Raw genomic sequence first — 72,089 nt, 5'->3', positions numbered from 1 at the left:
TGATCTTCCCAAATGGCTGCTCCTGGGAGGCAGGGGACCCTCCGAAGTGGCATGAGGGGCAAATCAGGGGTCTGCAGCAGGAAGAGGGGACTAGCGGAAATTACTTCTTCCTTTTAGTTACCGGATATTTTACTCTAAATCCAACCAAAAAATAAGAAGAGAGGAAGATGAGGAGATGCAGGTCTCTTGCTTTCCTTAGCACTAAGGTTTGTCTGACCCCTTGGACAGGAGGTTGGCAGCCCAGCACCTTTTGATGTCTGTCTCTTGCACATGCGGAATGCACATGCACTCCCAGCCTGCACGATGATGTCATTTCTGGGAAGTGATGTCATCACACAGGCCACGTGCCACCCTGGGAGTACTCCAACGCTCCACAGGGGGGTGAATCGGGCCACTGCAGAGCACAGGAACTCTGCTGTGCTCAGCAGTGGCTCAAATTGTGTTGCTGTGGAATGCAGGAGCAGGCCAAATCTGGCCAAATTCAGCCTGAATTGGGCACTACAAAGTGCGGGAGCACACTGTACCACCTGCCCTGGGAGGCGTGTACCCCCCACCGGCCAGGTAATTAATGGTGGGGGTGGAGAGTGGGAGTGGGGGATCCTACACCCCCAGAGGGGAACTGGCAACCTTACTCAGCACTTGTGGAATTTTTGTCTACGTTCAGACCCAGTTTGGGGCTTCCTTTATCATGGCAGACAACTCTGTTTATGCTTAGTTAGAAAACAAATCTGGGAGAGCATCTAAGGACAACACAATAGGTCCCAAAGTGGGTTTTTTTTTTTTTAGGCAGCATTATGCAGTCATTCATGATCATATTACTGTTCAGTGTCAAAGGAAGGTTTTTGTGTGTGTCATTTCCCTCTATCGTCTCATTCTACACTCAGCTTCTGCACAGCTAAAAATGTGCTGAAATCTTCAAAGAGACCCCCTGACATTACATGAGCCGTGTCCCCATGCTTTCCTTTTAAGTAGCATCCTCATGAGCGAGTAACCCTTCCAAAAGCAAGGTAAAGGAGCTTAAAGATACCGGCTGGCTCAGCGGGTATCAAAGACTTTCTTCTGCTCTGTAGGGATCACAGTTCCAATCCCCTCTGGTCAAAATTAGCCATCAGGGGAAAAAAAATCTCTTTTCATTTAATGGTGTTTAAATTCCTTGAAATAATAATAAAAAGGGGGTGAAGAGGGCTCAAGTTATTAGTTCAAAAAAAGTTTGAAACCACAAAATTGGTTGCAGCGTGTCACAGAACATTCTAGAAAGTGGAGCTGTGAGAAGAACAAAGCATTGTGTATGGCAGAGTTAAAGGTTTGATCTTACGATACAGGCCTCGCATGCTGACTGGTTAGTTCAAACAAACAGTGGGTTTAGGTAAAACTAGACTAATTAGAAACTGGCTGGAAGATTTAAAAAAGTGATTCTAATCCACCGAAACGACGTATTGCGTGGGAGAATATATTTACAAAGAACCCTGGGCCATTTGGGAAGATCCTCATAGGGTAGATGATGGGTAGCCGTGTTAGTCTCTCTGTAGCCATAGAAAAGAACAAGAGTCCAGTAGCACCTATAAGGCCAACAAAATATGTGGTAGGGTATGAGCTTTCGTGAGTCACAGCTCACTTCTTCAAATATGTCCAGGAGTACCTATGAGACTAACAAAATTTGTGGTAGGGTATGATCCTTCATTTCAGATCCTCATAGGGGTTATTCCTTATTCTGAACACCTAGCATGGAGTTTAAACCATTTATATAATTTTGGTCTCACTGTTATAAAAAAATAGCTATAAAAAAAGCTACAGTTGAGACCAAACAGTTCATATAGTTTTGCTTCAGTACTGTTTTTTAAAAGCCTCTTTTTGGGAGGGCTTGAGCATCCCTCAAAATTTCTTCTTTCCCACCTGAACTCTAGAAGGAACCGTGCCCCTCCCCCTCACAGCCCAAAAGCTGATTTCTAAGGCTCCAAGAAACAACTCGGGTATGTTCTCAAGCTTTGTGAACAAGGGAGATGGACTATCACTAAATTTATCTGACAGTGCTCAAGGGAGGCCTATGACCCAACTGAACGAAACCCATTACTCACTCTGTCTTCTTTTTCTCTGACTACATGAGAGTAGTCAGGGCTAGGGCAAAAGTAGAGAAATTGCCAGTCATTTGGGCAAGGGAAGGGTTTAGATCTTCCTGCAGCTCCTGTGCAGTTGATTCCACACATGAGGCCATTCTCTGCCATCAAGGTCTTGCTGTTCCAGCGTTAGCTACATGCGGAATTACAATGGCAAAGGAGATTGTGCCTTCCTGTATTTTCTTATCCATACAAGGTTTTGTTGTATGATGCTCTGTTTACTGGTATCATCAGAGATATATCTATATAATAGGGTTGCTAAGCCATGCCTGGCAATTGGTGGGAGATTCTGAGGCTGGATACGAGTGTATGTGTGTGCCATGTTCTGGAAGTGATGTACAGTTTGGCGTACTGGTTAAGAGTGACAGGACTCTAATTTGGAGAACCGGGTTTGATTCCCCACTCTTCCACTTGAAGCCAGCTGGGTGACCTTAGGTCAGTCACAGCTTCCAGGAGCTTTCTCAGCCCCACCCACCTTACAGGGTGTTTTGTTGTGGGGATAATAATAACATACTTTGTAAACCACTCTGAGTGGGTGTTAATCCTGAAGAGCAGTATATAAATTGAATGTTATTATTCTGTTATTATTACAGTAGCTCTAAGAATCACTAGAAACTTGATGGTTTTACCATAGGGTTTCTGATGATTCCTAGAGCTCTGTGTCACTTCTGATTTTCCCCCAGAAGTGACATAACAGCACATGGGATGCTTTATATATATATATATATAGATGGCAGGCAAGGACAGCTGCTGGCTACCGAATGTTGTCCTACTGTTTAATTTTTTTCCAGTTTTTTCCAGTTTGAGCTGAATAGCACTATTAACAAAGAAGGGGCAAACTATACATCCTGGGAGAAGGAGTTCCATAATTCCATCCCAAGGCCAAACATACATTGTGGAAGAAGAAGTTCCCTAGTTTAATCTCAGGGAAGGGAGCTTCATAATTATCTTCCATAACTAGGAAACATATCGAGGAAAGAGATGAAAATATGTCCTTGCTGAGTTGCATAAATATTGGACGTAACTGGAAAATGTAACTGGGGGAAGCCAAACGTACAATCTAGGAGAGGGAGCTCCATAGTTATTTTGTATTTTGCAGTGTCTCCTATGAAGAAGTAAGAGAATGAAAGACATGAGCAGATAGGATTCTGCAAACTAATCTTCAGTGACCTTTTCATACTTCTTGAGGCATAGGTCCCAAGTTATATGTCTACTAAAACAAACCCACCTTAAGTAATCCTAAACAAGTCAAAGAGCCAGTTTGGTGTAGTGGTTTAGAGCGGCAGGACTCTAATCTGGAAAGCCAGGTTTGATTCCCCACTTCTCTGCTTGAAGCCAGCTGGGTGACCTTGGGTCAGTCACAGCTCTTCCAGAGCTCTCTCAGCCCCACCCACCTCACAGGGTGATTGTTGAAGGGATAATAACAACATGCTTTGAAAACTGCTCTGAGTGGGCATTAAGTTGTCCTGAAGGGCGGTATATAAATCGAATGTTATGTTATTATTAATTAGAAAAACGCTTTAAGCAGCATCCGGATATCTAAGTAGTAGCTAATTGATCTGAGCATATGGGGTGGAGTGAGCAATATTCTTTGAGACAGACTAGTGCCAGAAGAGAACGTGGCTTTACTTTGGGCCACTGAGTGAGGAATATGGGAAAGCGCTCCAGATCTTCCAGTTGCATAGCCGCATTCAATGCATTTTGCTAATCCTTTTTGTCGCCCTTCACAGCCTCCTTCAGATCTCTAGTTTTGCCAAGGGAAAAAATGTTGTCTAGGAAAACACACACACACACATCTTTCTTGTTCTTTCTCTCTTTTTGTTGTTGTATCTTAAATTAAGAAAAAAAAAACCCCTCCTCTTTCTTGCATCCATGTTTTATGGGATGAGAAACAGGCGTCTGCTTTTAAATCATGTGCCCGACTCATCGCTGTACAGTTTTTTAATTTTATTTTTTGCTAATCTCAGCTGTCATATGTTCACCATAAATTTGTAATTGGGGGCTGGAACAGATGGCAGAAACTTAAAATGACATGTACTGGCAGCAGTGCCTTGACAGAACACAACAAGAATATACTGGGAAGGAGTCAGGGTACAGAAGTGGAAGATCCGTTATGCCAGGAAATTCAGTATCCTTGTATTCCCCCCCCCCAAAAAAAACCCCCTGTAAAGAAGCCACTTCAGCGATCTTGCCCAACCCCATTCCCTTTGACAGGAATCTCTCAGTGACAGAACACTTGCTTTGCCTGCATCTGGTCCTTGGCTTGTTCCCTGCATCTTCATTTAAATGATTCGGAGAAGCAGCTGTTGGGAAAGACATTTCTCTGCTGTTGCTAGTTAGAGTAGGCAAGAACTAGAAGGAACAATGGTCTAACTCGACATGAGGCTGCCTCATGGGCTCCTAGAGTAGAAGTATACATCATACATAATGTACCCTACAGCTTCTCTCCTCTCTTCCCTGTTACTGTATAATAGGGCAAAATATGGCACAGCACACTGCAAACTTTTCTACCATCACAGGCAGCAGATAGAGTTGCTACTGACCTTCTCTAGTGTGGAACCTGAAACTAAGTTCTGCCATGCATTCAACTGCAAAATATTAAATGGCAAACTGGCACCCAGGATCTCTTCTTCTTGTTATGTGACCCTTTTCAAATTTGTTTTTTTGCATCTGAGCAACATGTGCTGGAGATCTAGGCTTATCTTTCTGAGGGCAAATTTGACTTGCTTAGCGAGAGGGATTCTTTAAGATAAACTGGAAGGAAGTGGCTGCACGCTTACAGGAAGCAGTGAACACATTGGGACTTGCCTCCAGGAAATGTGTTCGGAATGGAGTTGAAAGGGGGAACGGAAAGTAAGGGGAAGATTTGAGTGATCTGAGAAATCAGAGGAGAGCTGAAGGGGCTTATCCATCTCTAGTGGCCACATGGCCATCGATGAAGGGATGGAGAAACTTGCAAAACATTAACTACCTATCATCTATCTGTTACATTTTTATCCTGTCATCCTTCAAGGAGCTCCAGGCAAGTGTATGTGGTTCTTTGGTCCTCCATCTTATCCTCACAACAGCCCTGCGTAGTATATTGGACTAAGTAAGAATAATTAGCCCATGGTGATCTAGCACGCTTCTTGACTGGAAGGGCAAGAACCTAGGTCTCCTCCTGAGACCTACCCTAAGAGCTATGCCACACTGGTTCTCTTATTAAACATTATGGGGTGGGTGAGAAGAAAATTGGGGTCTACCACCTTTGTTGAGAGACACCTACCAGTTGCTACATGTGGTTCCAGGTATAATAAGCATGGTAGATCTGGATTCTGAGCTACACTATTGCAAAGTTCAGCAGCCTCCCCAGTTCTCATAGATCTTCCTAACATATAACCCAAATCTTGACTTCCTGGTATCTAATTCCATATACTCTTGTCTTGTTCTTCTGGACTATAAGCTGCTAGTGAAGCCAATTCACAGGAGCCAATGAGTTCTCAAATGACTGTTCAGTTTGTAAGTAGCTATCCTTGATGACCACTTTGTGAATAGTGTTGATATATAAGACATGTCCTGTGCTTGTTTGCATCTACATGTTGGATTAAAGAGAAAGCTCCATCTGTCTTGGCTCACTGCTTACTGGCCTTGTCTAATGATTGGTTCAGCAAAGTCCAAATGCCACAGCCGGGCGAGCAGCAGGCTGGTATCTGGATGGCTGAGTTGGCTGCAAGAAGAAACAGTTTATTATTGCTACTGAAGCCATGTCTCATTTCTGTGGCAATAGCACTTTGATCCTCAGTAAGCATAAGGAGTCATAAAAGGTAGGAATTAGGCACAGGAAAATGTCCTGAGTCAGCACTTAGAACCCCCAAATGCCAGCTAGATGGGAATGCACTGAAGGAAGATCTATTGTAAAAAGGAAGAATATGTTGTAAAGCATGTTTGCATTTCTCACACAGAGACCAATTATAAGAGTGGGCAGGTGGGCAGCACATTTTGTCTCTAGGGCATTGTTGTTCTAAAGTGAAGAACTTAATAATTTTCCTTAAGAGTGAATGGTCATTCATGATGATCATGAGATAAGGTCAATTTGAGAGCCAATGCGGTATAGTGGCTACAGTGATAGACTAGGATCTGGGTGGAGCAGGTTTGATTCCCTGCTCAGCTATGGAAGCTCGCTGGGTGACCTTGGGCCAGTCAGAAGCTTAACCTGCCTTACAGGGTTGATGTGAGGGGGGGGGATGGAGGAGAGGAGAATGATATAACCTGTTTTGGGTTCCCACTGGGGAGAAAGGTAGGATATAAGGCTCAGGGCTTGCTCCTTCTCTTGCCTCCATTAGAACAACCTCATTTTATAGAATTCAGTGGGATGGACTGAGAACTAAGCTGATCTCATCTACATAGCGCCACTTCTTCACTTGCTATCTCCACCTTAGTTTCCCAAATTGTGATTGAAGCTTCATCTTTAAGAGTGCGGCAAAGAGGCCAGTGGTAGTGGTTAGAGGCGGGCACGAACCAAAATACGAACTGAAGTTTGTCGCAAACTGGGTCGGTTCATGGTTTGCGAACCAGTAGTTCGTGGGAGCTCATGTCTCACAAACCGTGACAAATTTTAGTTGGGTTCGTTTGGTTTGTATTTTGGTTCATGACTGCAGACACCCTAGCACCGATCAATCAGTTTCCTAGGCAATGGGGGGATGGGCTCTCTGCAGACCTTCTGCTGACCCTGAAGTGATGTTTTCATGAACTGAATGAAATGGTTCGTGAACCAGGGCAAGTTTGTGAAAGTTCATGGTTTGTGAAATGCAACGAACCATGAACCAAGAATTTTCCTGGTTTCTGCCCATCCCTAGTAGTGATAGATGTATGCACACAGGTGGACAGAAAACTGGAAATGTGAATTAATCTAATTTGAGTATTGTTTGATCATGATACTACGCAACTTGAGGATTCTTTCAATTCTTGGCAATTCTGTCCTGGATGCCTCCTTTCAAGTAAATTTCAATTACTCTACTTGAGCTTCTGCAAAAGCATCACACTAGTTGGGTGCTATAAATAAGGCAGAACAAACATCTCCATTGTGAACTGCTGAGTTCAAGGAATTTAAGGAACAGATCTGACTGTTATGCCAATATAGATTAAGATCATATGCCAATGATCAATACTGAACAATACTAGGCCTAGCTTCCGTACTCTCTAGATGAACTTTTAAACTTTACATGAACTTTCAGTGTATTTTTTCTATGTATAAGGTAATTCAACAGGTGTGCTTTCATCCTTTGACAATTAATTAAAATAGTGGACTCTACTGAGATTGATGTTCCTCTATCAGAGATTCAACCAATGGTGATCGTCCAACTTAACTTTTCTTGACACTTGTCAGAGATTTATAGTATTTTCCTGCAGTACAGATTATGACATAATTTTTTAACTAATTGGAAGGCTGTACTATGAAATTATGAATATTCAGTGAAGTGTCAAACCAATCAATATTTGTTTGTGCTATCATGTGAATAGACCCTAAATATTTGCATATGATTAGGTATATCATTGCAAACACAGAAAGAATAAGCAGGGTACTGATGGAAGAAATCTCTTGGGAGAATCTAGGTGAGAAACTATTTCTACCTATGTATTTCATAGAAACTTTGAGCAATGTAAACTTAGGATTTATTGAGAAATGTTAGTGAACTTATTTCTTATTGCCTTTCTATGTTCTGTTGTTATAGGATTCATATTAATAGCCATTTATATTTTGATTGCTTGCTTCATTAAAAAACTAGGGTGTATTTTCAATAAAGTGAAATAAACTCTAGATTGGTGTCTGTGTGTTTGATGGGGAGTTGCAAAGCAATATTGAACCCTATATAAATAAATGTACTGATAAACAGCTGGTTCAAAGAACTTATCTGTTTGACAGGTCTAAAGACTAACTGCTTTCAGCTTCCCCGGAGAGAGATCCATCTTTCTCTTGGCAAGTTGAAACTTGGTTTTAGACACGGGAACTGTCTCGTTACATGACCAAACAACTATTAAAAGAAATCAACCCAAACTCTAGTTTTCAATACATGTATTTAGTAAGGTAATTTATTTTTCTTGGAGTTTTATCCCACCCTTCCTTCAAGAAGCTCAGGGCAGCTTGAGCTAAATCCGAAAAACATGTTATTAAATATTCTACCAAATAATGTTATAAAAGAACAGGGAGACCTTTTCCGCTACATGGTGACAGCAACAAGAGTGCTATATGCAGCAAAATGGAAAGCAGATATGTGCCCTGATGTGTCAGAGTGGATAGATAAGATTTACAAATATGCATCAATGGCCAAATTAGCTACTTATGTGCATAATAGACCAACAGTTGAATTTTGGGGAAAATGGAAAGACTTCTTTGATTATTTAGGCTAAAATTAAAATAAAGGTAACTCAATACAAAGATAAAAAATAAAACACAGGAGAAATGATTAATTTAAAATAGTTGATATTAAAGTTTGAGTATAAGTAACTAAGGAGAGGGAATGAGAGCTATTATACAATTAAGTTGTGCTGTTATATATTACTAGAAACAAAGCCTGTTGTGCAAATACATACAATGGGCTCTAGAAAGCTGGGGCTGGGGAGGGCTGGCTGGCTGGCTGGCTGGCAGGCAGGGGGTCTGAGAAGGGCTAGAGGGCAGGCAGGGGTCTGGGAACAGCTAACAGGCAGGAAGGGTCTGGGGAGGGCTGGCAGGTGGAGGGGCAAGGGGGGTCTGGGGAGGGTTGGCAGGTGGAGGGGCAAGGGGGTCTGCAGAGAGCTGAGAGGCAGGAGGGGTCTGGGAAGGGCTGGCAGGTGAAGGAGCAAGGGTGGTCTGGGGAGGGTTGAGAGACAGGAGGGATCTGGGAAGGGCTGGCAGGTGGAGGGGCAAGGGGGGGTCTGTGGAGAGCTGAGAGGCAGGAGGGGTCTAGGGAGGATTGGCAGGTAGGGAAGCAAGGGGATCTGGGGAGGGCTGAGACACAGAAGGGAACGGCGCACCCCAGCTCTGCTGAGGGAGGCGCACTTCAGCTCTGGCGGGGCTCATGGGGCAGCAAGTACTTTGCCCTCATTCCGGCTCCACTGAGAGAGTCGCGCCTTGGCTCTGGCGGGGCTCAGGGTCGGCAGGCGTTTTGCCCTCACCCTGGCTCCACCGAGAGAGGCGCTCCTTGGCTCCCGCGGGGCTTAGGGTGGTGGGTGCTTCACCCTCGCCCCAGTTCTGCCAAGAGGTGTGCCTCAGCTCCAATGTGGCTCAGGGGTGGTGGTCACTTCACCTCAGCCTCGGCTCCACTGAGAGAGGCACGCTTCAGCTCTGGCGGGGCTCATGGGGCGGCAGGCACTTTGCCCTCTTCCCGGCTCCACTGAGAGAGGCACGCCTCAGCTCCAGTGGGGCTCAGAGACAGCGGGTGCTTTGCCACTGCCCTGTTGCCCGGTCTCCACTGGGACTTGCAGGCACGTCGTTCTTCCTGCACCACCGCCCTCCTCATTCAGCTGGGCTATGTAGCCCAGTGGCAGAGGGCTGGGCAAGCTTGCCTATCCGTCTGCCGCCAGCTGCGCCCTCTGTAGGTGGTGTTTCATGGCCCACTTTTTATCCTGGTGTGCCTGCGCAGGCGCACCAGGATAAATGTGAGTCATCTGAAACTCACTAATACAATTATGTTATAGGATATATTCTGAATGTTTCTATTAGCTTAATCTAATTTCAAATGTAGTGCTTGAATGAGTTTTCATGCTCTTTCTATTGTCATATTAAATAAAATCTTTATAATTTTTTTTTAAGAAAAGAAGCTCCATGCAGCATACCTGGTTCCCTCCCCCCCCCATTTTTTTCATGACAACTCTGTGAGGTTCCTTAGGCTGAGACAAAGCACATCCCAAGGTCATGCAGTGAGCTTCAGAGCACAAGGGTTTGAACATGAATCTTGTCGGAGCTTTGTCTTTCTAGCCACCACATCAGTCTGAGTCAATCTATGGCAATCCCCATTAGAAAAGTGTACTAAAACATTTTGTTTTACTAAACAATTGCAAAGGGTCCAAATAATGTTTGCTAGCCAACCTTTATTTTAAACATTCATAGAGAAACATGGTGACTTTTGTTAGAGGGTCTTATGATAAGATTATTTTTAAGGTGATTGTTTCTTCCTGTCTAGATTTCACTGGACTTTGTCCAAGCTGATTAATATGCCAGTGTTAGGTCAACCTTGCTTTGGTTGCTATATTTTTGTCAAATTGAGCTATTAAGCTTATTTTAAAAATATTTTGGACCCCCCCCCCCCCCAATGAGGTATACTTTCAATAAATGAATGAAAATCCAGAAAATGTATTATTGTCATCACCTTGTTGGACATTAGTAAATGAGTTATCGAGTAAGGAACATATACATGTGTGGACAGGGGTTTATTCTTAGCATAGAGTCTTCTTTGCTGGAAAACCTGAAATGTTTGCATTATCCAGTTTGGATAAATACAAGCACTTCTGTGCTGGGCTCCAAACCGATACAAGCATTTTAGAATTTATGAACATATGTACCTTCCTTGCATCAGAACAGAGTATTGGTCCATATGGTTCACCACTGCCTGACACAGCAGCAGTTCTCCTTTCCACACCTGTTATTTGAAATCCTTGCTTGGAGATACTAAGGACTGAACCAGAGATCTCTAGTGCTTAGTGGTGCTTAGCGGTGCTGGACCACTACGTCTAAGCCCTCCCAGCAAGTGTCGTTCTGAGTGAGTCTGCCAAGCAGATCAACTTCTTCATCAAAATCCAGCATTCGGGTTTTTGCATTGCGCTGAGGGCGCAGAAGGCAATCTGGACTCCCCTCTGTCTGGAGATCAGGGGGCGGGGCCACCAGCCATGTGACCACTTTTGCCGAGGGTGATTTAAACTTTTAAAAACTCCCCCCTTTGTTCCAGCTGACCCGAAGTGACATCATTGGCCCTGGGAGCATGCGTGCACTTTGCCAGGGGCACCACCTCCCACCAAGAGTTGCCCCCTGTGCTGGCAACCCACTGAGTTCCACCACCTCTTTTCCCAGAAAAAAAGCCCTGATTATCGCACAGGAAAAAAAATAATTACTTACAGACTTAGACTTCAATCATGTAGCCATTTATTTACTCATATATCTTACTGACATTCCTGGGACTCAGACATATATAGCTGATAGTATGTTGGTAGTTGTACAGTGGGAATTGATGAGTGGGATATTCGTTGGACACGTCCCCTTTGACAAAGGTATGACAGCGTGTTTTAAGATGATCTTTCAGACAAACGATGAAAATGCGCTGTTTGGACCCACCATGTTCATCTTTATGTAGCTCATTCTAAACCTAGCCACCACCACATTGGTCAAAAAATCTATGTGATAGGACCAGTGACCCCGGGGGGGGGGGATGTTTCTGCAAACCTGGTGTAACCACTGGGTTTGCACACACACAAAAAAAGTAACAAAAGGGAGCAGGGATAAAATTTCTCCAAAGTCAGAGAATGCCAACTGAGATTTTAGGAAACCGTGCAAGACTGTGGACAGCAATCTGGCACTGACTAGCTAGCAAGCCTCAGGATGGAGAAGGAAGAGAAAGTAGCAGTAGAGGGGTCCAGAGAAACAAAGCAGGAATGTGGGAGAAGGAAAAGGGAGAGAATTGGTAGGGGGTGGGAAAAGGGAAAGAAAGTGGTGGGGGAGAGAGAAAAGAATTCAGTGTGTGGGGAGGCGGCAAGATTGAAAGCCACAGGGGAACAGGAAAAGGGAGAGAATGGCAGGGGAGGTAAAGAAATTAGGAGGCAGCAGGGACTGGCTGTGTTTTCTTGAGCTTATTCTTATTTAAAACTTGGGGGAGTGGGTCTTTTGTCCAAGCAAAGCATTTAGCAGATGTGTTCCACCGCCTTGCAATTGTTCTCATAATGAAATTGCTTGAAAATATAAGCTCAAAAAAGAGATGATGACAGAGAAGAACGCTCCCTGTGGAACATGTTTTGAAGAGCCAAGTTTAAACATTTAATTTGCAGTGTGCAATTCATTAACCACAGTGACCGCCTTAATTAGGGTTCAGGGAGCTTGGTTTCACATCCCATCTGGGAACCATATGTTCTTTTAATGTACATGCCTATTGGATAGCCATCCCCATACGTATAGTTGACCAGTAAGGCAATGAGCATTGATTATGTCTATATCTGATTCAGAAAGATCAAGAGGGGAAAAAAAGTAAAACAAAAATCCGACTTGAAGGATAACTTTGTGGCCAGACTAGGACATCTAATCTATTGGTAGAATTATCCAAAGTTTAATATGGTTTATGGCTTATTCTAGTCTCCATCCATTTTGACCTAATGAGGGTGCTGAACTCTCCAGACCTTTTTTCTAAAGGTCAAACGATTGAAATGACAAACTGCTTAGCGATGAACAATTTATTTACTGGCATCTTAGCAAAGGAAAAAAGCGGGGAGAGGTTCGGTCAAGGCTTGGGATTGCATTCTGTTTTCCACTTGTTTGAACTGCATTGATCTCCATTTCACTGCCCTTCTGCCAATTCTGAATATTCCCACATCTCTCTGTGAGTGTATTTTTTTTTCATGATATGAGGACATGAAAGCCAGTTTGGTGTAGTGGTTGAGTGGCAGGACTCTATTCTGGAAAACCGGGTTTGATTCCCCATTCCTCCACTTGAACCCAACTGGGTGATCTTGGGCTAGTCACAGCTCTCTCAGAGCTCTCTCAGCCCCACCTTCTTCACAGAGTGATTTTTGTGAGGATGATAAAAACACACTTTGTAAACCCCTCTGAGTGGGTATTAAGTTGTCCTGAAGGGCCATATATGGCATGAATATGGCATGTTGTTGTTATCTATGTCTTTGTCTTTGAGCCAAGCTACAAGTGACGCCTGACACAGGTTGGACACTTGTCAGCTTCCCTCATGTTTTGATGGGAAGTGTAGGTGTCCTGGTTTTACAGCTTGGCTCTCCATTACAGCTGCAAGACCAGCTTGAGGGAAGCTGACAAGTGTCCAACCTGTGTCAGGAGTCACTTGTAGCTTGGCTCTTTGTCTCTGTCTCTTTCTATTTAAAAAGTGTTTAGCCCACCTTATCTCAAGAAAGCTAACAATGGAATAACCAAAGCAGTAAAGTTAACTTAATATATATATAAATACATACAGATTGATAGACAAAATGACTCACTGAAAAGTACAGAGAATTTTAAAAAGTACACAAAATGGAAAAGAATGAACACATTCTAATTTCCTGAACGCTCTTTGGAATAAAACTGTCTTCCATGCCTTCCTAAATGTAGCGAGCAAAAGTGCCCTTGGATCTAGCATTGCCAACCTCCAGATGGGCAACAGAAGAAAAAGAAGTGAAAGAGGCACAGTTGTAGCAGTACTCGTAATTTACATATATTTCACAATTTTACAAGTACAAAATCCACAATCGCTACAATATTAGCATTCAGAATCCCAGTCAGAATCAATCTTTCACCACAGTGGGTAAGTATATGGTTCATAAAGATTCAAGCCGTAGCATGATACGTTGTAGGCACTCGGAGCAAGTGGCTATACCAAAGCAACAGCAATACCATTCAAAATTCCAGTTGAAATCAGTCCTAGACCACAATGGGTAAATATACAGTTCCTAAAGATGGGGCCTAGACACCTCCTGGGATTACAACAGATCTCCAGACTACAGAGATCAGTCCCCCTGGAGAAAATGGCGGCTTTGGAGAGCGGACTCTATGACATCATACCCTGCTGAGGTCCCTCCCCTCCCCAAACCCCGCCCTCCACAGGACCCACTTTCCAAAATCATCAGGAGTTTCCCAACCAAAGTTGGCAACCCTTCTAGAGGCTGAGAGAAATTCCTAGAGTGTCATTATCAAGACCCTTTTCCAGCCAGTTTTTCTCCCTCTCCTCAATATGCTGAGGGTGAGGGGTTGGGGCCAAGGATGGAGTGTTGTCCGCCACGGGTAGCAAAGGGCCAGCCTTTGCGCCCACCTTTGTAGGTCGTTCCAAAAGGACTAGATGCACCATGAAATAAAGCCCGTGACCTAACTGTAACTGTACAAGCAGTTCTAAGGAAGGGCACCATCAAGAAAAGGCTGCCTGAAGAATGGAACTGAGGCCTGCTCAAGATAGCATAACGGAGGAACACCTCGACCCCTTGCAGTGACACGCTGAATTTCACTGGCAAGGATCCTTAAGGGCGATTCAGTGTGTTCCACCACAGTTTGTCCACATGGCATCTCTCAGGAGTCCTGGCAACATACCATCCCTCTCTTCATGCATATTCCCACTCCACAGCATATTGCTGTTGTTAAAGAGGTCCTTTAATGAGTGTGAGGCTATTGCTGTGGAGTGGTCCTTGTAGAAGATTGAGCCCCCCCCCCGACCCTCTGCAATCATACCTTTTTTATTCGTTGGATCTAATAAGAAAAGATCTGATAAGGCATTTACTCCTTTCACCTCCAACAGCTCTGCTCCAGAATGCTGGCTTTTCTTGTCACACTTGACCTTGGAAATGTTTAGTGTGCTAGCCAAGGGAAAAAAGCCCGTTTTCCTGCACTGTCATCCATTACTCAGCTGACTTGCTGTCTGACGGAGGAAGAGGAATTAACAAAAAGGAAAGCCTCAGAGGGGACGCAAATGACAATTGCTGTGATCAGATAACAAGAAAATACAGTCAAGGCCCTCTAACACCCTAAGGGGAAACTCAGCTAATTACACATTCCGCACTGCTAATATTCTCTTTCAGACTATATGTCAGGAGGCAAAGTTGGGGGAAGGCGGGGAGGACGGCTTGCAAAGCCCCTCTCCCCTTTTCTCTTTTCTTTCCACAACTTGTTCCATGACCTCTGCGGCTATCTCCTGATTTATCAGCAATACTAGATGGCTTTTTTCACATCAGTAGGCACCATCCAAAATATAACAATCACGAAGAATCAGAGAAAAATAAATCAATGTCCACAAACAAACTGGCCAATTTTGGCAAGTCCAATTTATTCCTAAAAGTTATAGCAGGCATGGAAGCCTGACTTCCCTTGCATTCCGAACACCCTTGACTGACAGGCGGAGGCACAGCTAACTTAGCTGCACACTGTTTGTGAGGTTTTCTATTGTCTCCCTTGGTCCTCCAGCATGCTTTCATTTTTTTCCTCCCTCCCATTTTGTTTCAAAAAAGGCTCTGGCTTCTTAATGAATTCCGGGCGATTGCTATCCTAATTAATTTCAGATAGCAACAAAGAGGGAGTGTGCAGAATAGATAGCAGTGGGTGGAACAGTTCCTCTGTGTTCCGCTTGCAAAGACTAGGCCTTAGGAAGCCAGATGCATTCATGGAATTGCTCCCGCTTCTTGCTCTTCAGAGGTCGCAATCAGGCCTCTGCAGGAGCAAGAAGACCTCAACGGGTGCAGCTCTGTAATCTTTTGAATATTAATTGCTCATTCTTCCCTGGGGGAGATTACATCTCCTATCTTGAATATGAGAGAGATGTTGTTGGAGTTTCTTTTCAAAATGGCAAAGGAGTTTTCATTTTACTAAATAAGGGTTCTTAAATGCTGCTCAATTGCATTCCAGAGACATCCGACAGAGTTTGGGCCTGGATCTCTCCTGGAATTAGGGATCTCAGGTAACTGCTGCTAATGAGGAACCTCCTGGCAGTTTGCCCGTTGGTTGCTGGCAACTAGTGGGAGGTTTCAAGCAGCCCGGCGATTGCCTGCCATTGTCAGGCATCACGGACACAAGTGCAGCGTGCACACTCCCAGCAGACACGACAACATCAACTCTAAGAGTGATATCATTGCGCCAGCTGTGGGAGTGCTCCCACTCTTCACATGGGGCTGGGTTTGGAGGATTGTCAACAAGGAGAGTGCTGGCTGGGAGGGTGTAGGGACCTGGCAACCCTAATTGGAATTACAACTAAACTACAAACAACAAATATCAGTTCTCCTGGAGGAAATGGCAGCTTTGGCAGGTAGACTTCATAGCATTATTATAGGGTTGCCAGCCTCCAAGTGGTCGCTAGAGATCTCCCAGAATTACAATCGATTTCAAGATGCTAGAGATCATTTCCTTGGGAGAAAATGGCAGCTTTGGAAGGTGGACTGTATGGCATTATTTTCTTCTGAGGCCCCTCCCCTACCTAAAGCCCAGCCTCTCCAGGCTCAACCCTCCAAATCTCCAGGAATTTCAAAACTCAGAGTTGGCATGACACTCTGCCCCCTCCACAAACTCTGCCCTCCTCAGGTTCCGTCTCCAAGTCTTCATTGATTTCCCAACTTGGAGCTAGCTGCCCTAGGCACCAACCTTTCCCATTAGCTCAAGTTTTTATTGGTCCAATTGAGGATGAGGTGTCAGGAAATTTTAGACTTACCTTGAGGCTGACCCAACAGCCCTGGAAATTATTACCACAGGAAGTCCACCAGGTCTAACTCTTTTAGGTCTTTTCAAACTGTTAAAGATGGTCTTTGTTTAAAAAAAAAAGACCTTTGTTGAATAAGCTACTTTAAATTTTGGTTATGCTGTAAAACGGATGACCTGCTAGTTCTCTGAGAATACATTTATTGTTGTTGGTGTTTTTTTATTATTATTTTGTGTAGAAACTGGCTGGTTGTCATTTTTAGATGATTACTATATTTTTACTGCTGTTTTTAAATTGATCGTAACCTGCCCCAGGGATCCATTAAAGAGGGAAAGTTGGTATCTAAATGCTCCTAACAGATACATAAATAATAGGCCGGCCAAAAATTATATTGATGTTACTCATATGTCTGCAGCTGGAAAAATTGTCAAAATACCTCAAGAGGGCCTGTCCGGGTAACATATGCACTAGTAGTAAAATTGCTTCCCTGCAGCAGTAGGAGCATGTTGGGATAAGCATTAAATAAAGCAAAAGAGACTATAGGACATTTATTCCGTCTGCTCAGAGGGTCCAAATCCTTTAACGCTTTGCTCATCACCCACAGAGACTGGATTACTGTCTGTACATGGATGAAAACCAGTCCTGGCTCTTTATACCTACTGCAGAACAGCTGCCCTGTGTCCTTGCAGAAAACGTGGCAGTCATCTTGGAAACGAATCATTCTTTTTGCATCTTCTGGTCCAGCTTTCTTGTGTGCCAATGGCTTTAAAACTAAACGTGTGCCTCTGGAAGTAAGTAAGCACTTGTGCATAAGCATGGCTCTACATGACTGGATTTTTATATCAAGGCACAGAAGTAGCATTTGATTATTGGGGGGGGGGCTTTTCTACATCATTCCCTCTGTGAGGAAGTGGGCTTTTTATGTTTGGCTGAATATGGGTATTCCTGCTGGTCCAACTGGCTTCTGACAGTTTCCCTTGCTAGCCTCCTAATGCTTATGGTTCGCTCCACCTCTTCCCTCCATCCCATCACGGGCAGCTGTGCCTGTGTCATTCCATCTTCTGCTGAGAGGGCGGGGAGATTAGTTGTGCTCGTAGCCAGTGCCAGGACTACATCCTGGATTAGTCTGGCAGTGGTAGCGTACTTCTCTCTAAGAGACACAGCGCATGTCAGAGCTGTAGCATCTTTGGCTAGGTTTAAGAGGAGATGCTGCAAGCGTGAATGATGAGAAAGGGAAACTGCTCAGACACTTGCAGATGGTCCATTTTGCACTGAGGGTTTTCAGATTTTCAGAGGGGTGTGTGGCTGCATATGCTGCATATGAGGATAGAAGGGTATAAGAGTTCCACAGTACTGCTTTTTCCAAGTGATTCTCGAGCTGGCAGCCTGGCAGGAGGAATGAGGGCAGAGACAAGAGATTCAGCATTGTGCCTGTCAATTCAGGTGCAAAACTGGAAGTGATGTCATCATTTCAGCATGGCATTCTAGGATTCATACCACACTCTATGGTTTAACCATATGCTTTAGCCATAGAGTTTGGGGTGAATCCTAGAGAATCATGCTAAAATGATGGCATCACTTCTGGTTTTGCACAAGAAGTGATGTACATTGATATGACACCAATCTCCCCCCATTTTTCACCTGCCACCCTTTGAGTGGTGGTAGGGAACAGGGGATCAGACCAGGAAGTCTTGTCATCTCTAGATCCTTGTGTACATTCTGTGGTGAAACAGTCAGAGTCTAAAGAAAAGACAAGGAAATGTCCCTGTTTTACTGGGAACAAGTGGTCCAGAGGGCTAAATCAGACTGCTAGTTCATATTGCAATGATTTTGATTATGTTGTTTCAGAAACAAAATAGATATGTTTCTTTCACTTTATGTATGTGATAGTATTAGAGTTGCCAGCACTGCCTTGGGCAATGCCAGTAGATTTTGAAGGCAGTACTTGGGTCAATTGTGATATTAATTCCAAGTGATACTCTAGGATTATTCCCTACTCTTTATGGTAAAAATCATTTAGACATGGTGGAAATACTAGAGTATCACTATAGAAACACCATAGAGTTGGAAGGTACCTCCAGGAACATCTGTACAAATGCAAGAAATTCACAAATACCTCCCCCCACACTCCCAGTGACCCCTGCTAGATGTCCAGAAGATGGCAAAAAACCTCCAGGATCCCTGGCCAAACTGGCTTGGACAAAATTGCTTCCTGATGACCGACATTATCCTGGGTGTGCAAGAAAGGGCCACAAGAACTAAGTACTGATGTAACCCTTCCTGCCCTCCCCTCATGATCTGCCTAGGTTCACAGAATCAGCATTGCTGTCAGACGGCCATATAGCCTCAGCTTAAAAACCTCCAAAGAAGAAGAGTCCACCACCTATTGAGGAAGGCTGTTCCACTGAGGGATCACTCTATCAGGAAGTTCTTCCTAATGTTTAGTTGAAAACTCTTTAATTTCCTGTTGGTTCTGGTCCAACCTTCTAGGGCAATGGAAAACAACTCTGTGCCATCCTCTCTATGGCAGCCCTTGAAAATGGTTATCATATCACCTCTCAGTCACTTCCTTAAACACACTGAGCTCCTTCAACCTTTCCTCATAGGATTTGGCCTCCAGTCCCCTCAACATCTTTGTTGCCCTCCTCTGGACACGTTACAGCTTGTCCATATTCTTCTTAAATTGTGGTGACCAAAACTGAAAACAATATTCTAGGTGAGGTCTAGCACTTTCCAGCCTCTACTCAGTATGAAAATAACTGCAGGATGTTCTTTCCCTAATTCAGTTTTTCACCTAAAGTAGAGTCCAAGGCAAATTTGGAAGGAATTTATAATTCTGATACGTTCAACCATGTTTCTCAGGGATGTCTCGCACAGTTCTAACTTGCCACCAAATCTCACCTGAAGCAACACTGCTGTGAATTTGGAGAGACTGGACTGGGCAAAAGATCAGAAGGAATTATGAATGACTGTGTTTGTGATAGAAATTTCACGTCACTAATGGTTGGTGGATATTGCCTTTGAAATGGCAGGAGTGGATATTGAATGGGAAGATAAAACCTAAATATTGTTGTTTCCCTATGAGCCCTCCTCTCACAAGGGTACAATTCAAATGATACACTTGCCACACAAAATATATATGGTGAAATAATCTCTAGGTGATCAGCTATATCAAAACTGAACCTCTGTGTTCCAGTCTACAAAATAATATCAATCAGTAACTATTGATTTCACAAGCTTGACGGTTTGAGATAAATATCCACATTTTGATTTTGCTTCTCCTGTGCACAAATCAAATCTCCTGAACCTTTATATTTGCACTATTTGCTGTTGATTTGTGCCACATTTTTCTCATAAAGTGTGTGTTTTCTTTGAATGGGGTATCAATAAATCAGCATTAACTGGAACAAGAACATGTGGCAATCCTGTTGGATTAGACCAGTGTCTGTTTAGTCCTCCATACTGCTATATGGAGTAGTTAACCAGTTGCCCTGGAGGGCACATATAAATAGATGAATTAAAATTGTCCAACACTGCCGGTAATCGATGAATGATTGATAAAGGTGTTGGAATTAGCAAAGATGGCAAACTTACATCACTGCTCAGAGAGGAAACAACATGTTTGTTTGCTGCTGAATGAAAACCTCTTATTTACTTTGTATGTGAAATAGTAATAATGGGTTGATGACTTGTGGATTTTTGGATTAAGGAATTTGGGCATGAGAAAAAAGAGAGTTTTTATTTTTAACATAGAGTAAGAGGAAATTTGAAAATACAAATATTTGTTGTGGAGAAAATTGGAAGCCTCCTTTTAGTTTATATAGGATCCCTCCTTTTTATTTTGTACATATATTTTTTTGCTTTTTTATATAGTCTGGTACTGTTGTTTGTTTGCTAGCTGATTTTATTCGTCTCGTTTTGGGGTTATTGTATTTTTATGTTCTGTCTTCTTTTTTTGTTTTGTTTTCATTTTATAAAACTCTTAATAAAAAAAAATTAAAAAGATGAATTAAAATTCATCAAGAACCTCAATACCATCTCCCAAGAGTTTCACATAGACACAGACTTCCTCAACCATAGACAATCTAGGTTGTCAAATCTGGGGAGACTGGCAGTCGCTGCTGTAGTGAATGCTCTCTGTACTTTCCTTCATTGTGTATGTACAGTGCCATCAAGTCATGATCGACTTACGACAACCCCCAGCAAGGAGGTTTCAAAGCAAGTAGGAAGCACTACCTTCCTCTGCAGAGTCTTCCTCGATGGTCTCCCATTCAAGTACTGTAGCATAAGCTTTCGAGAACCACAGTTCTCTTCGTCAGATGCATTGAGGGTATGAAGAAACTGGTCAGATATATATAGGTGGTGAGGAGAAGGGGGAGTAGAAGCAATCAGTAGCTTCTGATAATGGGATCAGTTAGCTTCAGTTTCTTCATACCCTCCATGCATCTGATGAAGAGAAGTGTGGTTCTCAAAAGCTTATGCTACAGTAAAGTTGGTTGGTCTTAAAGGTGCTACTGGACTCTTTTCGATTTTGCTTCTACAGACTAACACGGCTAACTCCTCAGGATCCATTCAAGTACTGACCCTGCTTAGCTTCCAAGATACGATGAGATCAGGCTATACCATCTTGCCTTCCTTCCCACTTTTCTTTGATACAAAATTACATCCCATCCTCTACTTTCTGCATTTCATGGCTCTTTGGCCATGCTGTTTATAGTTTTTCCTTCGTCATAATCTTAAATGTGATATGTCTACTTAGTCAGGATTAGAGATGGGCACGAACAGCAATACCAACAAAAAAAAGCCACAAACAGCTCAATCAGCTGTTCATGAACAAGCTGTTCATGAGGCCCCATTCTAAATGAACTCTAAACGAACAGGTGGTCGTTGCAAGCCTCATTCGTTCCCTTTCGTCAAGCCAGACAGTCTGGCACCTGCAATCAATTCCCTTGGCAATTGGAGGCAGGGACTGCCTGAACTCTGTCTGAACTCCTGCTGTTGCCCTGGAAATCCCAATCTAAGCCCAATTTAGCTTGATAGGCAGGTCTTCCTTTCAAGGGTGGAGCTCCAAATTTGTTACAAGGAAGCAAAGAGCAGGGGGGAGGGGGGCTCCCAGCTGTGGATTTGCGGACAGTGGAGAGGAAGAGATGTTTGTTGTTGGCATTTTGAGAGAGAGAAAGGGAGAGTGCATTGGAGCTTGAATTTTCTTTGTGTGTGGTGGAATAGGGATCTACCTCTTCAAGTTCCAGGGCTGCTGCCAGGCTCTGGGCCAAGCTATTATTTATTACTGGTACATTTCCTGCTGCCTGCTCAGGTAGTGTTTCTGGGAGTGGTGTGGTAGGGATCTTGATGGCTGGAGGAGAGCCTGCTGGCCCCCATGAACAATGAACAACAAACATGTTCATGAACAAGTCATGTTCCTCAGTGTTCATTGTTTGTGGATGGCAATGGACAACGAACACCATGGTCGTTTTTTTTTTCTATTCGTGCCCATGTCTAGTCAGGACCTACTACATGCATCTGATGAAGTGGGCTGTAACCCACCAAAGCTTATGCTAGAATTGGTTTGACTTCAAGGTGCCAAAAGACTCCTGTTTAACGTATAAGAGATGTAAACTGTATATGTAAATTGAATGCAAAGTTAAAAAAATACCTTGCAAATGTACCATCAGTAACTGCAGTGACAATGGACAAACCCCAAATAGCTCATAATGATAACATACGGGAAAACTTCTATTTTAGGAGAGTTGTTTTCTTCAGGCAAGTCCTGATCATTATTCCTTTGACAAAAGTGAAAATTGTCTTGTTAATATGCAAAACGTTAAATTGCACAAAATATAAAAGAAAGTTCCTGATTCCGAAAGAAGGATTTGGTAGAGGCACCATCGTATTCTAACTCGGTGTTATATAAACATTAAATGGCCTTATTTTGTATTCCCACATCACATTTCCATCGCCTTGTTATCCCACAGATTTAATAGTCCTCCCTGCAGAGCTGGTTTCTCAGAGGGCAGTGTATATATTCTGCCACTGTTTGCCACTATTCTGGCTGTGAAAGGCTTGGTATGAAAATGAGTTTATGGGGGTTTTCTTCCTTTCCTTCTTTTAAGTGAAAACATTCACTCTTTCTAACTCAGTCGGGGAAAGGAGGGTGCTAAGGCATTTTCACAGTCCTAATCACAGGATAAATGGCGACATCTGGAATGGGATCCAGCAAAATCCAAGCAGATGTTCCAATCCAGCCCACCAGGTAGTATCAACAGCTGATGCAATTAGGAAAAATACGTTAATTCTATGAAAAGTAATTACCTTATATTAAGTAGACTTTTTAAAAAAACACAATAAAACAGGTTTGGCCTATTTTTGAAATATTTTTTCTCCACAATTCCAGAAGCACTTATTAAACAATTTGTTACATTTGTACACCGGCACGGTTGGTGACACAAACTGTTCAATTATTCATCCCACTTTGTTTTAATTCCTAGCTTTGTGGCACCTGGGGTTGCCAGGTCCCCTTACCCTCCCAGCAGGAAGGGGGGGGCTGGTACTTACCTTGACTTCTCTCTCACATGCCCAAAGGGGCCGAATCAGGTGGTGCAAAGGCCAGGAGCTCTCCTGGAGCCTGCGTGATGGCATCACTTCTGGGAGTGATGTCATCATGCCGCGCCAGGAGCACACCTCGGGATGTCCCATTCCTGCACCTTTTCCCCACAGGACAGGTGAGTGGTGGAGGGGGTAGGAGACTGGAAGTGGGGAACCCCCCCCACCCCCCTGGGGAACAGCCACTCTAGGACTTGAGCTCTTTCCACATTGTTTTATTGCCGAGGAATCTCTGCATGGACCTCAGAAGCTGTGTGAGTTGCAGAAGTTTCTGGGACAGGTTCTAGATCTAGACTGATGTACAAATTCAGTTCCTGTGGGCTGCACTCACACACCATTTGTGCAAATGTGTTTGCTATTGTGCAAATGTTGTGCTATAGCAATTGTAATTGCATTTTTTTGGCCCTGCCGTCCAATGATGCCGGGAATGCAGCCATCAAATGCTGGGCTCCAGCAGGACCATTGGGCCACTGTCAACCTGTGCAACTCAACAAGCCATACAGGGCCGGCGGGCCTATTGAGGCCAGGTAGGCGGTGGCCGCAGGCGCAGGGTACCGGAGGGAGCGCTGGAGGAGGTGCGGCGGGCGGGAGCGCGCGCCACAAAGCACCAGCCTCCTATCCTTCCCACCCCGCGCTGCTGCCGCCGCCAGCACAAGCAGGCATCTGCGGCAGCGCAGGCCTCCGAGCGGGAGAGCTCGGAGGCCGCCCGCCGCAGCAATCGGGCCGCCAGTGGCGCATGCGCTCCTGTGATGACGTCATGCATGACGTCATCACGCAGGCCAGTGCGCGTGCGTGCGCGCGCTTGTGCGTGCGTGGGGGTGGCCGGCCGGCCGGCCGCGAGTGTGGTAAACCCTTGCGCCGCCCCTGAAGCCAAACAATGTGCTTTCTAAGTTGTTGGTAGTGGGGTCCACACACGAGGGGGGGGGTTGCAGCTGTGGCAAAGCAGTATGGAATTACACATGTACTGTGGCCTTTCCCCCCACAATTAGACACTTCGGACTGTTGGGACGCAGCTGAGTGAGGTCTCCCATGGTTTCTATTTCCAAGCAGGATGCTACTAGCTTATCAAGTATCTATGCCTTGAACACCCCCTAAGCCAAAAGATAAAGAGAGAAGGGGGGCACTCAGGCTGACAAAAGAAGGGTAACAGAAAAAAGTTGAGTATTGCTCCAAATGTAGTACATAAATCAATTATTGTACAATTTTCACTATACGTATAGAACCAAATGCATTTTGGCCTAAGGTCTGCATCAGTGGTATAATTTCATGTCCCATAAATATAGCTATTAAATACAAAGTGCCTGACCAGTGTACATAAATATGTTATATATGATTTTGGAATGAATACTTTCCAGTCTTCCAGAAATTTTTTTGACTCCAATGTGGGCAACTCATAAAGATGGTAATATTTTCATTTGCCCATGAATCTCCGTAGGCCTGGCGAAGAACATTCAAGGCAAACATGGAGTGCATGGCCACAGCAGGGACGTCTCCACCACCACCCTCGCTTGATGATGCTCTAAGAGCAATCGTGACACAAGGAAAGTAGAAGGCTTAAATTTTAAAAAATTAGATTTTTGTAGATACTTTATTCATATTGAGATGTCGCTAAGAAGAACTCTTGCTGCTATCCATAGCACTACTCTTGAAAAAGAATTTCTGACCTTAGCCCTTTCAGGCGCTGGACCCTAGATATAAAAACATCAGTGGCTACCTGGCAGCATCTGCTGGAACACTGATCAGCCGTTTGTCTCTTGTCTCAAGTTGTAGTATCTACCTGGCTGGACAACTATCCCACTAGAATGGACACAAAATAAGGCAGCTTAGTAAAGAAAAACAATTAGCTCTTTAAGGAATCTTGTTCACTATAATAATCTTCCCATTAAAGTACACCTGACACATATAAATAGTTGAACAAAAGGGCATAGAGCTCAAAAGTTTCCTGAATCAAAACAAAAATCTTTTCACAGGAGTTAGCAACTCCCTGCTGTTGATACCACCAACTCTGGAAGTTGTCTAGGTAAGAGGTTATCTCACCATATGGATGCCGGTTTTAGAAACAGACACAAGTGTAATAATTCAGATCTTGAAGGTGCTGAAGAAATGGAGACAAACCTGGCCTTGGCTTGGAAGTGGGAAAAGAAAGTGCCAAAGATAACTCCAGGGCTTGTGTGGGTGGAGGAGAGATGCTCTAAGTGTAGAATTATCACGAGGAAAGTGAAGATATCCATTTTAAAAATTAGATATTTGTCTATTCCTTATTCATCTCAACGTGCTGGTAAATATTCAGGAAGAAAAATAATCATTGGATTGGATGAAAAATCTACTACGTCCAGAATTCTAACACTGCTCAACTCAACAACAGCATTCCATCTTTGACCCCCCCACCTCCACTGTTGTCCATATGTCCAGAAATAAAATGGAGGCTCCATTTAGCCATTATAGATAACAGCTACTCAGGGATCATTTCGTAGAAAAATAGCTGTAGGAACTCATTAGCATATGCCACACCCTTTGATCGGGCCGAAATGGCCAGGATTTGGCTGCTGCCAGACGGGGGAGTGTTCCCCCACTTGGCAGTGGCCTGATTAGGGCTTTTTTGGCCCCAATCCAGGCTGAAACAGGCCCAAAATGGCTCAAAATGGCCATTTTGGGCACATTTTGGCCTAGATTGGGCCCAAGATGGCCCAGATCGGGTCAATGCTGGGCAGGGGAGTGGTCCGTCGCCTGGCACCGACCCGATCCAGGCTGTTTTTGCCTGGATTCAGGCCATTTTGGCCCCAATCGAGGCCTAAACAGCCCTAAAATCAGGTGGGCGGGGCCACTTTACTTGGGGTAACTGCCGGTGCACCGTTCCGGTGCATTCCCCCTCAAAATGAGCCCTGCAGCTACTCATGTCTGTATGTCCTCCATGAACCTATTTAATGCTACCTATCATATCACTTTGTCGTCCAATAAGAAAGCCTTGCTTTTGTCTTCCCTAAATCAGTTGTCGATCAAAATCATTGGGAAATGCTAATTCTAGATTGTAGGAGAGGGATAAAAAGTTCTCTCTGTTTAATTTCTCCATTGTATGCGTAAATTTATAAACCTCTAGTGTATTCTTACTTAATTTTCTAAACTTAAAAGTCCAAAATGCTTCTTTTTTCTTACAAGAAAAGCACTGCAATCTCTCAATCATTTTGGTTGCCCTTTTCTAATTTCTTTCATTGCACGAAGTCTGAACCATTAGCATAGCCAGCGTGTGGTTATGGTTAGAGTGTTAGACCAGGATATGGAAGACGCTCTGCTAGGGAAGCTTGCTGGGTGACTTGGGACAGTCATAGGCTCTCAGCCTCGCCTACCTTACAAGGTTGTTGTGAGGATAAAATAGAGGAGAAAAGAACCATGTAAGCAGCTTAAGGTCCTGTTTGTGGAGAAAGACAGGGTATCAGTGAATGAACAGAAATAAAGCTATGTGAAAAACTGAAATTCAGAAGTGAAAGTTTTATAAGCACAGTTTCAGTGAAAACTTTTTGAGAAATTTATTAGTACTTCCTGCAAACTTGGTCTGACTGTTCAATTAGATTGTCAGTGCTCCTTCTGCTAAAATAAAGAATTTTTTTTCAACCTGAATTACTACATTTAAGTATTCCAACACCCCTACCACCCACGAATATATGTTTAGATTTAAATTCACACCCTTTTCAGAGAGTCAGTGAACTTTGACCAATTCAAATAATTCACTTAATTTATCATTCACAGGTAGTTACATCATGACCTCACAATTTGTCATCCATAATTCATGAGTTAATTAATTGCATTCATGACTGTAATGCATTATTTTGGTATTTAAGCAACTACTAATATAATAGCATACAAAGTAGGGCTGAACTCTTCCGTTGCACTATTACCATTGATACTGATCAAGCACTGTGGAGTTCCTGAGCTATGGAAAATTGTTAATAATACTAGTTATCTCGCTCAGCCTTGCACATGAGCACAAACAAGCTATATTATTTTATTATTTACGTTACTTATAGTCTGCCTATCTCACTAAAAAACTCAAGGCAGAATATAGTGTGAGTCTGTTCCACTGGTTTCAAACACATGCCAATAAACAATGTAATAGAACATACGTATGCAAATTTGCAGAGATTTAAAACCAGCAGAAATCTTGCACAGAGCTGAAGAAATGCCAAACAGAGCATAAACAATTCTAAAACTGACATATTAAACAATATAGAATCTAACCGGTAGAATCGTACTTAGAGCAAGACAGTAGATAGTCCCTTTCCCTTTACTGATTGAGAAGGAAGTGTGGACAGAATTAGGCTTTCTTTATATGTGCACTAAATGTGAGTCTGAGTGGGGAAAAAACAACTCAATTTGTATTTGATGTGTGACCAAAAACTTACCTTTTAAACAGTGCAGGAGGTGGGGAGGCGAAAATTTTCTACAAGGAAAGACTAGTAATGCATGACAGTTCAAATCGAGACTCTCTCTGACTTGATAGGTCCAGAAAGCACGACACACCTTGGAATTCTCTACATAGATATGGGATCCGGAAATCAGTTGCCTTTCAGCTTCTCTCGGAATATTTATTTTCACTTGGGCTATTACTGACAGAGGCAGCATGGAGATAAGATGCTCCCCCTGCCCAATTCTGTTAATACCTTATCATACTGCATTCAACAGCCACCTGCTGTTCTCTTTCACGTTTCTTCAGCCTGATGCTGCTGATGTGTCATTTCTAATCACACTCTTCACATGCTATATGCTTTCAAGCTGAAAAGGAGAGAGAGAACCATTAAAAGAATATGGAATACTCAACATTAGCCACCGGTGGAAGCCCCTGCTCTTGGGCCTCGAGAAGGAAAGCACCTAAGTATCGGCCATGTATCCAAGCACGCAGTTCCAAGGACTTCAAGGCACTGAAGTCTACGGAAGAGGGGGCAGAGATTTCCATCAAGTCCCCTCTTCCAGCTTTTTTGACTCCTGTGTGATCCTTGCAAGTCTGCTGAACAAAGTGGGAAAGTGTTGGGATTTTAGCAAGTGTCATCCTTTGTGTCATGAAAAAATTAGAATCATAGAGTTGGAAGGGTGCTCTGAGGTCATCTAGTCCAACCCCCTGCACAATGCAGGAAATTCATAACTACTTTCCCCTCCAACCCCAGTGACCCCTGCTCTATGCCCAGTTAATCTGTTGTTTGTGTTTAGTTAGAAATAACTAGTTTGGATAGGACCAGTTAAGTGTCATGTGGTTCTTCCCACCAGGAATAAGGGGAGTTGCATGCTTAGTGGAAGGACCTAGGATTGATTATTGGCAATTAGGGGTTTTTCTTTCTTATGTAACATTTCCCCCAAATATGTATTAAATGTCTTTTTTTAGAAGCTAAAACACACGTCTGTGCTACTTATTTCTGCTGTGCAATTAATAGCATTTGATTGCTGACATGCAGTTTAACAAGATTCAATGAGTGACATGCAATGGTATGTAGGATTTCATACTGGATGTCTTCCAGAAATCAAAATGATCGGTAGATGTCCATAAACCATGAGTTCTTGATTGAGAATTTTGGGGGAAATTCAAACTTTTGAATGGCAAAACTGGAAATTTTATTGAATTTCAAAAATGTGAGTGGAATCAGCTCCTGCTCAGACAGAATATTATCTAGCATGAATCTAATCTAGTCCTCTGTCCGTCTATTAATCTATCATGTTCTATGCTGATTTCTACGAAGGATTTTGAGACTATGTGCCTGTTTTTTTCTATTTTATCATCACAGTGCAAACCCTGTGAGGTAGGCTAGTCTGAAAAAACGACGACCCAAATGCCACCAAGTGAGCCTCACATTTGATTGGGGATTCAGACCTGCATCTAACAGCTGCATTGCTCTGGTACTCGACTGTTTAAGCAAGAAGTTTAATATTTATTCATATTCTTTTGCAGTGGTTGAAAATGTATTGCCAAATAACCCCAGTAGAAAAACATCACAGTATGAGTCCCTCTACATAAGACATCTGACACATGAAGAACACATGTTGGAAGATGCCATGTTAGCCAGGAAGCGTAGTTTAAAAGGACAGAGCCTTTGCTATACACTGGCTTTGCTATACCCTGGAGCTGTGTGAAGGGGCTGTGAAATGCCAGAAGGGAACCTTCCGCCCATTATAACCTCTCCAGGTCCAAGCCCAGATCTGGAAGGCAGCTCCAGCCCATTTCCATTCCTCGCTGCCCTCTGGTTGTGATCCCACACAGTTTTAGACTGGAGAGGTGAAATTGGTAGAGCCTTTGGGGAGGTGAAGATGAAATTAATAAGCCCTCTGAGGAGCAATCTCCTCCGGCTCTGTCTTTTAAAACTTGGCCTCCCCCCTAACGTTGCATCTCCCTACAACTGATGAACACACACCGAGGTGTCTCGTGTAGAGAGACTATGAATGCATCCTGTATTGGAGTAGACAGTTCAGGACAGGATGATCTATCTCAACCCAAGGTGACAGCTTTATATGTTTACTGCTCTTGGATAAAAATGTGATAGGTTTGCCAGGGATCAAATAACTAGAGCCAGTCCAAAAGTCGGCAGTTGACCATAGGATGTGGGGTGGGAGTCTCATGACTGGGTGATTTGCATGAAGCAGGCAACACGAAGCAACCCTCGGCCTGTGGGATAAGTTGCAATGTGACTTCAAATAAAGAAATGAATGGGGAGCACACAAATATGGCATCTTGGGCCTAATTAACAAAAAACATCAATTATTGTTGTTTGTGCAGCATGTACAATTTTACCTTTTTTGTATCCAGCTGTGGCCTAGAGGTTGCTCATTGTATTTTGAAAGCATTGCTATTCTGTTTTGTACATGCTGGGGTGAGGGAGGGGGCGGCTGAGTACATTGTCTTCATGCTAATTAAAAAGATGCCTGGAGATTAGCTTCTCTCACGCCCAGGAAACTCAAAAACCAGAATGATGAGTTCCGTTTCCAAAAGAAACGAAAATAATGCGGGTGTATTGAATTGCAAAGGAACTCACGATTAGCTGAATGGCCCGGGCTTAGGATGCACCTGATTATGTCGAAGCTCCCATAGCACAAGCACCAGTGCAAAAACGGGGGGGGGGAAGAATGGCATCAAATACGGTGTCCCACCTCCCTGTGGGGTCTGGAGATCTCCCGGAATTACGTCTGATCTCCAGACTACAGAAATCAGCCCCTCTGGAGAAAATGGCTGCCTTGGAAGGTGGATGTATGGGATTATACCCTGCTGTACTGCAGCACTGCAGAACACATCAAGGCCAAGGCAAAGAGCAAGATGGGTGGGAAAAGGTTATTGGCATATAGTCAACAAGCTGTGGAGCTTCCCGAATGGGACTTTTTGTTGGAAATTAATAGTAGTATAGTCCCTCTTCTCCTAAAACCCCAATTTCCTCAGGCTCCACTTTTCCCAACCTGGAGCTGGCAATCCTAGTGTAAAAATATACAAGAGACAAACTGGTGTAATGGTTAGAGTATCCAACTAGGATCAGGAAGAACCAGGTTTGAAGCTCACTGCAATACTCTTGGGCCTCTCTCTCTCTCCACAAGACATCTTTCATGGGGAAGCTCAAGTGAAAGATCTTACACTCGTTCTCCCATTATGGATACACATGCACTGCTAGGGAGACAGAGTACCCTTGAATATGAGACCACACAGAAAGTCAGTCACTTGAGCATCCCCAGGTAAGATGTCATGTATAAAGAGGCTCTCTCTCTGTCTCTCTCTCTCAGTCTGAGCTACCTAAAAGGGTTGATGTTGTGAAGATAAAATTGAGGAGGGGAGAATGATGTTGCAAGCTGCTTTGTAAATGTAAGTTCCCACTGGGGAGAACAGATAGGCACCAGCAGAAATAAGGTAAGGAGCTATGAAATCTGTTGCACTCTGGAACAGTTGATTCAGTGTTTTCAAGCACACTGCCCTTTTGGAAACCCTTCCACATTAGAGAAGGAGCAGTGGTAGTGGGCATGCTTTGTATGCAGAATGCAGACACACTCCAGGTCAACGTCTAACATTTTCGACTAAAGGATCTCAGTCAACAGGTGCAGGGAAGGACTTTCTCTGCATAACTGCTGCCCCCCCCCCCCCAAAGCTGCTGATAATCAGAGCAAACTGGATTAGGCCTGTTGCAAACTTCAACATGAACAGGATCACTTGGTGAACTTTCTTTGCCTGATTTTAATCCAGTGACTGGGATATAAAAGGCTCAAGGATCTGCAACTTGTATCTGAAGAAGGGAGCTTTGAGTCTCAAAATCTTATACTCTGAAAAATCTTACCGGTCTCTGAAGTGCCACTGGACTCAAATTCTGCTGATCTACAGCAGACCAACACAGCTACCTACCTGAAACTTTCTTGCTTGACTACCTCAATGACAAGCAAGGTAAGCTCCTGGTTGGCTAGCCTCAATGGAAATTCATTTTGAGCAGCATTGCCGCTGCACAGGAGTCATTTGTAGTTGCTTTTCCTGAGCCCAAGAACTAAATTTTCTCAGAGGTTGATAGAAATGTATTTCCAGAAGTCACAATCAGTTCATGAAAGCCATCTCTTCGGGAATCACTTGCAGCCTGCTTTGCACCTGTGCAGGGATTGCAAGACATGATCACAAGATTAGTTGAGTTGATGGGCAGACATGAAAGGTGCAAAGAGACACGAGTAGTAAATCTCAGTTCAAAAATCCCAGTTGATTTTTTCTTCTTTAACTCAGTGCCTTTTAAAATTGAGAATGATGGCAGACAATAGGGGGAGGGGGTATTCCTGGGAAAAAAAGACACCATAATCATGTAAGAAAGCAGTACAATTATGCTAATACACACATCCACATTTGTTTGGATGGATAGGTGCCAAGTATGCCTAGACTGGATGATGCTGAGCTAGATAAACCCCTGACTTTATGGCAGCTTCATGCATTCAAAGCAACATGTCTGCAAAAGAAACTGTGTGTATAATAGAAGATTTGGGGGGTATGGGGTGTGGTTTGGGCTAGGCTTATTCAGCCTCATTATTACCCCATAAGTCATGGCATGCATCCTACTTCAGGCTGGAGAAAGTTCCTCCTGCCTGAGGAGGCTTCCTCCAGGTTAAGTGGAGGAAAAGGAGCCTCAGTTGAAGGATGGCAATGTAGGTTGGAGAAAAGCTTCAAACCTGGCTGAGCAAAATAGCAGGCCATACAGATACAAGTCTGTTGTCTCCTGGACCACACACCCATACTACTTTACATTGCAGAGGAATTCCATAATAGTGCCTAACAGTGCAATTCTAAGAAAATTTTCTTGGAAGTAAGGGATATTGAATAGACCTGAGTAATATTCTATTTAGGATTTCTCTCTCTAAGAGTCTCTCTACACGAGACACCTCGGCACGTGTTTGACAAATGTAGGGAGACTCAACGTTAGCTAAGAAGCATAGTTTAAAAAGACAGAGCTTGAGGAGATCCATTTTCAGAGGGTTTGTTAATTTCATCTTTGCCTCCCCAAAGGCTCTGTCAATTTCACCTCTCCAGTCTAAACCTGTGTGGGATCACAACCAGAGGACAGCAGGAATGGAAATGGGCTGCAGCTGCCTTCCAGAGCTGGGCTTGAATCTGGAGAGGTTATAATGGGGTGAAGTTTCCCTTCTGGCATTTCAGAGCCCCTTCACACAGCTCCAGTGTATAGCAAAGCCTTTGCCCTGCCGCCGACTCCATCTTTTTAAATTACCCTTCCTGGCTAACATTTCATCTCCTGATACATGTTCTTCACATGTCATATGTCTCGTGTAGAGAGACTCAGAGTCTGCTATCCTAAGAATACTTATTCATCTAATTATTTCATTTATAGTTCTCTTTCCCGCACGCAGGCTCAAAGCGGATTTACAACATAATACATAAACAATTAAAACAGGTAAAAGCATTGATAGCGGTCATAAAATACAATATTGGACATAACAGGCAGCACATTTTGCCTCTACTGCACACCTCGGGGTCCACAGGGCAGGGTGGTTATGATTCAAGATATGTAGAGTTTGGGACATATTACCCCCCCCCTCACTAGGGGCCGGCTGGATGATCTATCTGCCTCCATCCCCATAAGCCCTGCAGAATATCTCCATCTTACAGGGCCAGCAAAATGATAACAAATCTTGTTTAGACTGGGCCTCCACAGACAGAGAGTTCCACCAGGTAGATGTCAGGACCGAAAAATCCCTGGCCCTGGTTGAGGCAAGGCAAACCTCCTTGGGGCCAAGGATCACCAGAAGTTGTTTATCTGCTGATCGTAACATCTTCCGGGGGATATAGGACAAGAGGCAGCCCCATAAATATGTCAGTCCCTGTCCATTAAGGGCCTTAAAAGTCAAAACTAAAACCTTGAACCTTACCCAGAACTCCACCAGGAACTAGTGAAGCTGGCGCAAAACAGGTGTAATATGAGACTGGAACAGAGTTCCAAGCAAACTACGGGCCACTGCATTCTGGTCCAGTTGTAATGAACTCCCGGAGCAGACACAGAGGCAGCCCAGCATAGAGCGAGCTACAGTAATCCAGCTTGGAGGTGACCGTTGCATGGAGCACTGTCAGCAGATCACAGGCTGACAGGTAGGGGGCAAGCTGCCTGGCTCGACAAAGATGAAAAAAAGCAGACCTGGCAACTGCCATAATCTGGGCCTCCATTAACAAGGAGGCATCCAGAATTATGCCAGACTCTTTACCGTTGGCATTGGCTAAAGAGATGCCGCACCAAGGGCTGGGAACTGAATCCCCAAATCTGATAACCCACAATCCAGGTGCAGAACCTCTGCCTTGACAGGGTTCAGCTTCAGTTGACTCTGTTTTAACCACCCAGTCATGACCACCAGTCCAGACTCCTGGACAAATTATCCAGGGTGGAGTCCATCCATCCATCCATCCATCCATCCATCCATCCATCCATCCATCCATCCATCCATCCATCCATCCATCCATCCATCCATCCATCCATCCATCCATCCATCCATCCATCCATCCATCCATCCATCCATCCATCAGATAAAGCTGGGTGTCATCAGCATACTGATGGCAGCCCAGCCTGAAACTCCTCACCAACTGGGCGAGGGGGCGCATACACATGCTGAATACAATCAGGGAGAGTATCGCCCCTTGCAGGACGCCACACACCAAGGGATGACATGACGAGAACTGCTCCCCAAGCGAGACTTCCGGTTTGGGATTCATGGAGGTCTAACGCAGCTCCATTTGCGGAGCTGACCGGACTGCCGTTTTAACCGGCCGGAGGGGTGAAAATAACCCGCGGCCGACTGCTCTCAGGCGGGGAGCAGGCAAAGAACGCTCAAGACCCTAGGGTGAGCTAGATCTCGGATGAGGGGGGGCTCTACTCAAGGAGTCTCCCCCCCAATCCTTGAGGTCCCACCTTGCGACGGGTCGGCTATAATCTCTGCGGCAGTTCTGGGGCCAATTCGGCTGGCATAAGACCTACATACCCAAGCTTCGATCGGGGAGGGAAGTCGAGAGGAGAATTTAAGATCGAAACAGCGATTACAACCCGAGAAAGTTGAAGAGAAGGTAAAGATCGCTATCTCTTGAAACGGGACAGATTGATAAAAACAGAGAGGAAAGAAAGTAGATTTTTAAACTGCAACAGACTAGTGAAAAGGAGGTGAAGACTCGGCAGGAGTTGTATTTTAAAAGAGACTAAATTTAAAGAAGTTATTGCAAAAATCGGACTATTGTTTTGAATACCTGTGGTTTTGGAGCTGTGGGAAAAAGACACCATCGCGAGACCTGCTGTGGGAAGACGGGAGACAGGAAGTGCGTAACAACAATAGAGTGGCTGGAGGGAAGCGGCCCTTGCCGACGGACAGGAAGTAGGGAATCGCCATTTTTGAAAAGGGAAGGGTCGCGGCTTCAGCGGAAGAGGAAGTAGGCCATCTTGGATTACAATAACATAGAGAAACCATAGAGAAAAGACGCCCGACATTTTGGATACAAAAAATTAATTTTGGCAAAGATTGGGACATTTGAAAAAAAGGAAAACGTTTAAACATACGCCACGGAGCTAAGGAAGAGAGCAGATTCGTGGGAGCGAGCTAAAGCAAGCCCCACGATGTCGAAAAAAGAGTGGCAATCGGCAATAGAAAATTTGGACAAAAAGCTTATAGACATGATGAAAGAACTTAAGGACACGAAATTGGAGCTTATTAAAGAGGTCAAAGAAGTTACACAGACAGTAAAGTCGGAGCTGTCAGAAGTGAAAAAAGGCGTGGAAACGATTAGTAGTGAATTACAAGGAACGCAGCAGAGAGTTAAAACAGTAGAAGACGCGATGGAGAATTTAATAGAAACGCAACAAACAGAGATGAGACTGGTGAAGGGGAGGATGTCAGTTGCAGAAACTAAACACATGGAGAAGCAGCTTCGTTTTCGTGGTCTGCCAGAAGTGGAAGGGAAGTCAGCGCAAGAACAGATGACTGAGGTGTTGGCTGATTACCTGGGGAAGGAGGAGGAGGAAATTGTGGCTATCCTAGATGTGGCGTACCGTGTGAACTCGAGAATTGCAACCCAGAGGAAACTACCAAGGGATGTGATTGTGCAGTTTACAACTAGAAACATGAAAGAGAGGATTGTGACAAAACAATTTCAAGATCCATTGGAGATTGATGGCAAGACGATTATCATAATGAAGGAACTGCCCAGATCAGTGTTACTGGACAGGAAAAAATATAGAGTGCTAATTCAAACTTTGAAGGACATGAATATCAGATACAGATGGGAGTTACCGGAAGGAGTGTCCTTTGAGTTTGGAGGGGCAAAAAAACGCATCAGATCTGAGCGGGAGATGGAGAGATTTATCAAGGACAATGAAAAAGACTTACCAACAAAACCATGAATATGGAGTGTAATGTATTATCTTGGAATGTAAATGGACTAAACTCACCGAATAAGAGGAAAAATATTTTTCATTGGCTACTAAAACAAAAATGTGATATTGTTTGTTTGCAGGAGACCCATATTAGAAAACAGGATGTAAAATATTTAAAATCTGGAAAATTGGGCAAAGAATTTGTAGCGGCCTCTAACAAGAAAAAAAGAGGAGTGGTGTTGTACATAAAAGAGGAGCTGCAGCCAAAATTTGTTATGAGAGATGTGGAAGCTAGATTTGTAGCGGTGGAATGTAATTGGAATTTAAAGAGAGTGTTGGTAGTCGGACTTTATGCACCTAACGGTGCAAAGGAAAGCTTCTTTGAGGATTTAAGGAAGCATTTAGACGATCTTGTATATGACCAGATAATTCTTGCTGGAGATTTTAATGGAGTGACAGATTTGGAACTAGATAAAAAGACTACAACAGCACAAAAGAAAAGAGGACTATTGCCAAAGCTTTTTTTTGAGTTGATTCAACAAGAGACTCTCGAAGATGTATGGAGGAGAGAATATCCTAAAACCAAACAGTTTACTTTTTATTCTGCAAGGCATCTTACATTATCAAGAATTGATATGATCTGGGCCTCAAAGGACTTAGCGTTATGGACTAAGGAGGTAGAAATAATGCCGATGGTAGGCTCAGATCACAATCCAATTATGTGGAAATTTGGAAAAAGGAGAAAAAGGAAAGCCTGGAGAATAAATGAGGACTTGCTACAGGAAAGTGAAAATATGGAAATATTGAGAAGAGAGACAAAGTTTTTTATACAATATAACGTGAATAAAGAAGTACCAACCAGTAAAGTTTGGGACGCGTACAAGGCGGTTGTAAGGGGCATACTAATGGACTTAAATGGCAGAGCAAGGAAAAAGAAAGAGGAGAAAAGACAAGAGATTGAGGAGAAAATAAAGGCCAAAGAAATACAGTTAAAAAAGAGACCAGGGAAAAAGAAAATACATCAGGAAATTAAAATTCTTCAAGAACAGTTAACAGCAATGAGTAATAAAGAATTGGAGTGGAACCTTAAAAGACTGAATCAAAAAGCTTTTGAGGGTGCTAATAAACCTGGGAAATATTTGGCATGGCAATTGAAGAAGAAAAGGGAAAAGAAAATAATAAATAAAATCTGTGAAGAAAATAAAACGTACCTGGAGCAGACTACCATTAGTAGAGCCTTTTATAAATTTTATGCTAAGCTGTATAATAAAAAAGAAGTAACCAAAGAATCAATAGCATCATATTTGGAGAAAACCAAACTTCCAGAGATCTCGGAAGCTTGGAGAAATAAGTTGAATAGTGAAGTAACTGATGAGGAAATAAGTAAGGCAATACAATCTGCAAATCTAGGAAAGGCGCCAGGGCCAGATGGACTTACGGCTAAATTTTATAAGACAATGGCCAACGAACTGGCACCATTCCTAAAAGAGGTGATGAACGGAGTTTTTAGGGATCAAAGAATTCCAGACACTTGGAGCGAAGCGAATATATCATTGATCCCAAAAGAGGGCCAAGATTTGACTAACGTGAAAAATTACAGACCTATATCACTACTTAACAATGATTATAAAATTTTTACGAAGATATTGGCGGAGAGACTGAAGGGGTGGCTCTCGGAAGTCATAGAGGAGGAACAAGCAGGCTTTTTGCCAGACAGACAAATAAGAGACAATTTAAGGACAGTGATCAATGCTATTGAATATTATGATAAGCGTTGTGACAAAGAGGTTGGTTTCTTCTTTGTAGACGCTGAAAAAGCGTTTGACAATTTAAACTGGGATTTTTTGTTTGCCACTATGGAAAAGCTACAATTGGGAGAAAGATTCATCAGAGCAATTAAAGAAATTTATAGAGACCAGACTGCAGCAATTGTAGTGAATGATGAACTGACCAAGAAATTGACGATTAGTAAAGGAACAAGACAAGGTTGCCCGTTATCTCCATTGTTGTTCATTTTAGTATTGGAGATTCTGATGATACAAATACGACAAGACGAGGAAATACGAGGAATAAAAATAAAGGACTATTCATACAAGGTTAGAGCATTTGCAGATGACATAATGTTAATTGTAGAAGATCCATTGGAGAACATGCCAAAAGTGATAGACAAGATCAAGGAGTTTGGTGACTTGGCAGGTTTCTTCATTAACAAAAAGAAGTCAAAGATATTATGTAAAAACATGACTAAGCAGAAACAACAATTGTTAATGGAAACAACGGACTGTGAAGTAACTAGTAAGGTGAAATATTTGGGAGTTGAGCTGACTGCAAAAAATATAGATTTGTTCAAGAATAATTATGAAAAATTATGGACTCAGATAGAGAGAGACTTGATCAAATGGAATAGACTGAATTTGTCATGGTTGGGCAGGATTGCAGCAGTTAAGATGAATGTGTTACCAAGAGTAATGTTTTTGCTACAGACAATACCAATCATCAGAGACTCTAAACAATTTGAAAAATGGCAGAGGAAAATATCAGATTTTGTTTGGGCAGGCAAGAAGCCTCGAGTGAAAGTAAAAGTTCTACAAGATGCAAAGGAAAGAGGCGGAATGCAACTGCCCAACCTGAGACTTTACCATGATGCAATCTGCCTAGTTTGGTTAAAAGAGTGGATGACATTAAAGAATAAGAAACTATTAGCCCTAGAGGGATATAAAAAAATTTTTGGATGGCACGCATACCTATGGCATGACAAAGTAAAGGTCAACTCGATGTTCCTGCATCATTTTGTAAGGAGAAGTTTATATACAATCTGGAAGAAGTACAGAATTTACCTACAAGAAGGAACCCCTTTGTGGGTGGTTCCATACGAGGTGATAGATCCGAGAGCTGTTGATAATGAACAACAATGTTTAACGTACAAAGAAATAACTAAAACTGAAGTGTCTAAACTTAGAATAAAGACGCAAGAGGAACTATCACCGAACTACGATTGGTTCCAGTATAGACAGATCAGAGATTTGTATAACTCGGACTCTGTAAAGGGAGGTATACGAACAGAGAATTCGGAACTAGAGCAGACCCTTTTTAAAGAGGACAAGAAAAGAATATCCAAGGTATACCAAGTACTGTTGAAATGGTATACCGAGGATGAGACAGTTAAAACACAAATGGTGAAATGGGCTATAAATTTTAATAAAGAAATAACAATGGAGGCATGGGAATACTTGTGGAAAACTACAATGAAGACAACGACATGTATTAATATTAAAGAGAACATTTTCAAAATGATCTATCGTTGGTACATGACACCAAAGAAGATTGCGCTAGGAAACTTGAACACTTCTAATAAATGCTGGAAATGTAGAAAGCATGAGGGCTCCCTCTATCATATGTGGTGGTCGTGTGAGGTAGCTAGGCAGTTCTGGGGGGAAATAATAAGAGAAATGAGTGAAATTTTACAGTTTCAAATAAATAAGAACCCAGAACTCCTGCTGCTAAACTTGGGAATGGAGGGAATCCCAGCCCACCATAGGACGTTGATATTTTATATGACTGCAGCAGCTAGACTTTTGTATGCGCAGAAATGGAAAGTACAAGAAGTGCCAACTATTGAAGATTGGATCTACAAATTGCTGTATATGGCTGAAATGGACAAGATGACAAGAAAACTGAGAGATCTGGACTCAGGGCAGTTTAACACAGACTGGGAGAAGCTGAAACAATATCTGGAGAAGAAGTGGGAGGTGGGAGGAAAACTGTGGCAGTTTGAGAACTACTGAAGTACAATAAAAGTATAAAAGAGAGGGGTGACTTTACCGGGGGAGGAAGAGAAATGTGAATTTATAAGCAGTTAGATTAATTAATTGATTGAGATATATATAGATATGTAAAGGTTAATTGATAGAATATTGATAGAGAATAATTAACGGTTTAAACATGAGGATTGAGTAATTAACAATATTTTTTTTTACTTGATAAGACTTATATGCACCAAACTGAATGTATAGAAGAGTTAAAATGACTGACTATGTGATGAGTTATATAGAAATACTATAAAAAGAAGAAATGATTAATATAGAGAGAACAAATCAAATTGTTTGATTTAAATGTGGGAAATTTTTATGGTTTATGACATACAGAAATATTCAAAACTGGAAAATGGGATAAATTGTTTATCTAAAGAAGTATAGTTTGGATGTTTAGTAAGTAAAAGAGTTAAAGATGTACTGCTTAATATAATGGAGAATATATATTTGTTTTAGATAGAGGAAATTAATAGAAGTAAGGGAAAAGGGACAGAGGGTGGGAAAGCTGTTGGAAGTCAACAAAAGGGGGGGAAAGGGAGGGGGTTAGAAACGAAAAATTAGGGGATAATTGAATGCAATGTAATGTAAAAATATTAATGTTCTAACCCAATAAAAATTTTACAAAAAAAAAAAAGAGAACTGCTCCCCAAGCATCACTCTCTGTCCTCAACTGTGGAGAAAAGAGATCAGCCCCTGTAAGGCTGTCCTACGTATCCCCACCTCAGTGAGGCAGTGCTGTAGGTTGTAGTTGACCATGTTGAACGCCACTGTAAGATCCAACAATATCAGCAGCGCCAACCCACGTCGATCCAGGTATTTGCGGAGATGGTCTGTGAGGGCGACCAATGCCGTCTCTGTCCCATGACCAGGGGAGTAAGCCTCATAGGAAAAAATGGAACTTTAATTTGAGTAAACATGCATAGGACTGCATTGCACTCTGTCTTTTAAAGACCTTCTCCACCTTGACTGTGCTAAGAACCTGTGGTCAGCTTCCAAGAAGCCTCAGGAATCCTCCAATACGGTTTGAAAATGTTTGACTCAGAATATCTGAAGATAAAGACATTATTGTAGGAAATGACCCTAAAAAGCGGCTAATCCAGGGATATATGAAAGCTTCTGTGGTTCATTTAGTTTCTTTATCCATTTATTACTCTTGTCAACATTTCCATGTCTCTTTCTTTTTGCCTACAATGTGGTTTTTCATTTCTTTTGCTTTTTTTTTTTTACTGTAAACACATTTTGCACATTAGCTATACACACAGGGGACAAATGTGCAGAGCTAACAGCAAGAAATCATTACAATGTATGTAAAGGGAGGGGGGGCATTTAAAGATACATATTTCCTGATGGGAAATATTTGAAACAAATGAACACAAAGCGAGGGGAGAAAATGGTTTTCATTGCATTTGTTCCACTTTAGTGCAATGGAGGAATGAAAAGAAGTACTCAGTGAGTACTTCAATATCCAATCGCAACCAACAAGGAAGTGGAAATCAACTCTTAACTAACAAAGCATCACTTCAATCGCAGCTGCTCAGTGCTTGAAATGGCATTGGGGGGGGGCATGAACAAGAGCATCTCAAACCATCACACTGTGGGCTGAATTAGGTGCTCTTGTCCACCACCACCTCGCATTTTTAAATCCCTTTAAAATAATTAACAAAGCATTAATCTCAGCTGCTCAGTATTTGAAGTGGCAGTTTTGGGTGGGGGTGGGGGTGGGAGTGGACAAGAGCACCTAAGAGCCGAAACAGACATGATGAGTTACCTCAATTCAACCTGGGTTTCCTTGCCTCAAGCTTTGACGGGAAGTGTAGGCATCCTTGCAGGTGCATCGCTGCATTTCTCCTTCCTCTGCTTGAGTGGCCCGGAGCTACATAGCCGCATGTGCTCTGCCTCCCCCCCCCCCCGTTGCACTGAGCATCACTTCATCTCTCCCCCCCTCGTCTGGCCCAGTCCCCGCAGTTCTGGGCTGCATGGCTTCTGGTGGGGGCCGGGCGAGTGAGGGGGAGATGCAGCATGCTCCAGGAGCCTTTCCTCCCGCTCTCCTGGTGCAGCCCGGTGTCGCTCTGTGGGGGCTGGGCCAGGCGAGGGGGGTGGAGTTGCCTCCTCCCGTCACACTGAGCATCACTTCATCTCCCCCCCCTCTCCTGGCCCCCACCAGAAGCCGTGCAGCTCAGAACTGCGGGGACTGGGCCAGACGAGGGAGGGGGGAGATAAAGTGACGCTCAGTGCGACCGGGGGGGGGGGCAGAGCACATGCGGCTATGTAGCTCCGGGCCACACAAGCAGGGGAAGGAGAAATGCAGCGATGCACCTGCAAGGACGCCCATCAAACCTTGAGGCAAGGAAACCCAGGTTGAATTGAGGTAACTCGTCACGTCTGTTTCGGGTCTCAGACTGTTACACTGCATTGACCCCCACAGAATCCCTTTAAAATAACTAAAAGAGTGTTAATCTGAGCTGCTCTGTACTTGAAATGGTATGTTTGGGCTGGGGGGGACAACAGGATACTTCCTGTTACTAGATGGTTCTCTCATCATGTATTTTGAGTGGGCAGTGCAATTAAACTAGGTGTATTAAAATGTGCTGTGTTTCTTCCCCACTTAACAATGAATTTATCTGTTCGAGAGATGAACCTTTTGTTTGCTCCAAACTAAGGGTGTTTATAGCGGGTAGCCGTTATCAGGTTTTGACGGCCGAATGTGATTTCTTAAGAAGAATTTTTAACAAAGATCTACAGGAGAATGGTGACATTTTGCCTCTTCAAATTTCAGGCAATTTCAGAAGAGTGCACGCATTTGAAATGCATTGGTAGTCTCCATTCAAAGGGTTTTGACATCTCCTTTCTGAACTTTTGTTTATATTTTTGGCGGTTTATCCTTTTGTCCTAGAATATATTAGATAGCATTGTGTGCGTGCTTCTGGTTACAAACATTTCCCCCCTGAATACAGTGAATATTCTCTCATTTGAGAAAGAAAACTAGGTTTGTGTAGTTCTAGATGATTCGTCGTCACACAAAGCATTATTAAAACTTATCTGAGAAATGTTGCTAGTCTTATCGAAATTGGTTCTGTCCCCACTTTTAGTGCTGTCAGAATGCTCCCCCCTTTCCAAATGAGGAAGATGCCAACATTTCTTTGAGGGGGTATGCTGGGAGAGTGGCTTCTTACCAATCAAGGGTGTGGAGCAAGGAAATCTTACAGGCTTTTCCCTTCCCTGTAATGGTACTTGCCATTAACTTCCTTAGACTTCTTCAGACATTTGCTTTGGGGAGGAACTTCCAAATCTGGCTTCAGTTTTGTTAGCAGAGTAAGTTAGTCAGAGCAGCTAGGCATGTGAATGCATGCTGATTAGATCACAAATTCACACGGATTTCCTTTAGTAGAGAAAATAAGAGTCTTTTTACTTTAGGAATTCCACTTAGAGAATTTAGGAAAAAGAGAAAGAATCTATTCTAACCAGTCTAAGCAAGGATGCTGGTGGATACAGGAAGCAAGTCCTGCATCCTCCATGGCTGTAAGATGGAGAGAAAGTGTGGGTGCAAATGAGGGAGAAAGAGGAATGAAGGTAGTCCCTGAGAGCAGCAAAAGTATATCCCCAATAGGAGAGTGAGATGCACATATCCGGATCTCTCTAATTCTCTGTCTTTATAATATGACCCCCTTTGTAAACTGAGACAAAAGGCAGCACAAAAGTCCTTCACTTAAAAGTTTTGCGTAAGATGAACCCTAGATGGATTTGGCCTAACTACGGCTGTGCATTTAAGTTTAAATGAGCATTTAAATGCACGTTTAAGTTTAAATGCGGCTGTGCATTTAAGTCAGGCTTGTCAGAAGGGGGGAAAACTGGGTATCCATGTATGTAAGTACCTAGTAACCTCAACTGTGCACTCCAAGGTTCTAGAATAAGAAAGAAAAAAATGGTGTGGTGATGACAATAACAACTGAGGTATAATATCTAAGATGAATGTCTATGGTAATAGGCACATAAAAAAATAAATCCAAAACAGATTGGAATTACAGTCCTGTTGGCGGGGTGAGGCGGAAGATGCTTCAAACAGAGGTGAGCAACACGGAAGGTGAGTGGGCAGCTGCTAGTTCCACCCATCTAGTTCCTTACTGCTGTGTGTACAGGGAAGCCTTAAATGTTTAATTAATCTTCCTCTATTTACCAATCTGCAGGGTACATGGGCTGCCTGTTATTGGGGGAAGGGTAAATTTGGCCTTTAGTCCCACCCGTTTTTCCACACCTACCTAACTGTTGCCATATGCAAGCAAGTCTCTGCCTCTGTCCACTACAGAGCAGGCAGTCTTGCTTATCATTCTGAGGTGAGAAGTCTTAGTCCCTGCTTCTTTCTCCATCCAGTCTGCCAATGAGTTGCCTAAACTGTGGGATTATAGCTGCTACTTTTACTCCCCCTACATGCAATCCATCCAACAATGCTTGAAAATATATGGAAGGAAGCCTTTTGCTACAACCTTGCTGAAGCTAAACAGGTCTAGATTTGGTCTGTGTCTGGACTGGAATCCTCCTGGAAACCTACAGACACTACCTGGATTTTCATGCTAAAAGAAGTGCCATGTAAACAAAACAAATAATTAAATTTGCTCCTACCCAGCATACAGAATCCCAGAAAATGAAACAGTTCACCCAAACAAAGGAGAAGGTGCAATAATTTGGGGAAAGTAGAAATATGGTGCACAGAAAAACCAGCTGGGATGATCCTTTCTGGCAAGGAGATCAGTTAACCATTCTGGTTGGATGACATCCCTGTCAGGCACATACTTACTAAATCACTCTCTCTCCTTTCGCTGCCCCTCCCAGCTCCCACTACCTTCGAAACTGAAACCAGAATGCAAGGCGCAAAATAACTTTCAAATTGAACTGTTCCCAAATATGGGAAGTATTTTTAATTTATATTTGAAGTATTTACAATTTTTATATCTGGGTATAATTTGGATCAGAGCTTGAATAATGAAATTTCCAATGGCACATCCTGAATAAGAATAGAAGACAAAAATGGAAACTTTGTTGTCCTGTTAGACTGCAATATGCAATCTTAGCTATGTGTCGGAGTGTTTTGCCTTACAATGACTATTTTTATTTTGCTATATAATAAATCAGACTGGCTGAACAGAAGAATTGCCTTGCTAGATCAGACTGTAATTCCACCTAATCCAGCACTCTGTTTCCAGCAACAGCCATCCAGAAATTCCTGGGATGCTCATATGGTTGAGATAGCCACCTTATTGTTTTTGCCCAATATCTGGTCTGGTAGCAGGAGATACACTACCTTGGAACAACCTCTAATGATAGTGTACAACTTCTTTAAACACACACACACACACACACACACACACACACACACACACACACACACACACACACACACACTTAAAAGAGTAGCATTATTCTTTTCTCCACATGTGGAGAGTAACAGAGATGGGGTTAGGTAGGAAAGGTCTGGAAGCAATGAAGGGGGCTATAAAAGCTGATATTCTTCCTTGGCTAAAAAATCCAGGAGATGGTCATTTTGGCCCATCCATTGGTTGTAGTGTGACACACAAGTGATGGCTCACTGCCTCTCCCACTAGGTGGGCTGAGAATCTCCTCCCCTCCTCCAATACCAAGTGTATAGCCAGAGTTTCCAAAACCTTTGGAGAGGCTGATATGGTTTGGTTAAATAGATGCCACAGCTTCTCCTCTATGCCTTGCGATCCTTCCTTCTGCCTTCAATTTTCCCTTCCTCTCCCATCCTTTTGAAGATGCATCAGGTCTGGAGTTCAGCTTAATCCAACTGCTAGATGTATTATTCATTTCTACGCTTTAATGATGTGATAAGGCTTCTGGAAATAGGAAAAGGCTCATTAAACTGTCATTTGAATATAGATCACAACTAAATTTGGAGGGAGAGATGGAGCCTGCCAGCCAAGTGCACCCTCTTCATCCAACAGCTTTGCACTCTGCACACATGCCGTGTGGGCATTTCCGGAGGAGAGAGTGCAAAGATTAGTGCTCTTATACACTATTGATCCTTTGCTTAATTAGTGCAAGAGGAGTGGAAGGGAAAGGAAATTTTCAGAGGAAGAATGCCTTCAGCCAGAGAGATCAGCAGGGGTAGGTTTACCTTGAACAACAAAATACACTTCCGGCTCCTCCAGTCAATAGCTGTACCAGAAGTTGCTTCTTGCAGTCCCTGATTGGCTGTTCGTCTCCATTTTCTATATCTGGTCGCCAATGAAGGTTGCCCATTTTTATCACCTTCCCACCCCCTTGAAATTAATTGCTGCTTCTTCCTCTCTTGTACTCCAGACCAGAGATGGGCACGAACCAAAATACGAACCAAAGTTCGTCACGAACCAGACTGGTTCATGGTTTGCAAACCAGCGGTTCGTCAGAGCCTAGTTCTGATGAACCGCCATGAACTTTAGGGTGGTTCGTTTGGTTAATTTTTCAGTTCATCACTGCAGACAGCTTGGCCCTGATCAATCAGTTTCCTAGGCAACAGGGGATGGGCTTTCTGCAGACCTTCTGCTGACCCGGAAGTGGTGATTTTCTGGCCCAGAAGTGATGTTTTCATGAACCAAATGATCCAGTTCATGAACTGGGGAAGGTTCGTGAAAGTTCGTGGTCCGTGAAACATGCCAAACCATGAACTGCATGGGTCTTTTTTTTCTGGTTTGTGCCCATCTCTACTCCAGACATCTCAAGCTGTTTCTGATGACTTAATTGGAAACGTAATGTGCTTTTTCATTTCTTCTTTTCAAAAATTAAACAAGAACAGAGGTTAGTTGGTAAAATAGTGTTGAACAGTGGACACATGAATCAGAACATTGGACCATTGGTCCTTCAAGATCAGTACTGTCTACTCAGACTAGCAGTGGCTCTCCAAGGTCTTAAGGAGAGGTCTTTTGCATCCCTGGCCACTTGATCCTTTTAACTGGATATGCTGGGGATTGAAGCTGAGACATCCTGCATGCAATGCGGATGCTGTACCACTGAGCCACAGCCTTCTCTTATAGGGTATTCACTGTGTTTAGGATTGCACTGTAAGTATGCTGGAGATCATGAGATGCAAAATTTAGTAATCTCTGCAGCATCAGCCTGCGCTCCTGAGTTGCAGCTAATCATTCTACTTCCATGTAAATCTCCAAAGCCTGTATCATGAGATACAGAGGCTTTATGTTGAGCCCTCCTATGGAGTTCTGCTCCTTGCCGAGCCATCTGGCATGTGGTCTCCTTCCACTATTCCAATTCAAAGGGGAGATGGAGCAGCACAGAATTAAATACATACAATAGCATTTTAAAAAGGTAAAGGTAGTCCCCTGTGCAAGCACCGAGTCATTTCTGACCCTTGGGGGGGGGGGACATTGCATCACGATGTTTTCTTGGCAGACTTTTTACGGGGTGGTTTGCCATTGCCTTCCCCAGTCATCTACACTTTACCCCCAGGAAACTGGGTACTCATTTTACCGACCTCAGAAGGATGGAAGGCTGAGTCAATCTTGAGCCGGCTACCTGAACCTGACTTCCCCCCAGGATCGAACTCAGGTCGTGAGCAGAGCTTGGACTGCAGTACTACAGCTTACCACTCTGCACCACAGAGCCCATACAATAGCATGCACATCCAGAAATCTCACCCTTCTCTGCTTTCTGAAATCTTCTGCAGGAGAGAGATCACTTTAGTCTTCAGAGCCAGTTGGTGTAGTGGTTCAGAGTGATGGGACTCTAATCAGGAGAACTAGGTTTGATTCCTCACTCCTCCACTTGAAGCCAGCTGAGTGACCTTGGGTCAGTCACAGCTCTCTCAGAGCTCTCTCAGCCCCACAATTGGAAACATGGACAATACTTATTTGTTATGAGAAGAAACCCAAGAAAGGCCCCAGAGATCCACCATGAGCTGCCAGAAAGAGATTCCTTATCCCCCACCACCACTCATTTAAAGGAGAAAGAGCGAGGAAAGGAACAGACCAATCGTTTAATGGAGGATCCTTAATGGAGCAAAAAGTTGCTCTAAGAATCTTCACTTGCTCATTTTAACTATTTGCTAACTGGAAAATATAATGAGTGCTGACTTGCCTCAGGGTAGCACATGCTATGATTTCAATTCAAGCAAAAAAAATTCAAACAGGTAGTTATACATTCATGGAGTAGCTTCTAGCTATTGTAGAAGCCCCCTGAGACCATCAGTATCATACCAAGAAGAGTGTAACAACAAAATGAGACAGATGGATATTTTTTCAGGTCCCAGAGCAATCGGAACCCAGGAAATTTTATACCCCTGATCCCATCCTTATCAATTTCCCTGAACCCAGGGCTTTTGCAAAGAACCCAGGGCTTTTGCAAAGAAACTGCAGCCACCATATCTAGTCCCCTGCCAAGTCTTCTTCTGTCCACTGCAGCTAGTAGGAGTCAAGCTTCATCTCATTACACATCAGAGGGGAAAATGGAAGAAAGCATCTCTCCCCCCCCCCAATGGAGAGAGCAGTACAGGGGGTATACCTTCTCCTGCTGCCTTAAAAAAAAGATATAGACTCTATTTCAGGACTTTGCAACTAACTCTGAGCCACGAGGATGTCTCGGCTCCATTTTGCTCTCATTTGCTCTTACACTTTGGGCTGGGTCCCTGATTCCTCAGAGCACTTCATATAATGGTTAATCCACACCTGGGTGCTGCAAATGGAACCCCATGAAGAGTCTATTGTGTTGCAGATCAGGCAAGGATCGTGGCCAGGCATGATTTGATTTTCATAAACAAGGCACTTGAAAATCGAACTTCCTTTATTTGCAGCAACTGTTTCCTCTTGAGTTAAGAACTCATCTGATTGCGTCGAGGATGTGCTTGCCATTCAAAGCAAGTCATATTTCAAGTAGTTGTGAATCAGGGCAGTAGCTGCATTTAGCATGATAGCTGACTGAAGAGTGGTAGCACACGATCTTCTGTCTTTTTCTTATTCAGAATTAAATAAGGGACAATACGGGCAAGCAAAGGTTGACTTCAAATCAGCTACATTTGGAGTGTGTCCTGCTTTTGCTCTTGTCTAGCGAGTAGCTTTCATCAGTTAGTAGCTCTCATAATGCTGGTGGAAGTACAGGATGTGCTAGGCTAAACTACAATTACCATGTGGCAGTGCAAGAATGTACAACTAGTTCCATCCAATTTAGAACACCAACCCACTCAGCTTTGGGAGTTAAGCAGACCAAAGGAGTAAAGCTAGAATACTAGAAAGAGAAGCTCTGCAGCTGCTGCTACCATTTCCCCCCAAACCCAGCAACCTCGAGATTATGAAGGTAAACACCAGGTTTGTAATAGAACAGGGATAGCCACAGGAAAGAGATATGGGAATGTTGCATGTCACAAATATTTGCAATACATTTTGAAAAAATGACCATGAAACCATTTTTTTTAGTATTCAAAGGTGCAGCTACCAACAGGCAATCAAACTGCAATTCAAACAGAATTCAATTACAAATGAAGACATTAGAATTGTTTAATTAGCAGAGGACCAGACAACAGAAAATGCTTAAGTCGGGTAGAAGAGATGAAATACCTGATTCATTTGTACTGCGTCCATCCTGTGGGCCTGCTGACGTGTCTGTCCTTTTACTGCAAGGATTACATAAAGAGCTAGGTGACAGAGAGAGGCTCTAAAGTGTATCCATAAAACCCCCAGGCGCGCCAAAGTTGACTCTGGTGACAATGGATAAACGAAGGGCTCCTTCCCATATACAAGGTGAGCACTATTTTTCTTCCACCAGGGGGAGCTATAATATCTCATCCAGTAGCCAACAAATTGTGTCTGTTCACATGAATCTGGTGATCTTATGGAGCTCAAAAGTAAAGGGGTTTTCCCCTTTTGCCCTTCCATGGAAATAATTTGAGGGGATTTATTGGCAGTCAATGTAAGTTCTTCCTCCTTGGCTTGAACTGGAAAAGGGTTAGATAAAAGGGGAGGTGCTGGGGCTCAGTGGCCAAATAGCTGCTTTGCATGCAAAAACTTGGAAGGTTCAGTTCCTGGTAATTCCAGTCAGTGATGTGAAAAGATCTTGTCCTGAGACCCTGGTAGGGTTGCCAGCCTCCAGGTGCTGGCTGGAGATCTGGAATGACAACTTATCTCCAGGCCATAGAGATGGGTTCCTCTGGAGAAAATGGTGGCATTGGAGGGTGGACCTTTTTTTATTTTTAATGCCATACGGGTGGACCTTATGACATTATACCCTAATGAGGCCCTTCCCCTCCCCAAACCCCACCCTCTCTGGGCTACACCCCCAAATCTCCAGGAATTTCCTAAGCTGGAGCTGGTAAACCCTAGATCCTGGAGAAGGGCTGCAAGTCAGGACAGGTGGAAGAAGGGACTGGCAATATCTCTAGCTCAGGCTTTCAGGGCAGCCAGCAGAGAAGAAGGAAGGCAACAACCATAGAGCCATTTAGATAGATAAGCTGCTATCTGACTCCTTCCTGCTAGGGGAACTTCCTTCCTTCCCTTCTCTCCTCCTCCTCTCTCTCTTCTTCCTTGCATGCACCAGGAGCGGCAGCATGGCGTCTCCTCCTGAGAGAGAGGGCCTACTTTCTATCTAAAACCATCCTAGCTAATTAGTTCAGTTATTCGTTCTCTCTCTCCACTAATCTTAAGTATATGTATTTCTTTAGATAAATAAACAGTTGATGGTTCTCTAACTTGGATGAGAGCTTTCTGCGGCCAGTTTGTTTAGTTAATGTGCCTTAACTAAAACCCAATAAAAGTGACTTCAGTAAGCCAATGATCTAACTAGAAGGCAATGTTCAAAATTGTCTTCCTAAAACAAACCAACAAATGAATTGCTTTATTTGTGAGCCTGGTCGTAACTTTGACTCCACTGCTCCCTGGGTGAAGTCATTCAAAGGGTGGTGGGAACCTAGAGAGTTTGGAGGCCTCCCCACCTCCTTTCTTTTTCTTTCCCCCAAACTTAGCTGGTGGCCCAGGCAGTGAAAATTCTAGCACAGAGATATATAGGAACATAATTGTTTCTACTTTAACATGGATACATTGGAAGAGCCACTTGACAGTCTGTGTCAGACCAGGATCTGGGAGGCTTGCGTTGCAATCCCCACTCTGTCATGGAAGATCGCTGGGTGACGCACTCTCAGCCTAACCTAAATTGCAGGGTTGTTGTGAGGATAAAATGGAGGAGAGGAAAATGATGTAAGCCTCTTTGGGTCCCACTAGGGAGAAAGGTGAGGTATAAATGAAGGAAAGAAATATATACAATAAGAACATTCCCAATGGATTTTTGCACATTAAAGTTCTAAACTGAAGCATTGCTAAGGTTCTAAATTGCTTTCAATGGGCTTAGATTGGAATAACTCTGTTTAGGATTTCACTGTAAGAAGAGTTACTCCAAGATAGATTGAAATGAACTCTGCTTAGGATTGCTGTGTAAGAAAACTTGAACGTAAATGGGAAGATCATCATCATCATCATCATCATCATCATCATCATCATCATCATCATCATCATCATTTTAGTCCACCTTGATATCAATGGTGGAGCCCAAGTATAATAAAAACTTTCAGTCAACAGATCACCTAATATGATAATATCAGGCTATCAGTGAGCAAATGAGATTACAAAACGTGATAACATTTGAATCTAACTACAAAAATTCCTAGTAAGACAAAATAATATAGTTGGGTTGAGTTTGTAGAACTGGGAGGTGGAGGGGGTTGGGGAGGGGCAAGGCATGCAAACATGCCTGTTAAAGGAAACAAGACCATCAGTGTAGGAAAAACTCTGTCCCTAACAGAAGCCACATTTTGAGCTGAACCACCGCACCGTAGCTTTGCTACTTCTACAAGGGTGCCCTCCTGAACAACAGTGGCAGTGGCCGAAAGGGGTGGAGCACATCAGCAAGCACGTTTCAGAAATGGGCCTGCATTTCAGGGGCCCTGGCTCCAATTCAGAAAAAAACTCAAAACAGGAGGGAGGACATAGTCCAAGCCCACCATTCTGAAATTCCAGTTCTTAGACTGATGTGTTAGACCTAGAGATGGGCACGAACTGAAACACGAACCAAAGTTCAGCACGAATCCGCCTGGTTTGTGGTTCATGAACCCATGGTTCGTCAGATCCCATTTCTGACAAACTGCCACGAACTTTTAGGTCGGTTCATATGGTTCATTTTTCAATTTGTCACTGCAGATACAGCCTGGTGCCGATCAATCAGTTTCCTAGGCAATAGGGGATCAAGATTTTCAGGATTTAAGTTTCCAAGAGTCAAAGTTCCCTTTTCCCGTCTTGGGATCTGACCCAGGGAGGTTTGACTTTCCATAAGCTTATACCTTGGAAATCTGAAGAAGCTTACATTGGAAATCTTGTTGGTCTCTTAAGGTGCCACTGGACTCAAATCCTGCTGTTCTATTGCCGACCAACACAGCCACCAACCTAAACTATCTGGGAAATCTTGTTGGTCTTTAAGCTGCCACTGGACTCAAATCTTGCTCTTCTTAATTTGAGTCCCTGACCCTAGAGTATATTCACAAATCTCTCCCTTCACTGTATTCTTTAAGCCTTTCTAGCTCCACCTCCACCCAGTCACCTAAAAGCACCACTTATAGTTATTGAAGGACCAATGAAAGTCTGGAGCCAGCCCTGTCAGTTGGTATCTCCACCTATTTCCTTTCCCAATGTCTTTAAAGAAATATTCCTTAAGACACACTTCTAGGCTTGGCCATTAAAAACCTTGTAAGCTAACATTCTTAAAAAGGTACTAAGAAATACTGCCCTAACCATTCAGATGTAAGCAGGTATGCTCTTTTATGGAAAAATAATACATCTATATTGGTGAAGCAGCGCTACTGTAAATGTGACACTTCAATGTCTGGCTTGGGACATAGTGGGAAAATATGTTGAAAAGGTCAGATCAGTTGTGCTTCTGCATTTAACAAGGCTACACACAATGTCAGGTATTTTTTTGGAATGGAAGAAATTCTTTTGCCCACAAGCATTATATTGTTATTTTACAAATCTATGACATGTTCATCTTCAGAATGCTTTATACAGTTCTCATTGTTGTGCACTATTAGGGGAATACTAAAATGAAAATGAAGAGAGGGACGGAATAGCTTTTTTATACTGATAATACACACACACACACACATCACAAAGAAACAGGACTGGGGAGTTAGGACTATGATACTGGTCTGAATATCATTCATGTTGACTAGGAATGAACTTCTCGGGGGTGGGGGGACACAATTTTTTGGATATGTCAAAATGCCACTCGCTTTTGATAAATATTCACATTCTTTTACAGCAGGATTTGAGTACAGATGCACCTTGGAGACCAACAAGATTGTAAGCTTGTGAGAGTCAGAACTCTTCAGATACTGGTGCCACTGGACTCAAATCCTGCTGTTTTACTGCAGACCGTTATGGCTGCCTACCTGAAACATTGTTTTACATTACCCTTTCTTGCTCTCCTCTCAGAATCAACCTGGTTTTCTCACAATAGTATCATTACATTGCTGTGTGCAGTCTACTGTGACAATATTGTGACACTCATGGTCTAAGTGGTCAAAGATTGGTTGGGATTAGAGCTGGGCATGAACTGGGAAAATTCTGAACCATGCAGTTTGTGGTTCGTCACATTTCACAAACCATGAACAAGAAACTATCACAAACTTGCCCCGGTTTATTTGGTTCATGAAAATATCACTTCCGGGTCAGCAGAAGGTCTGCAGAGAGCCCATCCCCCCATTGTCTAGAAAACTGATTGATCGGCACCAGGCTGTCTGCAGTGACGAACTGAAATACAATCCAAATGAACCAGGCTAAAATTCTTCACGGTCATGAGAAATAAGCTCCTACAAACTGCTGGTTTGTGAACCACAAACCGGCCTAGTTCGTGACGAACTTTGGTTCGTATTTTGGTTGATGTCCACCTCTAGTTGGGATTGGCCTCTAGAGAGCTAGTTTGGTGTAGTGGTTAAGAGTGCGGGACTCTAATCTGGAGAACCGGGTTTAATTCCCCACTCCTCTCTGGAGGTCTCTCAGCCCCACTCACCTTACAGGGTGTTCTGTTGTGGGGATAATAATGACATACTTTGTAAACTGCTCTGAGTGGGCATTAAGTTGTCCTGAAGGATGGTATATAAATCGAATGTTGTTGTTGTTGTTATTATCCTCATATCCAGGATTACCTGCAGAGCAGTCCATCTCCACTGATTTCAGCCAGTTTGGTGTAGTGGTTAAGAGCAGCAGGACTCTAATCTGGAGAACCAGGTTTGATTCCTCACTCCTCCACTTGAAGACAGCTGTGCGACCTTGGGTCAGTCACAGCTCTCTCAGAGCTCTCTCAGTCCCACCCACCTCACTGGGTTATTGTAGTGAGGATAATTATAACACACTTTGAAACTGCTCTGAGTGGATGTTAAGTTGTCTGGAAGGGCGGTATATAAATCAAATGTTGTTGTTGTTGTTTGCCTTCAGTGACATCAGCCCACAGACGTACAGGGATGAATGAGTGGATCTACTAGAAAACCCACTCCAGCCAAGGCCTAACTTTCCACAGAACTTTATAGTTTCTTCCACTGCTTCTGAGCCATTTCCAGCCCTTAAGTGCTTCATAACTTCCTGTGGGGCTGGGGGCTGGGGGTGGGGAGTATCCTAGTTTGACAACCCTCACGGTTTGAGTGTTCCACAAGCAAGCCCTAGAGCTAACTGGCCACTATTCTGACAGCCTCCCCTCCTTTTATCACTGCAGCGTTCACTTCTAGAGGCAAAATCACTTCGTGATACTACAAAGCTTCTTTGTTCTCTTGCTAGAGCTATTTTATTTTATTTAGCATTTGATTAACTGTTCTGTTATGTTCTTGGCTTATGTTTTAATTTCTGCTTTCAAAATGCTGCAGGAGAAAGAAATAATAAAAAAAGATAATAGAAATAATAAAAGCAGTAATGCATCGTGCCAACCTCCTCCACTGTTGTTTTCGAAGAGACTTTCGCTGGCTCTTGATTTGGAATATGAAAGAAGGATCACACAGATTGTTGGAGGGAAGCGGAGCTGAGCAGACATCTATCGTATACACAGCTCGCAAAGACTCTTCTTTCAGTCCCTTCAGCAATCAAGGATTAGAGGAGGACATGGGTGCCAGACATCTGATACGTTGCAAGCGGGCATATTGTTTGAAGCCACAGAGAGAAGGAGAATGGCTTGTCCCAGAAACAAGCTGGCCAAACTGAAGGCATGCAGCAGATCTTTCCCCCCTATCCATTTAAATATGTATTTGCTTTTCACACCCATGGAGGCTCAAAGAGTCTTGCATTTTTCTCTTCTCCTCCAAGTTATCCCCACAACAATCCTGTGGAGTAGGTTAGGCTGAGACTGTGTGGTTGGCCCAAGGTCAACCAGCAAGCTTCCAGGGCAGAGGGGAGATTTGAACCTGAGGGCCAAGCTACACATGACGAATGACACTTGAACGGCAAGTGTATTTCTCCCTGTTCACTTGCCCTCCACTCAATCCACTTGCCGTTCAAGTGTCATTCGTCATGTGTAGCTTGGCCCTGGGTCTCTCAGATTCTAGTCCGATGCTAAACACTGCACTGCATTGGCTCTACACAAATTAAAAATTGCCCGGTTTTATCCAGCCTCCCTCCAAGGACCTGAGGGCTGGGTTTACAGGTCTCTTCCCCATTTTATCCTCACAAGTATATGAGTTTGGTTAGGGGGAAAGTCTGTGTGGATTTTAACCCAGGTCTCCCACATCCTAGCCTGCCATTCTAACTAAGGGCCAAGCTACAAGTGACGAATGACACTTGAACGGCAAGTGGATTGAGTGGAGGGCAAGTGAACAGGGAGAAATACATTTGCCGTTCAAGTGTCATTTGTCACTTGTAGCTTGGCCCTATATCTAAACATTGTATCCTATGAATATTGTATCCCAACTTGGGGGGGTGGGTTGTGCTTTTTTAACATGCCTTTTCCAAGATGCAAATCCCCTCCCACTTCAGCTATTATTTACCCTGTGGAGAAAACATACACAAACCTGTATATTTCTTTTTCTTGGGAGGAATTTTCATGTTGAAAATTTGCACTTTGGGAACGTTGAAATGGCTCTCCTTCCAGTGCCACAACCTCAGCAGGGGGCATGGAACTGGTGGCTGGCTGACCCTGCGCCAGATAATGGATTTTTTAAAAAACAATTACATTATTAATAGTACACCTTCTTGCTGGATGACTAATTTTTATGAGCAATAGGGGAGGATTCTTGAAACCATGTGGTGATTTACCAGGGGTGGGGTGTGTGTGATAAGCCCATCATCTGTAGCATCATGCAAAGTGGTGGTGAAAAGTTTACTCTGTGTATATGTGTAAAGTGCTGTCAAGTCACAGCTGACTTACTGCAACCATGTATTTATTATTTATTTATTTTATTCGATTTATATTTTATTTGATTTATATTTATATTTTTATTCGATTTATGTAGGGTTTTCAAGGCATGAAATGAACAGAGATGTTTTGCGATTGCATAGTGTTATATCCTGCTGAGGTCCCTCCCCTTCCCAAACCCCACCCCCTTCAGGCTCCACTCCTCAACTCTCTAGGAATTTCCCAACCCAGAGTTGGCAACCCTAATAGCAGGAGTATTGTGGGCTGCTAAGGATACACACGGGGCTAATTGGCAAGCATCCTGAGGCATCTAATGTTGAAGGGCTGTTCCTAAAACAGCCTGTTGTTTGCTGAATCGGTGGGATAGGGGAGGGCAGGGAAGGGACATGTTTGGTGCTGAGCAGCAGGGCTCATTTTGATGGGGAACGTGCTGGAACACAGTTCCGGCAGTTCCCAAAAGAGGTCACATGCCAGGTGACCCAGCCCACCTGACTCTCGGCCATTTTGGGCCCGTTTCAACCTGGATTGGGGCCGAAATGGCCCGGATTGGGCCTCGGACAGGTAGTGGATAACTCTTCCTCTCAGCAGTGGCCTGATCCTGACCATTTTGGGCCCCTTTTTGGCCATTTTCAGCCTCTTTTTGCCATTTTGGCCCAATTTTGGCCCTGAATGGCCAGGATTGGGTCCAAACAGCCAGGATAGGTGATGTCAGGGCGTGTGGCATATGCAAATCAGTTAATGCTAATAACACACTTCTGGTGATGGCAAGGGGCGTGGCATATGCTAATGAGTCATACTAATGAGTTCCTCCAGCTCTTTTTCTACGAAATGACCCCTGCTGAGCAGCATCAACCAAACTGTTAGTTGTTTGTGATGTTAGTGGGTAAAGCTTGATGCTTCTTGGCACAGGTCATGGGCTAGGATAAAGAAGGTTAATGGTAAAGCTGGCTAAGTCTCTCATAAGGGTGAGGTTAGCCAAATACTGGTAGCCAGTTTGTTGCCTTGGTTACAACCTGCACATTAGAGTTCCATGAATACTTTGAAGGTGCAGATCAGCTTTTTAATAAAACCAAAGTTCTTATCTTTGGGGGTGAGGTCTTGATACAATTCTTATTCAGTACTTAGTTTCAGGTGGGTAGCCGTGTTGGTCTGTAGTATAAGAGCAAGATTTGAGTCTAGTAGCACCTTGAAGACCAACTAGATTTCCAAGGTGGGTAGCCGGGTTAGTCTGTCTGTAGCAGTAGAAAAGAGCAAGAGTTCAGTAGCACCTCTAAGACTACCACAATTTTTAGGTGCTACTGGACTCTTGCTCTTTTCTAGATTTCCAAGGTATGAGCTTTCAAGAGTCAAAGCTCTCTTGGTCAAATCCAGAAGAAGGGAACTTGACTCTCTTGAAAGCTCATACCTTGGAAATCTAGTTGGCCTTCATGGTGCTACTGGATTCAAATCTTGCTATTCAGTATTTGGCATTTATCTGTTCAAAGAGCTTTATAACCAACCTCTTCCTCTTTTATACATTAACCAAGTGAGGAGGTGGTTGTCTTTTTGACTGTTTTATAATAACAATAACATTCAATTTATATACGGCCCTTCAGGACAACTTAGCACCCACTCAGAGCAGTTTACAAAGTATGTTGTTATTATCCCCACAACACCAATCACTCTGTGAGGTGGGTGGGACTGAGGGCCAAGCTACAAGTGATGAATAACACTTGAAAGGCAAGTGGATTGAGTGGAGCGCAAGTGAACAGGGAGAAATACACTTGCCGTTCAAGTGTCATTCGTCACTTGTAGCTTCACCCTGAGAGTTCTGAGAAGTTGTGACTAACCCAAGGTCACACAGCTGGCTTCAAGTGGAGGAGTGGGGAATCAAACCCAGTTCTCCAGATTAGAGTCCTGCTGCTCTTAACCACTCCACCAAACTGGCTGGAGAACTAAGGATGTGACATGCCAGGTTAACCAAGGCACTCCAGAACCTTGTGGTTGGGCTGAGATTTGAACCCAGCTCTGACAATACACCACAATATCTCTCTAAGTCCTCTTTACCTAAATCAAACTTGCACCTAGTCAGTATAGGGATATTTCAAAAGTGCGGTATGATTCTCTGGGATAAAAAAAAATGCTTTCATCGCTTAATGAGTGCCATTACCTATAATATGATGAAGTGATGTTCTCATTTTTGGAGTGCCTCCAGATTCCTCAAATGGTGCTTCTCTGCCACCGATCCAGGCACTTATAATAATCTACACACGTACATTTTTTTTTAAAAAAATGGATATGTGTGCATGTGTTTGTGTGTGTGTTTTTATACATCCATCCAGTGGGCGTGAATAGGATGCAAATTCTATAAATAAATCCCATTACCGTATTACACAGCAATTTTCTGTCATTATCCTCCGTAAAGATCAGACTCATCTGCAGGCAGTGCTGAAAGAAAGTGGAATAATGTTGGAAATGATAAACGCGCTCGCTTAGCAGGCCTGTAGGGCTGGCATGAAAATGCAGAAATGAGGGTGAGTTTAGTAACTCTTGCTTGCCAATGAGTGAAATTCCATATGATGGCTTTGTACCACTGGAAACATTCTTGCTTATTTGGCCTTGTAGGCTTCTGTTCTGGAGTTTAACATCCAGTTCTGAGATTACCACTGACAATACCACAATGAAGCTTAACGTAAGTAAAACAACCTTGTGCTAAGGTAGGATATTGTACTTTTGTTCTGCTGTAGCAATCATTTGCAAGTATGGACGAGACTATCCGGTTGCAAATGACTGCTATAGCACCACAATAGTACTACAACAAGAATACAGAGCGATTTGCTTTTTCTTAATGAATTTGAGAATTGAGGCTGCATGCAACGATTTCACTTAAGATCAATGAATATTTACGGCTTGCTACAGTAAAATAACACAGCCTCTTAAAACTTAAAACTGAACTTAAAATGACTGTTCTTGAAGTAGTAATGAGCTGATGTTTCCCATTCCATTTTAATGTTTCTTTGTAGATTTGCTTTGCCATCTCAGTACTCTGTTTTTTGCGATTGGTTTGGGAGATCTCTTTGTAGCATATGCACAAATGGTACAGTTTCACGTGCGGTTCATAAGGTATTTATATGTACAGTGCACAGGATTTATGAGGATAATATATGAATGCAGAAATTAACATTTGACTACTGTGTGCAATTTCCAGGCAAAATTCAAAACTGAAAACTGCATGGAAATGAAGAAATACAGGTTTATTTATTTAGTTACTTCATTTATACCCAATATTTCTCCCCAAAGGAGACACAAAGGGGCTTACATTGTCCGCCTGACCTCCGTTTTATTCTCACAACAATCCTGTGAGGTAGGTTAGGCTGAGAGTGGCTGCCCCAAGGTTCCCCAGTCAGTTTCCATGGCAGACAGCAACGGCCTGGGATGGTTGCCATCCCCCACCTGACAACTTCTCTGGCCTCACACCACCCAAACGGATGAGGGCTCTCCTGTACCTGCACTGGGCCAGCTCTGGCCCCAACACGCCTGCTCCTCCTCCTCCTCCTCCTCCTCTTCATTCTAGCTGACTCTCTTCTTTTTCTCCACCTCGGTGTGTCTCTTTGCTGAAGGTCTTCTGAAAGTTCTGCTCTCTCCACCCTGTGTCCTTCAGCCTTCAGGCCCTCCTCTCTTTGAACAGATACTCTGCCCCTTTAACAATCCAAGAGGGCCCCCGCTTTCTCAGAGCCTTTCTGCTTTCCTAGTGCATCCCCGTCTTCACCATACCTGACTGGAGGTTGTGCTGGACTAGAGAGCCGCTGCATAGAGATCCATACTTGACTGGAACTCAAGCCCTGATGTGAGAAGCTATTTAGTGAATTTCAATCCCCAGCATCGTCAGACCCGCTCATGGCTGCTCCTGCACCACATGTGCTTGTGCCTGTGGCAGCTCACCCTGAGGCCCCACCCTGTGTACTTTGTGACACCACAGCCTGTGTGGGTGCCAGCACTGGCCACCTCAACTTCCCTTCATTCTGCTGTCTCACTGCCGCCAGCTAAGTGAACCCAGTCATAGAGCTGGCTGCTACCTAGGCTTGCCAGGCCTCCAGCCATCGACCTCTGTCACCCACCACGACTCTGAGAGGCAGTGAGAGAAAAATAATATTTAAAAACAGTGATGTTACTGATATTGCCATGTCACTTCTGAGTAGCTCTAGTAATCACCAGAAACTTTATGGTTTTACCCAAAGTGGCATAGTGACATCGCTGATATCATGTGTATGCACCCTTGTCCGCTTCTGCCTGTTGCCAACACTACTCCTACATAGGATTGCCAGCCTCCAGGTAGTGGCTGGAGATCTGTCAGAATTAAAACTGGTTTCCAGGCCACAGAGATCAGTTCATCTGGAGAAAATGGCTACTTTTGGGGGTGGGCTCTATAGAATTATGCCATGCCAAGGTCCTTTCCCTCCCCAAACCCCACTTTCTCCAGGTTTCTCCAGGTTTCACCCCCCAGATCTCCAGGAATTTCTCAACTTGCCTCACATGGGTTGGCTGATGCTGACCTCCCACCCCCCAAAAAAGATTAAATGGCTAACAATTTGTCACCCATTGAAAGTACTAAATGGCTTTGATCTGAAGTTCCTTCTCCCATATCGACCTGCCCGTGTTATGAGATTGGGGGAAGGGGTGCCCTCCTGAGAGAACTTGAGTTATCTAAAATCAGGTTGACAGGAACTTGAGGGGGGCCTGCTCAGCTTCTGCCCACAGGCCATTGAATCTCCTTCCCAAGAGGGTGAGGGAAGCATCCTCTTAGCAGGCCTTCTGAAGAAGGTTGAAAATTTTGCATTTGGCAATGCTTTTCGACGACCGACCGACAGAACAAGGGTTGATTATGGGATCTCATAATGTTTTAAATGGTGCAAAGCTTGTGGAAGCAGATGGGCTTTTTATTTGTAATTTATGAACCATCATCAATATCCTTTGGGGAAGAAAAGCAGAATACAAGCCGTCTAAATAACTAAAATAAATCTTTGAAGTCAGGTGGCAGACCAGTTGTCTCACTTTGCCTCACAGTCTGGTGGGTTAAAATAAACCCCTGACCTGCTCAGTTAATCTCTCCCCATATGTTCCCCGGAGGTTGCTTCGATCAGCTAATAAGCAGTTGCTGATGGTCCCTGGCCCCAGGGAGGTCCGTCTGGCCTCTATCAGAGTCAGGGCCTTTTCAGTCCTGGCCCCAACCTGGTGGAACTCTCTGTCTGAGGAGACTAGGGCCCAGTGGGATTTTTTTTATATAAGGGCCCAGTGGGATTTGTTATCTTTCTGCCGAGCCTGCAAGATGGAAATGTTCTGCTGGGCATTTGGTGGGGGCTAGGCTGTCCTCTCGCCGGCCATACCACTGAAGACCGTCCACCACCCATGCAGGAGCTCATAAGTGTGACATACTTATATCTGCCATCTGAGAAATTTTATTGCACATGGATAATGTTTTTAAATGTTTATTTAGAATGTTTTTATTGTTTTAAACTGTATGTTATAAATTGTATGTTGTTACACCTCCCTGAGCCCGTCCGACGGGGAGGGCAGTCTAGAAATGTAATAAATAAATAAATAAATAATCCAAATGACAGTCTCTCCATTTAATCTCTCAATGATAGTTTAGTGGTATGAGTTTGGGGATAGAATCTGGGAGGCCAAGGCCCTAATCTTTATGCCCCTGTGGATCTGTGTCCTTAGACCAGTCGGTACCTCTCAGGGGACTCTTATGATCAGGGCTTTTTTTTCTGGGGAAAAAGGTGGTGGAACTCAGTGGGTTGCCCTTGGAGAAAATGGTCACATGTCTGGTGGCCCCACCCCCTGATCTCCAGACGGAGGGGAGTTTAGATTGCCCTCTGCGCCGCTCGGTGGCGCAGAGGGCAGTCTAAACTCCCCTCTGTCTGGAGATCAGGGGGCAGGGCCACCAGACATATGACTATTTTCAAGAGGTTCTGGAACTCCGTTCAACTGCGTTCCAGCTGAAAAAAAGCCCTGGTTATGAGGATAAAATGAGAAAGAGATAAAATATGGGAAAATGTGTCAGCCTGATAATTTCAAGATTGGAATATCTGTTAATCAAGTCAAATAGATATTTCCGTTTTGCTCTTCCCAATGCTGCCACTTCCATTTGGCAGGTACCAGCTCACGTCCGTATAATAACCTGCAGCTTGCCTGAAACTCAATGAAATTATTCTAAATAATTTACCAAGTTCAATAATAAATGAAATAATTCCAGTTCAATAAATGCAAATAATTAAATAAGTGAGTCTGAATAATTTTGAAATGGAAAATTGAGACAGATAGATACGGCTGGTACACATGACAGCAAAAATCCCCTCAGGGCCCAAACAGACCTGATGGAGATCACGTATCTCCATCAATCTGTAAATGGCAAATTGCACACATGCACAGCTCCAATTAGCTGGGGACCCTGCTGGAAGGGAAGAGAGAGGGGATTTAACCCCTCAAGCCCTGCTCAATTTTTCTAAGCGAAATCGTTTTCCTCACAGTGGTTATTAGCTGTTTTAAGGGAGGGGTGAGATGCATCTTTTAAAAACCTGCCTTTTTCACTTAAAGTGTTAATAAAAAATTAGGAAACCTGATTTTGATTACACAAGGTGAGCAGGGCTTGAAGGGTTAAACCCCTCAGTTATCCTTTCCCTCTTTCTGGGTTGTGCTGGTATGCACACAAAATTTTACCACATAAGACTTACTGCGATGTGATAGTGTCTCTGTTGACCTTTAGTATAAGGTCCTCATGTTAAGACATGAGCATTGCATTCAGAGTAAACATGGTTAGTATTGAACTTTTGAGCATACACTTTACAAACCAGCAATCTAACCCTATTTCATCCAATTAGACTTAATTCCAAAATAACAGTGCGTAGAAGTATAGCATTAGCATTAGATTCTAAAATGGATAAAATCTGTAGGAGGGAATGAAATTGGTACAGTGGAATGTGCAAGGCTGGGGCACATGATGTGTTTATTGTTCCATGTGGTTTGTCAAAGCTCCTTGACATATGCATTAACTTATTTTATTTACTGTTTTTTCTTAGGGTTGTCTAATAAAGTTGGGAAATCTCTGGAGATTTGGTGGGTGAAGCTTGGAGAAGGCAGGGTTTGGAGAGGGAAAGGACTTCAGCATGGTCCACCCTCCAAAGCAGCCATTTTCTCCAGGTGAGCTGACCTCTGTGGCCTGGAGATCAGTGGTATCTCCAGCCACCACCTGAAGGTTGTCAACCCTAATTTTTATTTATACTGTAATAGTTTTTATTTATGTCATAAGCTGCCTTGAGGTCCTGCAGGGGGGAAAGGCAGCTAACAAATGTGTTTTTTTAAAGAAAGAAAGAAAGAAAGAAAGAAAGAAAGAAAGAAAGAAAGAAAGAAAGAAAGAAAGAAAGAAAGAAAGAAAGAAAGAAAGAAATTATTTGTTTATTTAAAATAATGCAAATTTTAAAATGCTCATTGCCTATCATTAAGCCTGACCACACTGCCTCCCCAGAAAGATAAATCTGCTTTTAATGAAGCGCATTGGCAATGCACATTCAAGCCAAGAAAACTTTCTATGTGGTCTAAGACTTTTTTTTTAAAGTAGGAAGGCTATCTGAGTACTTCTCACTGATATGCACATGAAATGCTGCATCATCCTACTATATATGCAAGTACAGATGCACTGGATATACTAAACAGAGTTTCTCTCATAGTCCTATAGGGTAGAATCTAGCAGCATGGGAAATTTGTACCATTAGCCTGGTAATTAGGAATTATTTCAAATTTCACATCCGTGTTGTTTTGTCTTCCATTCAAACTGGGTATATTTCTCATTTCATTTGGGGAAGGGGAGGGGGGATGGAAAGAAAGCACAGCTTGAAGAAGCAACAACTGTGGTTTGCTGAACAAGACTTGGTATTGCCAGCCTCCAGGTGGTCTGAAGAGAAACCAGAGACCTCCAGGTGGGGGCTGGAGATCTCCCGGCATTACAACTGATCTGCAGGTGACAGAGATTATTTCCCCTGGAGAAAATGGCTGCTTTGGAGAGTGGACTCTATGGCATTATATCATTCTGAGGCCCCTCCCCCTCCCCAAATCCCATCCTCTACAGGCTCCACCCCCAAAATCTCCAGAAATTTCCCATCCTGGACCTGGCAACCCTACTTGGTATCCAGACTGTAGGGAAATTGCTATATGGGCAGAGCCAGACACAGACTTGCTTGTGCTTGAAATGAAACATTAAAAATGGCAGCCCCCAGCTATACACTGGAGCTCATAGAACTAATTTATAGAACTATTCTTCTGTTATAGAGTTCTCCAATGGAATAATCCCCCTAACAGATTTTTTTTAAAACCCTAACACAGTAAATAGAGTTAAAGAGGAGAAAACAATGCCTTCTCTTGAATCCACTGCCTGAATCAATAAGTTCCCGATTCTCATGGACAAGTTGACCCTGAAGATCGTAATGACTCTCTGCTCATGATGAATTCTCAGGGGTTCTTGGTCTTTCTTCATTTCATAGCACTGAGGACAAAATCCTCCCAAGTCTAAAACTCATTTTAGCAACTAGGAAAACCTTGCAAGGCATAATTGGCACCTGACTTGTTGCTCTGACATACACCGTGGTGTGATGTTTACCTCAAAATCTTCCCCTCAATTCCCATCAAAGAGGAAAAGGATAATTAAAAAAAAAACCTCAACTATGGAATTTTTTTAAAAAGTAACAGGCTCAGGGATTTCGATTCCAGACATTTTAAAATAATCCTATTAGCCAGTGATGGAAACAGAGTATTTCCCCCCCCCCCTTCCACTAATGCTACAGCTGAAGCAGATTAAATGCATCTGTTAGAGTACATCCTCTTTATGAAGAATGTATAATGCAGGTTGTTAAGGCAGGCAGGGCAACAGAGTGCTTATTATCAGATTATCCACATTTAATGAGGCTGACCTAATCCCATTCGCCATTGCCTGGGGCAGGTGAGAGTCACCCAATGCTGAGAGGTTAATTCAGAGGAATTGTTTACATTTTTTCCCCTGTCATCAGAGGTGTTAATAATTATTTGCAGAGTTTTCTGGAGGATGGATCTTGTGAAATGTTCATGAAATAGTTACGTTACACAAGAAGATTGGAAAATTTGGGGAGTAGAAAATTCCACATGCTGCTTCAGCAGTAGATAATATGTTCATATAAGCAAGCTCATTATTTTGGATGAGAAATCACATTTGCCTTGTGGTGAAAACTCACCTGTTTGACCCAAAATGCATCACATCTTTTTAGAGCATCCCCATCAAACACTTGAAAATGTTTGATGGGTATCTGCAAATATTTGAAGTGGATGGACACAAAAAGTGCACATGTGTGTGCACAGAGATACACAGGCTGCTACATCCTCTCTCTGCCAATTGTTCACCCCCCCACCCTTTCCCAAGCTGCATCTTTTTGAAAGGGAGGGGGATAGGTGTCCATAAGAGGGGCAATTCCCTAAACAAAGGATAGGCTTTTCCCTACAAATTATTAGGAATGTTGCAAATTTCATCATGAATGTGTTTGACAGTCAAACTTACCATGTTCAACTGCCTGTTGAGCAGAATAGTTATGCAGCAAGTATGGTGTGTGTAGTGGAACTCAACTAAGTGGGGTGAGAATATGCGTTCACAAGAAGCCAGTTGGTTTGGAAGGGGAAAAAGTGAAGCAACCTGCCAAAAAGCAACAAACTGGTAATTGAAAAACCAGCTCCCTTTTCCCAATCAGTGAACAGGGCACGAGCTGAACTGGTATGTGCTCAAGCATCCCTGTGCATTATTCTCTCAAAATTTCACCAGAAGGGTCCTTTACTTGGTTTGATGGGACTTGGATTTTGCATTGGAAGGCTAAAAAAACAACAATTCCCATCAATACAGGTTGTCAGGAAGTCAGATTGAGGAAGTTTGGGAAGAATAATTTCCAGGAAAGAGAGGTGTCCATTCAGGGTACGTTCTCTGTTTAAAGAGCCATCTGCTGAAGCTGGTTCCATTGCTAGAAAGGTAAGGTCTGTGAATTGGAGGAAGGCAGAGTTGCAGTAGGTATCTGAGAACAGTTTTGCATTGAGCCTGGATTTGAAAGAGTCTGTGTTCGCCTAAAAAAGAAGCTTGTTTTTTGAGCTCCTTCACGCAACGTGCAGCAGTGTTACTAGCACATGACTGGCTCTGAGATGTTTGTGTACCTTCAAAGAAGAGAGAGTTACCAATGGCCCTAAAATGGACAGGGGCAGAAGCCTGAGTGGATAATACAAACGGTGACAACATTACTGTGCCCAATCCCCTGCAACATTCTCGTTACATGCTCTGGGAAAGCACAACTTTAATCCCAGGTGTGATGCCAAGATGGATGCACTGAGAGACTTGCATTGATTCTGGACATGCTCTAAGAGAGAATGTATTCCTTAAAATTGGGGATGTGCAATTTCACCTTGTGGGACGCCCTCGTTCTGTGAGTTTTGCGGGACGTTAAAGAGTGTGAAAACTGCCTTTGTTGGGGGACAATATGAGGACTTTGTATCAGACATGTGATGGGTGTGTGTTTGTATGCCAGAAACCTCCTGGCCCCTTTCTGATTGTTGCACTCAAAATTGTGTTTTTCTCATTAGTCCAAATAAAATAGCGCACAGGATCCAGGGAGATAAGGTTGCTTAAATCGTTTAATTAAGTGGGAGGAACCTCAGCCATACAGAGGACCTAAGCCCCGATGGCTGTTGTGTGCCAAGACCACGGCAATACAGCCCGGAAAACCCACAACAGCCATCGTTCTCCGGCCATGAAAGCCTTCGACAATACGACCTAAGCCCCCTTTTGACCCAAGGCTCATCAAGATTACAAAGCTTGTGAAAGACATTTTATACCCCTTGGTTCATTAAAATATTACGCTTTTAATTGGCTTAAGTCTTCTAAGGATCTCCATTGGTGATGACCAGCAGGCAGTTGCCACCTCCAGCTACCCAATGCTTCTTGATTGGAAGACTGATTTTGGCCATTCACATCCTTCTCTTTTCTTTGAGTTAGTATCCTGGCTACATCTATTGTGTAAAACACATTTATTAGTAAAATAATATTTCCATTTGTTTTAAGCATATCATTATGTGTCAATGTATGTAGTGCAAATGCATTCTTGTAGCAGCAAGCTTCCATAGTAAACATGTCTCTTCTCTTGCAACTTTTTTGCAGGCACATCTTTAGGACTCCTAGTTTCAAGTCTCAGTGTTCTAAGAAACGTTGGGCATCTGTTAGTGCTTCTACCCTGCTTTAGCTGCATATCACTCATAAAATTGCATAGTGTTAATAGAGGCACTTAAAATATCCTGTTCCATTACATTCATCCACATCATGATTGTGACCGGGACGTACATGGGAGGCAGTCTCCACACCATTTGTTTTCACATTCTCAAATTGGTCTGTAGAGCTGCTGTTGGCCTCATTGCAAAAATTATGTGCAGCCACTTATGTTGCATGATCCAATAGCAGATTCACGGGAATGCTTGAGGACTTGATAATGGGTGCTGAGCACCATGACTGAAAGCAGAAAAGTGTCAGAGTGCACCTAAGAGGTGTAACCCTCCCCCCTCCCATAGCACATATGATACAAACTCCTCATGTCAACAAACATGGGACTTTGTAATGCGAAGAATGGCCTGCCCTTACCTGTCTTCCTGACAATGGGATTATTTTCTGTTTGGATGTTTCCTGCCTTCCAGGCCTTGGCAACTGTTTGACCTTGGTGACTGCAGGTGAAAGAATATTATATAATTTAAAATTGAAAGATCCCTTTTTTTCTGCTCTATGCTTTCTCCCCCTCTTTTTAAATTGCCTCAACAACTGGCTGTTGTGCGTGCGTGGGGAAAGCTACAAGAAACAAGAAAAGGAGAAATATCCAACCTACCCGGTCATCTCCTTTGTCTTTGGGAGATGACAGAAGTACGGAGTAATGAAAGAAAGAATGACGCTTGGAGTAAAGGCTGAGCTGCCCATCAAGTTAAATTTTAATATGAATTGTAAGGAATTTACCAAGTTCATAGATAAAGCAGAGCAAAATTAAGCTGCTTATGAGTGTACTAGGAATTAATAAAAAAAATATAAATATATACGCTTTAAAGTTTCAGTAAATGTCAACCTGTGGTTTAATAAAATCCTATATTATGGAACGGGATCGGTCATGAGTTATTTTATTTTGTGGGGAAGGGGAAGTTGGTGCCCTAACAATTGCCAAAACATATTCACTTACGACAAACCATTTCCTGGTAAGAAAGGGCGATGCCCACATGTGGAACAAGCAGGTAAATATCCCATGTGTCAAGCAGCACACATGAATCAGGAAATGCAAGGATAGTTATGCAAGGATTGTAGCATCAAGAATGCAAGGAGAGTTGCATGAGCAATTGCAGGGATAGTTATAAAGTTATCAAGCTATGCCAGGATAATAGCATCAGGAATGCAAGAATATTTGTATCAAGAAATGTAAGGATAGTTATAAACATACAAGAAGCTGTCTTAACACTGAGAGCCAAGCTGCAAGTGATGCCTTACCCAGGTTGGACACTTGTCAGCTTACCTCAAGTTTTGATGGGAAATGTAGGCATCCTGGTTTTACAGCTTGGCTTTCCATTACAGCTGCAAGACCAGGATGCCTACATTTCCCATCAAAACTTGAGGGAAGCTGACAAGTGTCCAACCTGTGTCAGGCGTCACTTGTAGCTTGTCCCTCAGTTGAACCATTGGTCCATGTAACTCATTGGTGTCTATTCTGAGTGGCAGCGGCTCTCCAGGGACTTGAGCAGAGAAAGTTTTTTCCCAACACCTTCTTTAACAGCAGGTTCCAGGGACTCAACCCGGGACCTTCCACATGCAAAGCCTGAGCTCTGCCACTGAGCCATCCTGCCTTTTTGACTTCAAACACCATGTAGCCACAGCTAGTTATGGGGGGGGGGGAATTTAAAAGATTAGCTCTTGTTTTATGTGCACATGTGAATGCAAGAAAGGTAATTATTGATATTTTGAAAGGACATACACGGTCTGCAGATGCTTTTTGGAAGAAGCATCTGGGAGCCAGGAAACACATTGGTGGGCACCATGACACTTGTGCACCACACGGGAGATGGCAGGTGGTATAGGTGGCAGGGGAAGACATTCCTCCAACCCAGTTTTCGGTGATAGTTAGTATCGGATTATTTGCTCTCTTTTCTTTACCCCCTTTCCTGATTATAGCTTTGATTTGCTAGTGCTAATCTAAGTTTTGGCTAAGTTAATAGTTTTTGCTGTAAGCTGTTACTGATTTTATTGATGGGTGTGTTTAAGCTGTCTCCAGAATTACATAAGGAAGGGGCACAGAAATGTTTTAAACAATATATATATATATATATTAAAAAATCAGTTCCTTGGATTATTATACATTCTGGGTGTGGCTGCTCTCCACTTGATGTTGATGCTCAATGGTTGATGCAAGTATAGAATACTTAGACAGAGGGCCAAGCTACACATGACGAATGACACTTGAATGGCAAGTGTATTTCTCCCTGTTCACTTGCCCTCCACTCAATCCACTTGCCGTTCAAGTGTCATTCGTCATGTGTAGCTTGGCCCAGAGATGTCCTTCCAAACTTTTACAAATAAGCAGCTCAAAATTCTGCAGACTGGCCCCTAAAACCCCCCAATTACTCCACAAGTCAAAGGCTTTTGTGTGCCTGCAGCATAAACAGTACATGCTAAACTCCCCAGTGAACAGGCTGACCATAAATTTGGTTGCTTAGAAGGGCTTACGCTCAGTATAGGTGCTCTATTGTTCCGATAGTAAACACACATGCATGGAAGTAGAATCATGCCTATTGGCCCCAACCTTCATGAATACAACCCTATACATGTATAAGCGTAGGATGGTAGACTCTTCTGTCTGATCAAAAATGTTGCAAAGGGCACCATGCAAAGGGGGGATAGAGGAGGATTGTGTATGTGAGACCCAGAACCCTTAAAGGCTGTTTCATGGACCAGTAAGTTGAGTTCTGTTCTCATCTCACCAAGCCAAATTTGGTGTCTGAAAGATAAGTAATATCGACCTGCACCCTACCAGTCCCTACTTGTCACTGCCAGGGCAGAGAGGAGAGTGAGAAATCACAGGGAGCTGACTAGCCTGAAAACATTGCTTAAGGCTGGGCTCAATCTAAGTCCCTCTACACAAGACATCTTACACGGGATGCTCAAGTGAAAGATCTTACACTCGTTCTCGCATTGCGGATACACATGCACTGCTAGGGAGACAGAGTACACTTGAATATAATACCACACAGAAAGTAAGTCACTTGAGCATCGCCAGGTAAGATGTTTTGTGTAGCAAGATTTTAAGACCTTTGGTGCTGGATAGCAAAGGAGCTGTCCAAAAGGTAAGCTGAACTGAATAGCTAAACCATGGCTGTTTCCACACACGTTGGATAATGCACTTTCAATACTCTTTAGTGAACATTTGGAACTGCTTTTCCATATATGAATTGCTAAATTCCATATAGGATTGCTAAAGTGCATTGAAAGTGCATTATTCAATGAGTGTGGAAATGACCCATATTGAGGTTGCACCAAGAGCTTCTAGACAGCAACTGAAGGGCTTTCTAGTAGTTCTGGTGGTTCCATCCTTCCTGGTGCATCATCAGAGACTCTGACCCAGCAATGGCTTGCATCAAAATCTTCTCTTCTGCCACTGAGGTAGAGTAGCATGCCACCAAGCAAGTGCTCATCCATCTAAGAATGGCTTCCAGCTGAGATCAGCATTATTATTCCTGGTGTCCAGGAATAGCTTGGAAGGATCCCCAAGATAGACCAAGGGATGAGTTTCCCAGGGTCCAATGGCTGAGTGCCCTTCATAAATGTAGTTTTAGAGTCCCCACCAGGGAGTGTCATGTCTTCTGGGATCCAGGATGCTTAAAGATAGATAGATAGATAGATAGATAGATAGATAGATAGATAGATAGATAGATAGATAGATAGATAGATAGATAGATAGATAGATAGATAGATAGATAGATAGATAGATAGTTTATTGTATATTGTCATAGGCCTTCACAAACAACTACCGGCCTATTAGCCTTTTAGACACAGTCTAATTATATGGTAAATACCTTCTCCAAAAATTGGAGGATTGGATAAGGATGCTTGCAGTATTCCCCCTCTGAGGGAGCCTTCTCCTCTGGAAGGCTTAGTGATTTGGATAGTCTTGACAGCCAGTGATGTGAGACGGGAGCAAGAAGATGCAATGACCTTATGTCACACACAAGTTGTGTTCGAGATTGCAAAGAGAAGTCAAGTTGTAGCAACTGTGTGTCTAACTGCCCCTCAAGTAGAATCCTTGAACTGAACCATGGTGCTGTAATGGGTAGACTGTTATGCTAGGATTGGAGGCCCGAGTTCAAAACCCCGCTCAGCCATGAAACTCATTGAATGACCTTCATCCTGTCACTCTGTGTCAGCCTAACCAACCTTACAGCTTTGTTGTGAGGATAATATGGAGGAGACAAGAAACTTGCAAGCTCCTTGGAATAAGAGCAGGAGAAAAATGTGGTAGGTCTTGCAAAAATGCTCCCCTCATCCCATAAATACACACCAAATAAGGCCTGCAGCTAGTGTGTACTATATTTTCAACGTCTCACAGTCATAGAAAGAATCTGTGGGCTCCTGGTTATTTATGTCATGACTACCAGATCCCCATAGTATGCTGGCTTGTATATCAGCCTGTCAAGAGAATGCAGAATATGCCCGGCTGCAGGCAGCAATCACTTGTGGCCCTGGAGGCCTTGGAGTGTGCTGAGGTAAAACGAAGGTGTTGTTTATGTTCCAAATGGCTGTTTGAGGTCTTTTAAAAGTTGTTACGGCCACCTTGGAGGCCCCCAGTGCAGTTGGACTCCTAAAAGCCAAGCCATCTGGCTTTACACATGAAGGGGCATGAAAAATAGCCCTAATAAAATAACTTCCAAGCCTCTCTAAATATTCCTAAACTATATTTACCCGGCTTTTTC

Source organism: Eublepharis macularius, chromosome 14 (genome assembly GCF_028583425.1).
Source record: "Eublepharis macularius isolate TG4126 chromosome 14, MPM_Emac_v1.0, whole genome shotgun sequence".
NCBI classification, from domain to species: domain Eukaryota; kingdom Metazoa; phylum Chordata; class Lepidosauria; order Squamata; family Eublepharidae; genus Eublepharis; species Eublepharis macularius.
This window is presented reverse-complemented; position numbering follows the sequence as displayed.